Source organism: Scyliorhinus canicula, chromosome 2 (genome assembly GCF_902713615.1).
Source record: "Scyliorhinus canicula chromosome 2, sScyCan1.1, whole genome shotgun sequence".
Lineage (NCBI taxonomy): Eukaryota > Metazoa > Chordata > Chondrichthyes > Carcharhiniformes > Scyliorhinidae > Scyliorhinus > Scyliorhinus canicula.
Window position 1 is genome coordinate 230,996,785 of NC_052147.1, and position 72,089 is coordinate 231,068,873.

The window sequence follows — 72,089 nt, forward strand, 5'->3', positions numbered from 1 at the left end:
ACTTTATCTTTCCCAGGTATAGAAACTGCGCCAAGTTGCTCAGCTACCCCATCACTTTAGATGGCTGTGTGTCTCGCCACCCTAACAGTATCCGTTTCCGTGCTATCAGGGAGGCAGAGGCCAACATATCAGCCTCTTTCCACAGCTGCACTCCAAAGTCTTCCGAAACGCCAAATATTGCCACCCACGGGCTCGGAGCCACCTTTACCCCCAGCAGCTTTGATATCGTTCCTGCAAAAGCCTCCTAAAACTCCTCCAACTTTGGGCATGCCCAAAACATGTGGAGATCATTCCCTGGTCCCTTTGCGAACTGCCTGCATCTATCTCCTACTCCTGGAAAGAACCGACTCATCCTTGACACCATCATGTGCGCCCTATGCACCACTTTGAACTGAATGATACTCAATCTTGTGCACGAGGAGGATATGTTTACTCTCCACAGTGCCTCATTGCATAGCCTGGCTTCTAACCCCCTCCCCTCCCATCCCACCCCCACCAAGCTCCTCTTCCCTTTTCTGTTTTATTTCCTCTACCAAAGACCTCTCTCTTTCCATCAACTCCCCATATATGGCTGAGATCCTTCCCTCCCCTATCTCAACCTCAGACAAAATCTTATCTTGCAGCGCCCAGGGTGGTAACTTTGGAAACGTAGCCAATTCCTTCCTCACAAACTGTCTAACTTGCAGATATCGAAACATATTCCTCTTGGCACTCCGCCTCTAGCTCTCCCAACTCTACAAACGATCCCCCTCCCCCCAGACAAACCGGTTCCTAAAGCACTCGAGCCCACCCTCTCCCACGCCCTAAACATGAGTCTAGGCCTGTCGGAACAAAGCTTTGATTTCACAAATCAATGCCCACAGTGACATACTTTCTATCTTAATATGCTGCCGGCATTGTTTCCATGCCATTAGTGCTGATGCCTCTACCGGGCTCGTGGAGTACCTGGCCAGCGAGAACGGAAGAGGTGTCAATGACAGTGCCCTTAAACTTATTCCCCTGTATCAGGCTTCCTCCATTAACTCTACACCAACTACTCCCCCACTGCCCACTTCCTGACATTCTCAACATTCGCCACCCAGTAATAATTCAGCAGGCTTAGCAGTGCTAACCTTCTCTTTGTCTGTCTCTCTTCAAAAATGTCCTCCTGATCTGGAGTATCTTAAACGGCAGTATAAGCTCCGAGATCATCCTATTGACCCGACCAAAGCTTTCCACTGGGTTTGTAATATTCAACAGAAGTTTATTTGCCGACAGGGAGACCCGACTATCCCCAGCTGGAGGCTCCGAGCTGTAAAACCCACAATAAAAGGCCTCAAGTACCCAGTTTACCTACTGACTCAGTGATCACCTTCCTTCCCAAATCTTTCATCCAATCATCTCTCTTGCCACCACCTACCGCCTCAAATGATGCGCAAGCATTTTGCTGTTTTTTTTCCCATACTCATACATCGCCAGCTGACCTGAAGCAGCTGCACCACCACCTTCCCCATAAACAAAAGCTCAAACTCCACCTAGAGCTTCTTTCTCTCCTTTAGCAGTGGCTCCTTGGGAGCTGCCGAGTGCCTCCGATTCACCTCCAGAATGGCTTCCACTAAACTTTGCTTTTCTAGCCGCTCCACTTTCTCTTTATGCACCCAGATCAAAATAAACTTTCCTCTGATAACCACATTAAGCGCTTCCCACACTATAAGCACCTCCACATAGTTTTGTACAGCCAAACTTATCCTTTTGCAGATCCCCTTATCAGCCAACAACCCCACAGCTATCCTCCACTGCGGCTGCTTGGAACCTCCTCTTTCCATGCGCTGGTCCACCAGATGCAACGCATGATCTGAGACCACGATTGCCGAATATTCCGTCCTAACCAGCCCTGCCAGCAACCTCTTATCCAGCACGAGAAAATCGGTCCCGGAATACACCCGGTGAACATGCGAAAAGAACAAGAATTCCTTTGCCTTTGGCCTCCCAAATTGCCATGGGTCCATCCTTCCCATCTGCTCTATAAACCTCAGAGCTCCCTCGCCATTGCCGACACCTTCAAGGACTTTGGACACAACCGATCAACCTTTGGATCCATGGTCGTTTTGAATTCTCCCCATATTCATCCAGTGTGTATCCAGATCCAGACCTTCACCAACACACTCTTCCTATACTCTGCATTGTCTCAGGTGTGGGCATATATATTCACCAGCATCATGGGTGCCTCCTCCAACTTCCTGCTCACCATTACAAATCTGCCCCCAGGATCTGCCACAATATTACCAGCCGAAAATGCCATCCTCTTGCTAATCAGCACTGCTACCACCCTCATCTTCATATCCAGCCCGAAGCACACCACCTCCTCCCCCTCTCTCTCCACCACTCTAGCCCCCACTTTGCTTTCGTTAACTAGCCTAAGAAGCAACAGTTACTTCCCTCTCCAAACACTTTTAAGTTCAGCAATATTCTTTGGGCGTGATTCTCTGGAAAGATTTTGAAGTTTTGTAGAGAGCAGCCCGGTCCAGCAAGGCCGGCAACGCTATTCAACGTGAATTGGTAAACTTAATGAGGCCTCACGGGCTTCTCGCCGCAAATGAAGGCTCGCCAACTGATTTGGTAGCATCACATTCGCCAGCCCCCCCTGCACTTACAAGGTCGAGCAGCACTTAAGCAACATTGCTCAGCCAACCCCCTAGCCAGCTCGTAACAATGGTGCTGAGGAGACCGGCCTCAAGATTCGGGGACCCAGACCTGGGGAGGCTGCTGGACATTGTGGAGGCCAGGAGGGATGTTCTGTTCACCCGAGGGTCCCGGAGAGTCAGCCGCAGGGCAGCCAGTGCTGCCTGGCGATGGCTGTGAGCACTGGGAGTGTGGTCAGGAGGACTGGCCTCCAGTGCAGGAAAAGGATCAATGACCTGCACTGGGAAGTATGAGTGAGTAGACACCAGTAGACTCCCACCCCGAGACCTCTCTGCCCCACGGGAGCATCTAGCCCCCAACTCTCCATTGCGACCCTCAACCCTCCCTCCACACCCCACCCCCTTCAATCCCCACAACCCTTCCTTCACAACGCCCTCCCACCCACCACTGTGAACCACGTGTGTGACTAATGGTACCCTCGCTGTGTCTCCTCAGGAATAGCTCTCCCACAATCACTAGGAGAGGGCCCAGACTGGCGGTGGTGTGCCAGACATCAGAATCCTCACCACCTTTGAGGAGCAGGCCCTGGAGATGACCGGTGTCGCTGAGGACAGGACGGTCACCAACGTGGAGGCTGGCGGACACCGCAGAGATGAGGAACCACTGAGCTCCACACGGGGAACCTGTCAAACATGAGTTGTTATTGCTTTACTGACTGACCAATCCCTCCCACTGACCACATGTCCATTCTCCCGCCGGTCCTCCAGCCAATGGTGCCGGCCCATCCTGGGTGGCTCCTTCAAGGGTCCCCCACCCTCTGCCGAGCACTGGGGTGGCAAACCCAGCACCCCCAGACTCTTTGCCTTTGAACAAAGATGGCTACTCACCTCCTCGGCTCCCCACAGAAGCCCTTCCATCAGTATTACGTTTTTAAAAAGGAGTACTAATCGGCGCCAATGTGACGACTTGTTGGAGAGGCCGGTGAATGACGGGAGGCCGTTGGATACCGTGTGGCTCCCATTAATTGTAAGGAAATAGGGTTTACGTGGTGATAATTGGTTTCTTGCCACGCTACGGCGAGATCTCGATTTCACCTACGGGGGCGGGCCGGTTGCATTGCAAACTGTTTGGCACCTGGCGCGGTTCTCGTTTTTGGCCTCTCCCGCTATTCACCAGCCATGTTTCGCTTGAACACACCCTTTATTAATTGTTCACACAACGACTGGACTACTCCGCCCTGGTTCACATATTTTTGTCATTGTATACCAAATTGAGAATATTCATCACTCGGAACTGGTGTTCCACGTTACCCTTCTGGATTTTGGGATAGTCTCGCATTTAACATCAGCGGGGTTCTTAGCAGAGGGAAGAGCAACTCTTTGAATTAGAAGGAAGGAGTACATCTGAGGGCTGTACATTGCTTCAGGCAGGTAAAAATGAGTATGCTGCCACAGCAACGCAAACTCCTTTGGCCCTTTGGGGTGGGGGGGGGTGATGGGTTGGGCGGAAGGCCGGCGTGGATCGGATTGATGACCACAGCAAAGGGTTCAAACCCTGTTCTGGCTGGGATGGATTTGGGACCTGCCTTCTCTAGCCATTGTGGCACCGTGAAAGCAATCACTTGCTGTAAAGAGCACACAAATTAGGCAGTGACTGTGAACTAGGCCAATGGGTGGTGGGGGAATAATGCTTTCTCAAACTTAGCATTGTAGAGAACCAGAATGAAAGTGCAGACCCTTTACAGTCATTTATATATATATATATATATGTATATATTTATAATCTTTATTGTCACAAGTAGGCTTACATTAACACTGCAATGAAGTTACTGTGAAAAGCCCCTAGTCACAACACTCCGGGAGGGAGAATTCAGAACGCCCAAACTACCAAACAACATGGGCGCGATTCTCCACAAAGGCGGAGAGTCGTGAAGGCTGCCGCAAAAACGGCCGTGTTTCACGGCAGCCTCCGCGCCCCCTCCCGGGACCCGATTCTGCTCCCCGGTCGGGGCTAGCATCGCGGCCCCGTGAACTACGGCATCGCGGGCTTAACGAATTTTGCTAAGCCAAAGTTAGCGACGGCTGACGCATATGATGACGTCAGCCGCGTATGCGCGGATTGGACGACTCCAACCCGCGCATGCGCGGATGACGTCATCCGCGCATATGCGTCAGACCCGCGCATGCGTGGTCCGTAATGCCCCTCAGCCGCCCCGCGGACTTATCCTGCGGGGCGGCAGAGGGAGAAAGAGTGCGTGGGAATTGGACTTGCTGCCCGCGATTGGTGCCCACCGATCGCGGGCCCATGCCACCCTTGGCACGGCCGTGGTGCGGCCGTGCCAATCGGTGGCATGGTTGTGCAGAACGGCACTTTGCCGCCGTTTTCACGAACTTGTATAGCAGGTGTATTAAAATTCGTGAAAACGGCCGTAAAGGCCTTGGAAATCGGTCCATCGGCCAGGGGAGAATCGCTGCTCGCCGTAAAAAAACGGCGAGCAGCGATTCGTGTCGGGGGGCGGGCGTGGGGGGGGGGGGAGAATAGCGGGAGGGCGTCGGACCAGCGTCGCCGTAAAAATTTGTGCCGCCCGCTACTCTCCGCCCCGTCGTGAGTGTGGAGAATCGCGCCCCATGTCTTTCGGGACTTGTGAGAGGAAACTGGAGCACCTGGAGGAAACCCACGCAGACACGGGGAGAACGTGAAGACTCCGCGTAGACAGTGACCCAGCTGGGAATCGAACCCGGTTCCCTGGAGCTGTGAAGCAACAGTGCTAACCACTCTGTTACCGTGCTGCCTATTTAGACAGTAACTTCCCGTGATTTTCACTATCATATGCTTTATCTAGTGCTGCAACAAGTAATTGATATGTACATCTTTGACACGCCCACATCTCCCTTCATCTGTCAGCAACGCTGCTGGAGCGAACCAGTAATATTTATTGTGCCAGTTTAAATCCACCACAGCAGACAAGACCGTACACAGCACCCCTTCGTGAGTGTTCATTCCCACCCAAAGAGATTTGGCCGCGGGGAAATCCACAGTGAGGTTTCTGAACTATTAATTTGGGAGTAAAGAGCAAAGCTGTAAACAGCAACCACACAGCCGTGAACAGGGGACAACCTCGAGATTCTTCAGGTAAGAAGTCTTTGTTTTGTGTGAATATGTGTGAAAGTCTTACCACCACTTACGGGATTCCAACTTTGTCGATCAGGGGAGGAAGATCGGGGCAGTGCTGAAACACTGAAATAGTTCTTCAATATTGGGACACGGAAGTGGCTGTGCACAGCTTCTTTGGCTGTCTGTAGGCAGCAGGAGCTGCCACAGGGAGGCTGAAAACTCAGCCACAGATACAGCCAAGGAGTCCAGGTCCAATAGTCCAGGTTGAGTCATTCGCTCACCTTGGGGGGGGGGGGGGCACTGAATTAAAGAACAGTTACCGGAATTTACATGGAGCATGTTTCTACTTGGAGAAGGAAGCAATGTGGAGATACAGTAAGGTGGCATTTGCATTCCAGCAATGACCCACATTACTTGGAAACACCTCTTAAATACATTGCAGAGATGAATTAAAAAAACAAAACGGACCCAAGTCATAGGAAAGAGTAAAGGAGGGGTGACTATTACAATACACTTCTGGCTGACTCACACCTCTGTAAAGATGAGTTCATCCCAAACTCTCCTCTGCCTGCCAACTGGCAGCAGGTCCTGCCAGCCATCCCCTACCCTTTCTGATTCATTCAGCCCATTAAACGTTGATTTTAAAATCCCCATTCTGGTTCAAATCCTGTTGTGGTGCCACCCCCTTCCTATCCCTGTAATCTCTTGCTCCACAGCCTTCAGAAATCTCTGCACTGCTCCGGTTCTGGACACCGCGGGGAGGGGCAATTATCCAGCCGCTCTGTGCCCGGCGTAAAACCCGCTAACTTGGGAAAATTCTGTGCGAACCCCAGAATGGGGGCAGGATTCCACTCTTGACTTTCCTTAAGAAAGTCCAGAGCGATTCTCCTACCTGCAGTCGGGCTGGCAGGGCCCCACAGTGATTCTCGCTGCTTTGGCTGCGGAAACGGGGCTCCACACATCTGGTCGGGAGTCCGCACATGAACACAGCGGCGGCATGCAGCGGCTGTGCCACGCACGATGCCGGAATCGGACCGTGGACCATCATCCAAAATGTAGGCCCCCCCGGGATTGCGCCCGCCCGCGGATATGTGCCGCACGATCGCTCCCCTGACCGTCCATGCCCCCCCCCCCCCCTCCCCCCCCCCGGGCGACCGATCCCCCAGCCCCCACCCGAGGTTCCCGAAGGCCAATATGTGGTTAGAACCACGCCATCGGGAACTCGGCCAGTTTTGCGCGTCGAATTGCAGGGCGCTGTCAATGGCGCCCTAGCTGTGCCGCGTAGATCACGCGCGAGTGATTCCCAAGCGATTCTCCAGTCCCCGAGAATAGGTTCATGTCATCCCAGAAATGGCCAGAAGTGACTAGCATGAATTTGAATATGTTCTCATATCATTAGTGAGTTTAAAGTCAGATTTTCGAGCCTCATCCAATTGTCCCACCTACCAGCAGATTGTCAGCCCGGCACCAGTTACAATTGGTCCTGACAATTGTGGACCAGGTGCAATGGACTCCAAGAGACAGCAAGGGGGTCGGTATCCTTTCTGCACTTACGTCCAGGGTGCCTAGGGAGGTAATTAAAGAGAGGAGGTGGCTCCAGCTGGCCTGGAGGGGCTCAGGTCAGGGGTCTTTTCCAAGTGAGGGGGGTCGTGTGACAAGTCTTCTCTCCTGCTAGCATGTCGAAAGATCTGTCATATGAAGGTGAAAGTCTTCCCTCTGATATGGTGGAAATCATTGAAATGCTTATTTCACATTCAATTTAATTCCCCTTTAATGTTTTCAAGCCTCTGGCCATGCTCGGAAGCCTAAATACTTTGAACAACATTGTTTCCATTCAATTTCATGCTGTCACCTTTCACATGCCTCTTGATTGACAGGCCAAGGCTATTTCAGGTGGGCGTAGCCTTGTTTTTATTGCTCTTAACGCTCGATAAAATCTGAAGTGCTTCCTCATTTCAGCTGCTGCGGTTTCTAACTGCAGGTTTTTAAACAGGGTTTACCGTTGTTCTGAAGACCTTTCTAGGAACGCCAGGTGCTCGGTCTGACTGCTTTCTTTTTTATAGTAGGCCGCCTTCAACTTCTAATGCCGGAACAGCATGTCTGTACCGAAGGTTGTTTTCAGCCATAGAACAAGTTGGCTCAACTCAGAAAGTAAATAATTTGACAATGCTGTGGGGGGGGGGGGGGGGGGGGGGGGGGGGGCTCAGAGGTCTTTGGAGTGCCCGGTGGTCTGGGACATGGCTGGGCAGTGCTTTGGTTCTCCCTCTACCACCCTGACAATGCCACCTTGATAGTGCCAGAATGTCACCGCCAAGGGCCGAGGCCTGAAAGGGGGCCTGCAGGACGGGGCCTTTGGTGATTCTATATCGGAGTGTCTCTTCTCTTGTGGAAGTGGGGGATTGTTGCTTCTGTATGGAGGGGATGGGTGTGCAGATGGATAGGAGTATTGTCTAGGGTTCAGTGAGTGATGAAGCTGTCACACCTGGATGTCTGTCACTGTGGGTCTTAAGGGCTCTCATGGTTGAGATTGCTTGGATGGTCTGTAGGAGGATCTGAGTTCAGATGGGTGATGAACTTTCTGTGGGAAAGGGGTCAAACACAAAGAAGTTGCTGCTTTGCGGTGCAATATATTTTAATGTTGATTTGGTTACATTTATCCTATCCATAACTATGGTGTCTGTCTTCATCCGTGACCACTCAGTGGTCCTTTAACTTCTTCAACCCTTGTGGCCTAGCGCTACATCTAGGTGTCTTTGTCTTGTAGGATGGAAACAGAAGTAGAGGTGGAGGTGGCCTGTTTCCTTCTGTAACCATAACTAATCACTTCACACTTCTCTGAGTTGAATTTTGTTTGCTCATTTCACGAGTCTATGTATGTCCTCCTCGAGTCTGATGCTATCCCTCTCACCATTCACTACATCTCTCCGTTTTGTATCTTCTGCAAACTTTGAATTCTTCTCTGCATCCAGCCATTCAAAGTATGAAAAATACCACATTGACCAAACTTTTTCTCATTTGTTTCAATTTATCTTTATTTGTTTTGGAGTTAAATTTTGCCTGATAATAGTTCCATAACATGTTTTACCATGTTCAATGGAAGTTGTTGGCCAGAGATTATCTTGAATGAAGATCTTCAAGGAAGAGAAGAAACTGAAGAGACAGAGAGGACAAGAAAAATCAGTATTTGGAACAGAGCAACAGGAATTTTGGCCCAGCGTCACTTGATTTCCATACCCTTCATCATCTAACCACATTTATCCTTCCTTTTACCTCGTGTTCATGCATTTATGTTATTCACCTCAACTACTGCTTATGGCAGTGAATTCCACATTTTAACTAGCCTCTCGATAAAGTAGTCCCGTCAGTCTTGTTCTCTTACTTTCGAGCAGAAAACCAACTTTTCCAAGCATTCAGCTGTTAACATAGAAACATTTCATCCCGCCCTTCACAGCAGTACTCTGGCTCGTCCACAAAGCTGTAATTCCTTTGTTTCTGTGTCGCTCTGCCTCTGTGTTCCACAAAGCATCTGAAATGAAATGAAAATCGCTTACTGTCACGAGTAGGCTTCAATGAAGATACTGTGAAAAGCCCCTAGTCGCCACATTCCGGCGCCTGTCCGGGGAGGCTGGTACGGGAATCGAACCGTGCTGCTGGCCTGCTTGGTCTGCTTTAAAAGCCAGCGATTTAGCCTAGTGAGCTAATGTGAAACATGTCACTTATTTTTAATAGGTTTTGTTTACAGATCAAATGAGCCTGTCTCTGGGCTGACTTAGTATCATCGATAAACCCCATCCAGGGCATTCTGCTTTACCTTACATTGAAAGAGACATTTAAAAATATGACCATTGTGTAAAGTCCCATATTCACAACAAAGCAAAGTAGATTTATTTTAATTGGAAATTACAAGCCAGGAAAGCCATTCACAGAATTGATCTAGCTAAATTATTCAGTAATGAAAAGTTAAAAAAATTTAAGATAAAAGTGAAAAATGAGAAAGAAAAGAAATCAGGCGGGATTCCTCCGTTGGCTGACGCCAGAATCGGGAAACGCAATTGGGCAGAGAATTGGTTTGACACCATAATCGTGGCGGGTTGCAGTTTCACGCCAAATCGCAATTCTCCGGTGCCTTGACAGCGGCGTCAATGAGTTCCAATCTGCACGTACAGTAAACGCTGTTGGTATATCATTAGCAGGCCTGACCTGGTATTCTCCAGGGCCTTCGTGATTCTCAACCTCCGCTGCGGGGAATTCTCGACGGCGAGGTTCACTGCTGCTTTTCAAATTAGAAAGCAGGTGCTGTGGCTGGTGAGAGAGAGCAAAGAGGTCGGATACAGAGAGGCACGACTGTGGGCTGCCAATCTTGAAACTGATGGGGGAGGAACGGGGTGGCAGGGGCCAGCGACGGGGAGTTAAGCATGGGGCCCATATGACCCTCCTTGGGACTGCCATTGTCGCTGCCTGCAAGGCAGCCATCTTGCTGTGTACCCCAATGACCACCCACCTTGACTCCTGGTGCTGCAGAGTGGCACCAGCCATATGGGTGCCTATCACCACTCCTGGACCCCAACCCTCACCCTCCACTCCACCCTCCACCATACACCCCTCCAACCGGCCGCCACCCACAGGCGGGGCATCACGCAGTCTGCCCAAGGGCAAAGCCCATAGTAGCCCCTACAGGGGGCGCCAAGCAGGTGGCGCAAAGTGTACCGCTTGCATGGGCAGTGCCAGCCAATGGTACTCCTGGCAGCAGTGACGGGCACCAAGGCCAGAGGCCCCCAGGGTGCTAGGCAACGACGGGTCCAGTGATGCGGGAATGGGGGAGGCATGCGGGGGCAGAGTCTGCAGTGCCAAGCAGGGCCATCATGTAGCGTGGTGAACCTGGTTGGGCACAGGGGTATGCACCATGCTAACATGTCGGTCTTTCACCCCCTGCAGACAATAGATATTGGAATTCATCGAGCAATGGTAGCCTCCGAGTTGCAGCTGCTCGAGGAGGAGGAAGCTGATGCAGCGGAGCCTGCCCAAAGGAACAGGAGGCAGCAGCTGAGGATGGAGAGCTAGCCGCCCAACAGGCAGAGGAGGAAGAGGAGATGCAAAGGAGGTGCTGTATGAGTCCTCACTTGTACTGGCACTGCCACATCACGCTGTGACTGTGCCATCACCTATGGGACTAGGCCACCTCCCCCTGTGTCTACGCCACATCAGCCAGTGCTTGGGCAATGCCGTCAATGTTCTCAGCCATAGCCCGCTGTGACTAAACCACGCTCAGGAGCGCCGCTGCAATGTCCAGGTGGCTCTGGCACATGGCTGCATGCCTGTCCTGGGCCTCAGCGACCTCCTGCACAGAATGGCCCATGCCTTGGACATGCTGATCTGTAGCCGAAACCCTCGGCCCCAAGGCCTCCACCACGGACGCTACCCTTGTGGTGTTGGCCTAGGTGGCACACATGTTTGGCACCACCCCTGCTCCTTTACATGGTTGGACTTCTCGAACTGCACCTGCAGGTGCTGAATGCTCACCGCCAACCCCTCATGAAGTCCCTAGCTCTGCGACTGCACCTCCACAATCGATGGGACGGGAGTTCCTACCTCCACCTGCGTGTCATCATCGGACTCGAGATCTGGGGTGTCCTGGATCTTGGGTCTATGGCTCGCATACGTGTCAGTGTCCTCGTCGCTGGTTGGCGCCTGGGACTTTAGCTGTGGCTGGGGGTGGGGGACACCAGAAGGACCCGCCCCATACCAGTGGCTCAAGCAAGACACAAGACAAGCCATATGATTAGACACCTGGCCGGGGTGAGGGAGGGTGGTGGAGCGGGGTTGTGGGGTGGTGTGGGGTGAGGCTGGTGTGAGGGTAGTGTGGGGTGAAGGTGGTGTGGGGTGAGGGTGTTGGTGTGAGCGTGTTGTGATGGTAGTGTGGGTTGAGGTTGGTGTGGGGTGAGGGTAGGGTGGGGTGAGGGTGTTGGAGTGGGGTGTGGGGATGGTGTGGGTTTGGGGCTGGTGTGAGCGTAGTGTGGGGGTGAGGGTGGTGGAGTGGGGTGTGGGGGTGGTGTGGATTTGGGTGTGGGGTGAGCGTGGTGTGTGGGTAGTGTGAGTGTGAAGGGTAGTGTGGGGTTAGAGTGGTGTGAGGGTGTTGGAGCGGGGTGTGGGGATGGTGTGGGTTTGCGGGCGATGTGAGCGTAGTGTGAGGGTAGTGTGGGTGTGAGGGTAGTGTGGGTGTGAGGGTGGAGAGAGGGTAGTGTGGGGGTGAGAGTGGTGTGAGGGTGGGGTGAGGATAGTGTGGGGGTGAGGGTGGTGAGAAGGTAGTGTGGGGGTGAGGGTGGTGTGGAGGTGAGGGTGGTGTGAGGTGAGGGTGGTGTGAGGGTGGTGTGGGGTGAGGTTGGGTGAGGGTGGGTGTGGGGTGAGAGTCGGGTGAGGGTAGTGTGGGGGTGAGGGTGGTGGAGTGGGGTGTGGGGGTGGTGTGGATTTGGGTGCGGGGTGAGCGTGGTGTGTGGGTAGTGTGAGTGTGAAGGGTAGTGTGGGGTTAGAGTGGTGTGAGGGTGTTGGAGCAGGGTGTGGGGATGGTGTGGGTTTGGGGGCGGTGTGAGCGTAGTGTGAGGGTAGTGTGGGTGTGAGGGTGGTGTGGAGGTGAGGGTGGTTTGAGGGTGGTGTGAGGTGAGGGTGGTGTGAGGGGGGGGGTGGGGGTGGTTAGAGGGTAGTGTGGGGGTGAGGGTGGTGTTGGGGTGGGGGGGGTTTGACACAAGTGTCATAGGGAACCACAACTCTGCAGGGACTCACTTCCTCACCTGACGCTGATTCCCGGCGATTGCCCTTTCCTCATGCCCGCTCACCACGTCCATTGTTCTCTGCTCTGCTGCGGTTATGTGCCGCAGGTCCAGCATACCCCTCCAATCTTTACCTTCTCCCAGCCTATGGGCGGCCTTTTCCTGGGGCGGGGTAGGAGGTTGGCGTGGGAAACAGAAAATGCTCAGTGTTAGACAGTCCGACTCATGCAGCCCAGGGGGTGGGTGGTAGCTGGTGGCTTCAGTGGCCAGGGCACCCGGCCATGGCGGCTGGTATGGGTGCCCACATGAGATCCAGGATGGGGGTTTTGTCTGCCCTCCGGGTGGGAGGGGGGGTTATGTGGTTGGTGTGCGGTGGGGTTATGGGTGCATGGGAGGGGGATTGGTGCCAGGGGTACAGTGCTGCCTACTCACCTGGCCACTCTGAGGAGGTCATGCAGTTTCTTCCGGCACTGCTGGCCGGCCGGGATGGTGTTGCTCACGGCGCTGACCGCCTCTGCCACCTATGCCCAGGCGTGGCAAATGGCGGCGGCTGGCAACCTCCTTGCCGGGCCGGGGTACAAGTTCGCCCACCTCTCCTCCACGGCATCCAGCAGGGTCTCAAGCTCAGCGTCTGTAAAACAGGGTGTGGCTCTCCTTGCTGCCATCGTCTTGGCTGGGATGGTTTGTGTGGGGAGTGAAGTGTGTATATGCGGCTGCAGCTTGTCAGCCTCCCGAGTGACAGTCGCGAACCGAGCGAATTCCGCACCATTTCTCATCAGAATCAATTGTTTTCCACATGGCACCGGTGCTAGCACCTTAACGGTCAGTGAATTGGTTCTGGTGCGGCGCCAAAGTGGTTTACCACCACTGATGAATATCATAAGTGGGGTCACTGTTGTCATATAAGAAAATATGGCAACGAATAAATGCACAACAAGATTCCACAGAGCAATGAGATGAATGATCAATTAATCTTTTTTTGATGATCTGGAGATGCCGATGTGGGCTCAGTGGGCTCAGTAAGAAGTCTTACAACACCAGGTTAAAGTCCAACAGGTTTATTTGGAATCACTAACTTTCAGAGCAATGTTCCTTCATCAAGTGACTGAAGAAGTAGGGTATACAAACACATATATATAGACAAAGCCAATGACGTGACTCTTTGCAGGTATTTAAGTCTTTACCGGTCCAGACGGTGTGACTGGAGAGAGGGATAATCACAGGTTAAAGATCTGTGAATTGTCTCAAGCCAGGGCAGTTGGTAGGATTTCGGAACCCCAGGCTAGATGGTGGGGGTTAATGTAGTGAGACATGAATCCAAGTTCGCAACATTACAAATAGCTTACAGAAACTCAACACCCATGGACCAGTTGAACCAGGAACATTCCTTGTCACAATGGACGTCTTGGCACTCTACACCAGCATCTCCCATGACGGTGGCATTGCTGCAAGGCATCGACCTTGCAGAGGTTGCCATGGCATCGTTGTGTGGTGCTGTGGTCGTTGTTCTCCTGAAGGCTAGGTAGTTTGCTGCAAACAATGGTCTGTTTGAGTTTGCGCGGTTGTTTGAAGGCAATGTGGGGATGGCCTTGGCAAGATATCTGTCTTCATCAATGATGTGTTGAAGGCTCCGAAGAAAATGTCGTTGTTTCTCCGCTCGGGTGAAGTACTGAACGACGAAGGGTACTCTGTTGGTTGTGTCCCATGTTTGTCTTCTGAGGAGGCTGGTGCGTTTGTTTTGCTGTGGCGAGTTGGAATTGTTGATCGATAAGTCAAGCGCCATATCCCATTCTTACGAGGGCATCTTTCAGCATCTGTAAATGTCTGTTACTTTGCTCCTCTTCTGAGCAGGTCCTATGTTTACGGAGGGCTTGTCCACAGGGAATGGTGGACACATCTTAAACACATCTTTAATGTGTTTAAGGTGGAAGCTGGAGAAGTGGAGCATCATGAGGTTATCCGTGGGCTTGCAGTAAAGCGAAGTGCTGAGGTGACCGCCCTCGATGAAGATGAGTGTGTCAAGAATGCAACTGATTTTGGAGAGTAGTCCATGGTGAGTCTGATGGTGAGATGGAATTTATTGATGTCATCGTGTAGTCATTTCAGTGATTCTTCGCCTGGATCCAAAGGAAAAAGATGTCATTGATGTATCTGGTGTTTAGCGTTTGATGAAGGTCCTGTGCTGTGAAGAGGTCTTGTTCGAACTTGTGCATGAAGATGTTGGAATATTGAGTTACGAATTTGGTCCCCATGGCTGTAGCCTATGTCTGGATGAAGAACTTGTTGTCGAATGTGAAGACGTTGTGACCCAGGATGAAGCAGATGAGTTGTCGAATTGCGTCTGGGGACTGGCAGATGTCGGTATTGAGCACTGAGGCTGTTGCAGCAATGCCACCGTCATGGGAGATGGTTGGGTGAGGAAGGAGCAGTGCTCTGAAAGCTAGTGTTTGAAACAAACCTGTTGGACTTTAACCTGGTGTTGTAAGACCTCTTACTGTGCTCACCCCAGTCCAATGCCGGCATCTCCACATCAGATTGAACTACAAGTAAAACTAATCGCTACCACACAGATACTGTGGTTGATTAAAAGAATATAAATTACGTGTTGGAACCAACAATTCTATGGACACATGCTTGTAGGATTAGAATAGCGGTTTTAATATACTCACAACAGAGCCAGCCTATTAGCCACTGAACTTTCGGTGAACTGGCCGGCTGACCATGTGGCACTGATCTTTTATACAGCAGCTTCCGGGGGAGGAGTCCTGGGCAGAGCCAAGGGAGAAGCCCCGTACAACTCGAGCATTCCCAGAGCTACTCCCCCTGGAGGACAGGTAGTGCAACTGCACTTACAATACAGACACATGTATATACAGATTATAATCCGGCGTGAATCACATTCACCACATTCACCCCCTGTGAAAAAATTGAGTCCAGCGGGGGTGGTGGCTCACAGAGTTAGTCTGTCCGGTGGATGAATTGTTCTTTTCGATCTGCGGAGCACCGGGGTTGCAGTCTCTTGCAGTGGCTGTGTGGGTGTTGAGAGCTGGGGTATGATGGCAGACTCCGGGGCGGGTCTCGTCCAAACTTTATACACCTCTGGCTCGACCGGAGACTGGGGACGCTGGGGGCGGGCTGGTTCTGGCGCGTGGAACCGGTGGGGTGAGCTTGCGGAATCGGGGGCGCGAGGGGGCGGCAGCATAGGGAACGGGGTAAGGGGTTCCTCAGCGGGGGTACGGGGGGCTGGATCCAGCGGGTGCCAGGTCCTGAAGGATACTGTGTCCTGGCAACCGTCCGGGAACTCCACGAATGCGTACTGGGGGTTGGATTGGAGGAGGTGCACCTTTTCAACAAGGGGGTCAGTTTTGTGCCCCCTGACGTGCTTCCTCAGGAGGACCGGGCCTGGTGTCCTCAGCCACGCCGGAAGTGAGACTCCCGTGGTAGTGCCCCTAGAAAAAATGAAGAGTCGCTCGTGAGGGGTTTGATTGGTCGCTGTACAGAGGAGGGATCTGATTGCGTGGAGCGCGTCTGGGAGGACTTCTTGCCATTGGGAGACTTGGAGTTTTCTAGACCGGAGGGTCAGTAGGACTGTCTTCCAGACCGTCGCGTTCTCCCTCTCCACCTGCCGTTCCCCCTGGGGTTGTAACTGGTAGTCCTGCTCGAGGTGATGCCCTTGTCGAGCAGGTACTGACGCAGTTTGTCGCTCATAAAGGACGAACCCTGGTCGCTGTGCACGTAGCTGGGGAAACCGAACAAGGTGAAGACACTATGCAGGGCCCTAATGACGGTGTGGGAGGTCATATCAGGGCATGGAATGGCAAAAGGGAATCAGGAGAACTCGTCGATGATGTTGAGGAAATAAATGTTCTTTTTAGTGGAGGGGAGTGGCCCTTTGAAATCGATCGCAAGGCGTTCAAAGGGCCTAGAAGCCTTGACCAGGTGGGCCCTGTCTGGTCTATAGAAGTGCAGTTTGCACTCTGCACAGATCGGGCAGTCCCTGGTGACCGCTTTTACCTCCTCGTTGGAGAAAGGCAGGTTTCGGGCTCTGATGTAGTGGGCGAGCCGGGTGACCCCTGGATGGCAGAGATCAACGTGGATGGCTTTCAGATGGCTGATCTGCGCGCTGGCGCATGTCCCGCGGGACAGGGCATCCGAGGGCTCGTTGAGCTTCCCCGGTCGATATTTAATATCGTAACTATAGGTGGAGAGTTCGATCCTCCACTGAAGGATTTTATCATTTTTTATTTTGCCCCTTTGCGAGTTGTCAAACATAAAGGCAACCGATCGTTGGTCAGTGATGAGGGTGAACCTCCTACCTGCGAGGTAGTACCTCCAGTGACGAACAGCCTCCACGATGGCTTGTGCTTCCTTCTCGACTGAGGAGTGTCGGAGTTCTGAAGCGGATAGGGTACGGGAGAAAAATGCAACGGGCCTCCCTGCCTGATTTAAAGTGGCTGCTAGAGCTACCTCTGAGGCGTCGCTCTCAACCTGAAAGGGAGTGGATTCATCCACCGCCCGCATGGATGCTTTGGCGATGTCCTCCTTGATGCAGCTGAAGGCCTGGCGCGCCTCAGCTGGCAGGGGAAATCGTGTGGCCTTAAAGAGTGGGCGGGCTTTGTCCGCATATTGAGGGACCCACTGGGCGTAGTATGAGAAGAACCCCAAGCACCGTTTGAGGGCCTTGGGCAATGAGGGAGGGGGAGTCCGGGGCGGTCCCGGTCTGGGCCCAGGACTCCGTTCTCCACGACGTAGCCGAGGATGGCCAGTCTGTTTTTGCGGAAAACGCATTTCTCCTTGTTATAAGTGAGATTTAATTTCTGTGCCGTTTGGAGAAAATGGTGGAGGTTGGCGTCGTGGTCCTGCTGGTCATAGCCGCAGATGGTAACATTGTCCAGACACGGAAACGTGGCCCGCAGCCCGTACTGGTCCACCATTCGGTCCAGTGCTCGTTGGAACACCGAAACCCCGTTAGTGACGCCGAAAGGGACCCGGAGGAAATGGAAGAGGCGGCCATCGGCCTCGAATGCCGTGTAGTGGCGGTCCTCCGGGTGGATTGGGAGCTGGTGGTATGCAGACTTCAGATCCACCGTGGAAAATAGCCGATATTGGGCAATCTGATTAACCATGTCTGCAATTCTGGGGAGGGGATACGCATCTAGGAGCGTAAAGCGATTTATGGTCTGGCTATAGTCGACGACCATGCAAAATTTTTCCCCGGTCTTCACGACCACCACCTGAGCTCTCCAGGGACTATTACTGGCCTCTATGATCCCCTCACTGAGCAGCCGTCGGACCTCCGATCGGATAAAGACCCTATCCTGTAGGCTGTATCGCCTGCTGCGAGTAGCCACTGGCTTGCAATGTGGAGTGAGATTGGCGAAGAGCGGAGGGGGGAGATGCGCAGCATGGTTAGGCTGCAGATAGTGAGTGGGGGCAGGGGCCCGCCGAAGCTGAGGGTGAGGCTGTTGAGGTTGCACTGGAAATCCAGGCCTAATAAGAGTGGCGCGCAGAGGTCAGGCAGGACATAAAGTTTAAATTTAGAATAACTAGCGCCTCGAATTGTGAGCGTAGCAACGGTGCGTCCTTGGATTTGGACTGAGTCGGAGCCCGAAGCGAGGGCGATAGTTTGGCTCACCGGAAAAATATAAAGCGAACAGCGTCTTACCAGCTCTGGATGTATAAAGCTCTCGGTGCTCCCGGAGTCAAAGAGGCATGGCGTGCTGTACCCGTTGATCTGGACCTCCGCCATCGAACTTCATAGGTGCTTGGGGCGGGATTGATCCAGGGTGACTGCGCTGAGTTGGGGGTAGTTGGCGGCTTGATCAGCTGTGCTGGAGTGGCCCCGTGATGACTGCCCTCTGAGTTCGTAGTCGTCGAGGTGAGTTTCAGAGTTTGAAGGGGATGGATCCCAAGATGGCCACCCCCATGGGTCGCACATGGCCGGCCGCATGGAGGAGGATTGCCAAGATGGCCGCCCCCATGAGTCGCACATGTCGGGTGGGGCGGAGTCGGCATACAGGCTGCAGCATTTCGGGGCCTGCAGGCCTGTGAATTCAGGGAACGAGTGCTTTGAGCCGTGGGAGGTTTGGAGGCTGGGGCTTTCTTCGCCAGACACACCCTGGCATAGTGTCCTTTTCGCCCGCAGCTGCTGCAGGTCACGTTAAGGGCCGGGCAGTGCTGCCGTGGGTGCTGGCTTTGGCCACAGAAATGGCAGGCTGGAGCAGCCGAGTAGCTGGCTGGGGCAGCAGAGTAACTGGCTGGGGCAGCACGGTAGCTGGGGGCCGTGCAGCACAGGCTTAGGGGGACTGTTGGTCAGAGGTCCACGATTAGGTCGCGGGGTCCGCGGGAAACGAGGTGAGGCTGCGGAAGGAAACTTCCATAGTGGTAGCAGCCTCCACAGTAGTGTCTAAGTCCTGGGCCCCCTTTTCTAGCAGTCTTTGGCGAACATAGTTAGACCTAAGGCCCGCCACGAAAACGTCCCGCACAGCAAGCTCCCTATGTTCAGCCGCGGTAATGGTCTGATAATTACAGTCATTGGAAAGATTGTTCAATTTCCTTACAAACGCGGCTAGCATTTATGGAGGCCGCTGACGGCGAGTCGTAAACACGTCGCGTGCATAAACCTCGTTAATGGGCCTAACGTACATTTTGTCCAGTATTGCCAGCGCTGCGGTGTAAGAACCGGCCGGATTCAGCTGTGTGGAGATTCTGTGGCTTACCCTCGCGTGCAGTAGGCTGAGTTTTTGTTCCTCCGTTGTTCCGGCGGTGCTGGCTTCTGCCAGGTAGGCTTTAAAACATCTCAGCCAGTGGGAAAAAATTTCCTTAGCCTCGGCATCCTCAGGGTCGAGTTCTAGGCTTGAGGGCTGCTTCCATGAATTCTTCGACTGTTTCCTGAGTATATTAAATTGTTGGAACCAACAATTCTACGGACACGTGCTTGTAGGATTAGAATAGCGGTTTTAATATACTCACAACAGAGCCAGCCTATTAACCATTGAACTTTCGGTGAACTGGCCGGCTGACCATGTGGCACTGATCTTTTATACAGCAGCTTCCGGGGGAGGAGTCCTGGGCAGAGTCAAGGGAGAAGCCCCATACAACTCGAGCATTCTCAGAGCTACTCCCCCTGGAGGACAGGTAGTGCAACTGCACTTACAATACAGGCACATGTATATACAGATTATAATCCGGTGTGAATCACATTCACCACATTATGTACAATAGTTAACTGCATTTTTTTGTTTTAATGGTGGCAACCAACTTGAATAAGAGTTGGGAATAACTTGGAGGCATTCAAATTAACTCAAAGAAGTTTAACTTGCAGCACTTAAACTTTTGAATATTAATTATTGCCCACCTTCACTGGACAACATAGCAGTACAAGTATGTAGAATTTCCAACTGTATAATGACATCTAATAAATACTTAAAACTACCTTTTCAGAACAACTTACCTCCATGACTTTACAAATGTTTTATGTTACATATTCTTAGTGCAAAGTCATGTCAAAGTATCTGTTAATGCAATCATTTTTTGCACTAAATTCACAATTATCCATTTTATTGCATTGCTTCTTCCAAAGCATTGCACAATAATTTTTCTTGGTCAAAAATTTTTTTTAGATTAGGCTGCTCAATGCTTGATTTAATGAACCCCCCATACAAGTTGCATGCTGCACTCATTTGTACCTAGACTTAATAGTCAGGGTCTTAGAACTGGAATAGGATTCTGCTTTAAAAGACCCTAACACCTGTGTAAGATTCGGACCCTGGATGACTGAAAAACCATGGGCTGGATTCTCTGTTCCCGAGTCTAAATCCTGACGCTGATGGAGGATGCATGGAGTTCACGCCACAGCCGTACCAAATCCCCGGTGAGGGGCTAGCACAAACGCCAAGGGAACACCAGAAGAAACAGTGCAGGAATCACTGGGTCCATGATGGGCACCCGCAGGGCTGACAAGCTGCAGCCGCGCTTAAACAATACACCCCCCACACACACTGAACATGGCCGAAAAGATGGAATTGGTTGTGCTGGACCGCCCATACAGCTGATGTGTCGGTTGGGGCCAGAGGGCAGCCAGGGAGTGCCCTGGGGGGCACCTATATGACCCATGGCACGGGGTTCAAAGCAGGCTGTTGCACAGCTGAATGGCTGCCTTCCAGGTTCCGGTAATGATGCACCGTGTCCATCCCCCCGATCCCACAGCTCACCTCCTGGCCACTACTCCCCCAGCCCTGGCAGAAGACCCCTAGCCAGTGGCATGATTGTCAGCGAAGTATGGCGGTGGTGGACATTGTCCGCATGTCCTCATTCTCAGCAGCCACCATGCCAGGTTTACAATTGTTGAGAGCGCACGTGGCTGCGCCGTCAGGAACCTGGGCCATCGGAGGCGGAGAATCACAGGTGGACCCGCTACTGACCCACTAATGAGATGCAAATGGGGTTGCAATTGTGTGCTTGCATCTCAACAATGCTGCTTTCGAGGAGGCGGAGCATCATGATTCGCAGTCAAACCGGCGCCTGTCGATTTTGGCATCAGAAGCTATTTTACGCCCAATCGCACTTCTAGATTTCGGCGTCGGCGAACGGAAAATCCCACCTCATGTTCGGAAAACAAAAGTAGTTTTAAGGTATTGGTAAAAATCGGAAATAATGTATAATTTTTAGTGTGTTCCATGTAAGGAAGGGTAAGCCTATAGAATCATAGAATTTACAGTGCAGAAGGAGGCGATTCGGCCCATCGAGTCTGCACCGGCCCTTGAAAAGAGCTCCCCACTCAAGACCATGTCTCCACCCTATCGTCGTAATTCCACTTAACCTTTTTGGACACTAAGGGCGATTTAGCATGGCCAATTCACCTAACCCGCACATCTTTGGACTGTGGGAGGAAACTGGAACACCCGGAGGAAACCCATGCATACACAGGGAGAATGTGCAGACTCCGCACAGACAGTGACCCAAGCCGGGAATCAAACCTGGGACCCTAGAGCTGTGAAGTCACTGTGCTAACCACTGTGCAACCGTGCTGCCCACAATATTAAGATTCATGCTGGACAAAGGTATTCACATGTGTGGGGATTATGGTTTCAATTCAAACTGTGCTTCTGTTGTGCTTACAGAGATTACAACGTGAAAAGAAAAAGCTTGGAGGAGTAAAAGTCATTGCTTAGTAACCAGGGGCCACTGTTCCGAAGGAAGAGATTTCTTTTGTTTTTAGTTTAACTGGAAATCAGGACAGTTGGGGATAGGTAGTGTGAGAGATGACAGCTCTCACAGCTCTGCTGGAAGCAGTTGATTTTAGAAGGCTACACAGCCTTGCTGGGAAAAAAGCCATATAATGAAGTAATTGTTAAGAAAACTAGAGAAATGAAAATAAGTTTCCAAAAAGTTTGAGGTTTAAGGTACTATAACAGAGAACTGTTCAGTAAAGACAGGCATGGCTGAGAAGGCTAAGACGCCAGGCAGATATCTGCTTATTTTAGGAGTGATTTTCAGGTTTGGGAGATTGTACTATAGTTTGGGAAACACCTATTTGAAAAAATCGTGAAAATCGGTGGCTGGATCGCAGAGTCTGCATAAAAGCTTTTAAGACAAAAGAAATCCTGAAGAGGGAGTTGTAAAACCTGAAAGTGCAATATTGATCTGAGCAGTTAAGAAAAAGAACTGTTGAAAAGATGATTGAGCGTCTTCTTAAAGTAGAATTTGAAATCACTCGAGTTGAATATGAAGTTCAATGAGACAAGGTGGCTCACAGAATGAGTTCCATAAAAATAAATACTGGGGTGATTTTCCAGCCGTATTGCATCCGGACTAAATCCCACTAAGTCGGAAATATTCCGTGCAAGCCCAAAAGCTGGATTTGCACCGGATTTGCACCATCCAGTTTGCGATCTTCCCTGTTCCTCCTGCTAGCGTGAACTGGATTGTGCCCGGAAAGGATGAGAAATGATTAGCATGCATTTGAATACATTCTAATATTATTAGCAAATTAAAAGACAGATCTTCCGGCCTCACCCAATTTTCCTGCCCACCAGCGGAATGTCAGCCGGATACCAGTTACAACTGGTCCTGACAAGTGTGAACAGGTCCGATGGACTCCGAGAAGGGGCAAGGGGGTGAGTACCATCTCTACATTTGCCTCCAGGGTGCCTGGTGGGGGGGGGGGGGTCCTTCATGGGAAGGGGAGGGCTGTTGGGGAAGGGGCTGGCCTGGAGGTCTCAGCTTGAGCCTTTTCCAAGGGATGGGGGTCATTTGGCTGGTCTTCCCTCTGTAACCTTGAAACCCATTGACGTGTCACCGAGCATGTCAAGTTGAAAGATTTGTCAGATAAAAGTGTAAAGGTCTTCACTCTGGGGTTATGGAAATCTTTGACATGCTTGGGCTAGATCGTCTGCTACCTGCCGTCGGTAGCGGAGTTCCCCTGTGGCAGAGAATTCAGCAATGGCCAAAAAGTAGGCGTCAATCCCATTCCAGTGCTCCAGTCCCCTGCTGGCGGAGGCATTGAGGTTCACGTCCTGTGCTAGCGGGAGGATACAAATAGGTTAAACTGACCCATTTGCATCCTATTAACAGTCTAGCACTGGATTATCTAAGCCTGCGTGAATCTTCGGTTCCCCGGGCTGGGATTCATGATGCCGAGAATTGGTGCAGGTGATTCCCAATCTCACCCTGGCAGGGTAGACCTTGTGGTGGGCCAAGGGGGCAACTCTTTTAGGGAATTGCACCTGAAGTGCATTGGATGGCCCCTCCTCCCACAATGCAAAGCTTGCCCACTATAATCCCACCCGACACCCCCATTTCCTCCCAGAGATCACCTCCTAAGAGAGCCCTCCCACCAGAGACCTCCATGAGATCCTTACCCAAACCCCCCATTACAGAGACCCTCACCAGAAATCCCCCACTACAGAGACCCCCACCAGAAATATCCCATTACAGAGACCCCCACCAGAAATATCCCATTACAGAGACCTTCACCAGAAATCACCCATTACAGAGACCCTCACCAGAAATACCCCACTACAGAGACCCCCACCAGAAATACCCCATTACAGAGACCTTCACCAGAAATACCCCATTACAGAGACCCTCACCAGAAATCCCCCCATTATAGAGACCCTCGCCAGAAATCCCCATTACAGAGACCCTCACCAGAAACCCCCCCAATTACAGAGACCCTCACCAGAAATCTCCTATTACAGAGACCCCCACCAGAAATCCCCATTACAGAGACCCGTACCAGAAATCCCCCCATTACAGACCCTCACCAAAAATCTCCTATTACAGAGACCCCCACCAGAAATCACCCATTACAGAGACCCCCACCAAAAATCCCCCCATTATAGAGACCCTCACCAGAAATCACCCATTACAGAGACCCCCACCAGAAACTCCCCATTACAGAGACCCTCACCAGAAATCCCCCATTACAGAGACCCCCACCAAAAATCCCCCATTACAGAGACCCTCACCAGAAATCCCCCATTACAGAGACCCTCACCAGAAATCCCCCATTACAGAGACCCCCACCAAAAATCCCACATTACAGAGACCCCCACCAGAAATACCCCATTACAGAGACCCCCACCAGAAATCTCCCCATTACAGAGACCCTCACCAGAAATCACCCATTACAGACCCGCACCAGAAATACCCCATTACAGAGACCCTCACCAGAAACCCCCCCATTACAGAGACCCTCACCAGAAATCTCCTATTACAGAGACCCCCACCAGAAATCCCCATTACAGAGACCCGCACCAGAAATCCCCCCATTACAGGCCCTCACCAAAAATCTCCTATTACAGAGACCCCCACCAGAAATCCCCCATTACAGAGACCCCCACCAGAAATCCCCCCATTATAGAGACCCTCACCAGAAATCACCCATTACAGACCCTCACCAGAAATCACCCATTACAGAGACCCCCACCAGAAACCCCCCATTATAGAGACCCCCACCAAAAATCCCTCATTGCAGAGACCCCCACCAGAAATCCCCCATTACAGAGACCCCCATCAGAAATCCCCCATTACAGAGACCCCCACCAAAAATCCCCCATTACAGAGACCCTCACCAGAAATCCCCCATTACAGTGACCCCCACCAAAAATCCCCCATTACAGAGACCCTCACCAGAAACCCCCCCATTACAGAGACCCCCACCAGAAATACCCCATTACAGAGACCCCCACCAGAAATCTCCCTATTACAGAGACCCTCACCAGAAATCACCCATTACAGACCCGCACCAGAAATCACCCATTACAGAGACCCTCACCAGAAACCCCCCCATTACAGAGACCCCCACCAGAAATCCCCCATTACAGAGACCCTCACCAGAAATCCCCCATTACAGAGACCCTCACCAGAAACCCCCCTATTACAGAGACCCCCACCAGAAATCCCCCATACAGAGACCCTCACCCTGGTTAGTCCAGGGGTAGGATTTGCACTTTGGTTGTTTAGGTTTTGTAATTTGCGAGAGGTCCAGGGTCCTTTGATTTTAGGGCAGCACTGTAGCAGGGGCAGCATGGTAGCACAGTGGTTAGCACTGTTGCTTCATGGCGCAGGGTCCCAGGTTCGATTACTGGCTTGGGTCACTGTCTGTGCGAAATCTGCACATTCTCCCTGTGTCTGCGTGGATTTTCTCCGGGTGCTCCGGTTTCCTCCCACAAGTCCCGAAAGACATGCTGTTAGGTAATTTGGACATTCTGAATTCTCGCTCAGTGTACCCAAACATGCATTTCATTGCAATGCGAATAAAAGCCTATTTAATAATAATAAGAATCGCTTATTGTCACGAGTAGGCTTCAATGAAGTTACAGTGAAAAGCCCCCAGTCGCCACATTCCGGCGCCTGTTCAGAGAGATCGGTACGGGAATTGAACCCATGCTGCTGGCTTTGTTCTGCATTACAAGCCAGCGATTTAGCCCACTGTGCTATAAAGATTATTATTATTAAGTGAGCTCCCTATCAGAAACTCCTCCATTACAGAGACCCCTGCCTGGAAGCTGGAGAGCAGTCCAGACAGAAACAGTGAAAACAAATCACTGCTTGAAAACTCACATGTGCTCTCTCAGGCAGAGGAAGCAGCAGTTATAAATTCCTAGAAGGGAAAACCACATCAGCTGGGTTTAAACCTCTCCAAATCTTTGATCTACAAGGCTTTTCATCACATCAATATGAAATTGATTTTATCAAGCTGTAATTGACAGCTTACACACAGACATAAGATTTGTTGAGCTCCTCACGGATGCAGAGACAGTGAACTGAACACACAATATTGCGTGAGGTCACCCATCGTACCAGCACTCTATCCGCTGGCAGGAATCACTCTCACCTTCATGCCCACCACCAAACTTTGACTCCAGAATGGAAGATTCCAGCCATAGTGTGTGCTAATGTGCTTTATTAAACTAAGCAATGTCCTGAAAAGTGGGCCATTTATAACAAGGGCAGGTAATTAATGAATAGCTAGGAGGACATGAGGGGAATTGAATATGGGCATGGCAAAGAGAAATCTATCTGCATTTGGGCTGAGCTAGGAGCAGGGTTGGTAATGTTACAGAGGTAGAAGTAGGCAGTCTTTGTGATGAAGAAAGCAAAGGCTCAGAAACTCAGCTTGCGCAGTTGCAACCCTGTTCGCATCTCATTAGCGGGCCCACCCGCGATGCTGCACCTCCGTTTCAGCTTGTGACAGTGTTTCTTTTTCTCGTTTTATAAATTTAGAGTACCCAATTCATTTTTCCAATTAAGGGGCAATTTAACGTGGCCAATCCACCTACCCTGCACATCTTTGGGTTGTGGGGGCAAAACCCACGCAAACACAGGGAGAATGTGCAAACTCCACATGGATAGTGACCCAGAGCCAGGATCGAACCTTGAACCTTGGTGCCGTGCGCCACCGTGTTGCCAGCTTGTTACAGTGTTTGAGAGAAAGGATGATGTTGGTGGCGATAGTTTGGATACTGCAGGAAGGTGTGATGATCACGGCTTTTGCATTCCCGATGTTTAGGTGAAAGATATTGCAACACATTCAATACTGGATATTGGGCAAACAATCTGACAGCAGAGTAAGAGTCATAGCGGTAAGGTGTGCTACAGAGGGAAAGGTTGTGTATATATCTGAAATTGACTCATGTCTGTGGATGCTGCTGCAGTGGGGCACTCTGTAGATAAGGAGAGAACCAGGACAATTTCTTGGAGGACTTTGGAAATAATAGTGTGAGGAGGAAAGATCATTGCAGGAGATGCTTTGTCTGTGGTGGGACAATTAAGAGTGAAACCAAGTGGGGGCAATCGTGCCGGGCTGCAACGTTGTTTGGGGATGGGGTGATTGACTGTCTTAAATACTGCATAAAAATCTAGCAGAAACAAGAAGAATGAGGCAACATGGGATCAATGTCACAAAGAATTTGAACAACAACTTGCCTTTATGCAGCATCTTCATTTGTAGGAACAAGCCACTTCACAATGTTACAATTAAACTATGGATGCTGCGCATAGGAAGCAGATATTAGGTGGAGTGACTATCAGTTTGGTCACAAAGATAGATTTTAGAGAGGATCTTAAAGGAAGAGAGAAAGGTGAAATGGTAAAGGAGTTTAAGGTGAGAGTTCCAGAATGTTGTTCTTTGAAGTTGAAGGCACGTACATCAATAGTGGGAAGAAGGGTGAGGGATTTTGCACAAAAGGCCAGAGTCAGAAGATTCCAGAGTGATGGGAGGAGGTTGTATATTTTAGGGAAGGGTACAAAGTACAAATTCTGCTTCAATAAAAGCAAATTACTGCGGATGCTGGAATCTGAAAAGAAAGGGAAAATACTGGAAAATCTCAGCAAGTCTGGCAGCATCTGTAGGGAGAGAAAAGAGCTAATGTTTCAAGTCCGATGACTCTTTGTCAAAGCTCTGACAAAGAGTCATCGGACTTTAGCTCTTTTCTCTCCTTACAGATGCTGCCAGACTTGCTGAGATTTTCCAGCATTTTCCCAATTCTGCTTCTCCTTCTGCTTTGGTTGTGTAGGCATCACAGACTATCACCCATATTCTGCCAACATTTATAAATATGGCTAGATCTAGTTGAACCAGTCATGACCCGCTGATATGGCAATCATGACCAATGACATTCAACATCTTGGCCATGATCCATGTACAGGTAGGAATTGCCAATTTGTGCAGCACAATGTGAATAGCCAATGGGATTCCAATTGTTCCAATTTGTTAACTACAGCTTATACCACAACAGTAAGAGAAAGAACATCTGAGCAAATTACAATCCTGTAGAAGAGAGGGGGAGAGTGAAATCAAAGACTTCAAAATATCAATGAACAAGTAAAATAGTTTTGTGAACTAAACTTCAATATTTGATAAAAAGAACTGAACCTTGTAGTAGGAGGCACCAAAACAAGTCAAGCTATTTTTCTTTTATTTTAAATACGTTTTATTACAGGCATGTATCAAAACAGGTTACAACACATAACCACCCCGGGAAACATACTTCTCAGCAATACAGTCTGTACAAATTTTTGACCTCTTTCTGTGCTGTAACCATTCTATGATTTAAAATCTCTGCCATGTTCTCTGCCTCCATGCATAAATCCCCCTTCTGGTCCCTAATCAGACCCACCCCTCCTTTTAGCATCTTTTTATCATTTATACCCATATAGGAAACTTTTAGATTTCTTTTTATATTTGCTGCCAATCTCTCATTATACTCTCTTTGCTGCTCTTTCTCTCACTTCCCCTCTGAACTTTCGATCCCTTTCCTTCCCTACCTTATCTGAGCACTTCAGCCAGGATTCTCCGATCCCGTGTGCCCTGCTACCGCTGCAAGCGAGATGGGAGAACTTGGCACTCAGCCAAAATTCCCGTTCCCTGCAGCAGGACTGAGAATTCCGCCGGTGCGAACGGACAGAGAATCCCAGTCCTTGTGTCCAGGAATATTTAGTCTCCAGTCCTGCCCTTTTTTGTACCGGGTCTTTTCTATCATCACAACTTCATATTTCCATGTGGCTATTTGCATCTGCAGCTCATCGACCTTACTTACCACACTCTGGACATTCACATATATGCATTGTAAACCTAATTGACTCGTTATCACATTCCCTGTTGTTCACAATTCACTTAGTAACTTATTATTTCTTATTCTAGTGCTATGTGCCTCTTCCAATTCTTTGTGCATCTTGTTTCTCCTCTCCAGTGTTACTACTCAGCTCCAGCCCCTGCTGAGTTATTTTAAACCCTCCCCAATGGCATTAGCTATTCATATCTTTATAAATTATTGCTTGCATACGGCTTGCACAATGCTCATGCTTCTATTTGTGGAAGGTTTCCAACAGAGCATGAGAACAGTTGATTGCACATCTGAAGATCCAGTTGTTGTTGAGTAGCAGTGGGTGTGTGGTTTAGGAGTGGTGTGACACAATGTACAGCTATCTCTGAAGTTGCAAAACATTTGGAAATATTGGCATTGAAATATTTGTGTTGTATTTTACAGAAAATCCTCATGGGTGGAGCACTAAATGTTGCGTACAGTAATACATCCGGATTGTTAACCACCAAGTCATGAAAATAAATCTGCTTAATTGATTGTCTTTATTCTTCATCTATTGTTCTTTCATCTTTTAGCAGGTTATTCATGATGCTCACATTGTCCATTGTCCTGACATACCCAGTGTATCTTATTCATTGTCCTGACATACCCAGTGTATCTCTTTTTCTGTTGTCTATTACATTCATGAATGCTTCCTCCTCATTATGGTAGGCCATGCTTGTTCTATTTCATACCAATCTGCTAAGGTTCTGGTTCTCTTGTTTGATTATGGTAGTTTCAGGAGCTCACTTTCACGTTGGTATCTAATCGTCAAAGGCTGCTTCAATTCTATGACAGAATTTTAGTAAAGGATCCCATTCTCTGATTTAACTCGGCTATTAATCCTAATCTCCTAAGCGTACTCACAATTGAAACAATATTTGTATTTCTATTTTCCACACCAACCGTCTGTAATTGAGCTGGCTAATTCATTGATAGCATTTTGCCATTGTGAACTGGTGTCATATATCTTGTGGAAATGTACGCAAACTGAAACTTTGACAAGTGAAAGAACTCAGAAAGCCCTACCCAGGGCAGTGCAGTCAAACCTGGCTTGAGCTTCTTTGTCATAAGAACGTAAGAACTAGGAGCAGGCAGTAGGCCATCTGGCTTTTCGAGCCTGCTCCGCCATTCAATTAGATCATGGCTGATCTTTTGTGGACTCAGCTCCACTTTCCCGCCAGAACACCATAATCCTTTATTCCTTTATTCTTCAAAAAACTATCTATCTTTATCTTCAACTAGCTCTTTACAGGCTGCTTCAGGTTAGATCTGTAGAGATCAGCCACTAACTGTGCATTCATTACTTGGCCAAGGATTTTATTGGACCAAATTATTTTGCCTTCAGATCGTCGGAGACAGGGGATATTACAGAAGAAATGCATCAGGACTCCGCAGAAGCCCTAAAATGCAGATCTGTGTGGGAATTACCCGAGAAGTTAAACTTCTGATGGGCAATTCCTTGCTGCTCAGGACAGTCTGTAAATGTCTCTAACTCTGAGTTAGAATTAGAGACTTGGGCAACATCTATGTGATTAATCTGGATCGTTACCCAGGAAATGTTGGACAGTTTAAAACCTGGTGTGAAGGTGCCAGTGTTGGACCGGGGTTGGCACAGTAAGAAGTCTTACAACACCAGGTTAAGGTCTAACAGGTTTATTTGGAATCACTAGATTTTGGAGCATAGCTCCTACATCAAGTGAGTGAAGAGGTAGGTTACACAAACACAGGATATATAGACAAAGCCAATGATGCAAGGTGATACTTTGAATGCAAGTCTTTGAAGATAATTAAGTCTTTACAGGTCCAGACTGGAGAGAGAGATAATCACTGGTTAAAGAGGTGTGAATTGTCTCAAGCCAGGACAGTTGGTAGGAGTTTAAAACCTGGTCTAAAGGCTTGGTACCTCCACAATGGATACCCAATAACCCCACCTCGACCATCAAACTAATACTCCCGATTAATACTCCAACCATCTGACTAGCTACGCAACCTGACCCAACTACCCCAACCTGACAACCCAGTCATCCATCTATCCACTTAACAATATCATCCACCTGCCAACCCATCCACCACCCACCCTTTCACCCATCTACGCGCTCACCTGCTCAAACATCTACCTACCTACCCACCTTACCCACCTACTTACATCACCCATTCCCCCACCTATCCTCCAATCACCCACCTACCCATTTATACACCTACCCACTTACCCATCTCTCTCTCACCCACCTACCCAGTCACCCCACTACTAGCCTCACCCTTCTATCCCCCTCTGCACATCACCCACTCCCACATCATCCACAAACCTACAACATCCACCCATCCTCTATTCATCCACTCACCCACCTACCCACTACCCTCCCACACACGTGTACCTACCTCAGTCACCTACTCGCCTCTCCCATTTTACCCATTCACTCACTCACCCATTCACTAATCCACATTCACGCATTAAAAGATCACCTCTAAATACTTACCAGAGTACAGCAGCTAGCGCCTTAAAAAGGTGATGTGTCCTCTTGTTCTACCGACTCCTCCACTCTCTGGAGAAAGACATGCGATGGAGTTCTTCAATGGACACAATGCTCCATATTTCTGGAGAAGCCGGACTTGGAAGACTAAGAAATGAGGAGCAGCGTTGAGGCATGGAAAGGTTTGAGGGGAGCAGCAATGTAATGATTCCCATTCTGCAGAAGCTCTGGGCCAATATATGCTTTCTGAGATATGGTTGTCAGGGCTGCTTAAAGTACTCCAAGCAATGTGATATATTAAGAGTTTTATAGAGTTGAATCCTGACTTCTACCCACCTTCCGTTCCAGTTCTCCAGATATAAAGGATTGCACTCCATTTGTGATTTTGACTCTATTTTGTACCTGTTTATGTTGTTTTAACCATTTATGTATTTGGGCCCCCAAATCTCTTTGTTCCTCCATTGCTGTCAACTTTGCCCTATTTAGAAATGAACGTGTTCTATCCTGCTTTCATATAAAGTGGTTGATCTTGCATTTGCTACAGTTTTGCACATTTACTTAGTCTATCTACTTCCTTTAGTAATGATGTAGAGATGCCGGCGTTGGACTGGGGTGAGCACAGTAAGAAGTCTTACAACACCAGGTTAAAGTCCAACAGGTTTGTTTCAAACACGAGCTTTCGGAGCACGGCTCCTTCTTCAGGTGAATGGAAAGGCTTGTTCCAGAAATGTTTATATATAAACATTTCTGGAACAAGCCTTTCCATTCACCTGAAGAAGGAGCCGTGCTCCGAAAGCTCGTGTTTGAAACAAACCTGTTGGACTTTAACCTGGTGTTGTAAGACTTCTTACTGTCCTTTAGTAATGTTATGCTTCCATCTACACTGCTTATAATGCTGCCTATATTTGTGGCATTGTAGATTTCTAACCTATTTACATAAGTCGTTAATGAATATTAAACATAGCCTTATTAAACAGAGAATATACAGTGCAGAAGGAGGCCATTCGGCCCATCGAGTCTGCACCGACCCACTTAAGCCCTCACTTCCACCCTATCCCGTAACCCAATAACCCCTCCTAACATTTTTGGACACTAAGGGGCAATTTATCATGGCCAATCCATCTAACCTGCACGTCTTTGGACTGTGGGAGGAAACCGGAACATCCGGAGGAAACCCACGCAGACACGGGGAGAACGTGCAGACTCCGCACAGACAGTGACCCAGCAGGGAATCGAACCTGGGGACCCTGGCACTGTGAAGCCACAGTGCTATCCACTTGTGCTACCGTGCTGCCGGTATGTTCAATAATTGGCCCCTTATCCCTACACTTGTCGCCTGCCCCCCAGCCAGTTTCCTAACCAGGTCGATTTTTTCCATCAATTCCATGAACTATAACTTTAGATAACAGTCTTAGATGAGGGACCTTATCAAGTGCCCTCTGGCAGTCCATATAAATAATCTCCATTTACCTTCCCGCTCCATTAATTTAGTTACGTCCGTAAAATCTCAGTCACGCACACTTGGCATGTCATTCCTTTTACAAATCCATGTTGATTCTCTTTGATGAACTGAAATCTTTTCAAGTGTCCAATCACCCTCAGCTTAATGTAAGACTCTAGCACTTTCCAGACAACCGCGAACAAACCTGAAATTCCCTGGTTGCCCTCTTTTAGCATTCTTAAATTAAGTAGTGCGGCCATGTTACTCTGCCACCATGGAACATGAACCTGTTGCTCTCTCTCAGGATGGCAGCATTCATCATCTCACTACTGCCAGTGCCACTGACATTGCTTAGCAACCAGCCAGCCAGGACTGCTGCCATCCACACTGAAATGGGGAAAGCCAGAGGGTCTCTCAGGGCTGGAGCTGCGTCAGCTCATCCGCCAAAGGCCAACTGCAGTGTCCCCCAGTGAAATTCAGCAACTTTCCAGCATGTAGCCACTGGGCAGGAGCACTAGGGCAGGTAAAGGCACAGGGAAAACAGGCACTAAATTAATGCACAATGGTGGTTAATTGACAGCATATGTCAAAAGAGAGATTTGCATTTATAAAGCAATGTTTATGCCCTCAGGACATCACAAAATGTTACATTGCCAATGAAGTACTTTTTGAAATGTACTGATTGTAATTACTGTTGTAATGTCGGAAACGTATGCATTTCGGTGAATTTGTCAGCAAATTATGGTGAAGTACAGGGATTCTTCCAATTTAATGTAAAGGATTAACTTTGTAGCTGGCTTTAGAGTTCATTTTCTAAGTCACTTTTGTTTGCTTTCAGTTTCTCGTCATTTACTCGCAGGGACATGTTTGGATACATTCTGGGCTTCCTTTTAATCTGGTTTTTATGCTGGTGGATGCGAGACAAACTTAAAGTGGGAAAGGTCTCAGACAAGAATGTATTCATCACTGGGTGTGACACTGGCTTCGGAAATCTAGCTGCAAAAGTCCTTGATAGAGGTGGGTTTCGAGTACTTGCTGGGTGCCTGACGGAGGAAGGGGCTCAAAATTTAAAGGAAGAGACCTCAAGCAGGTTGAAAACAATCCCGTTGGATATTACAAAATCTGACAGCATCGAGAACGCAACTGACCTGATCAAGCTGGAGGTGGGAAACAGGGGTAAGTGCAAAGCAAAGGGTTCTCCGAGCTACTTATTTATATGATTTTTCAAAACACTTATAAACAGCTACTTCTCATTCTTATTTTATGTAACATCATGGGCGGGATTCTCTGATAATGGGGCTAAGTGTTGATGCCGTCGTAAATGCCGGAGCGTTTTACGACAGTGTCATCTGGCTGCTAGGAGCAGCAATCCTGCACCGCACAAGGGTCCAGCACGGCACTGGAACGCTTCATGCAGCTCCAGCTGCCGATACGGGCGCCAGCATGGCTGGCGCGGGTCCACGCTTGCCGCCACAGGCGGCGCGAGTTCGTGCATGCGCGCCACATCTGGTGCGAGTTCGCACATGCGCGTGGATTGCCTTCTCCGTGCCGACCTCTGGGCAACATGGTGGAGCCCTACAGGGGCCCGGCGCGGAGGAACATAGGCCACCCCCCCCCCCCCCCCCGCCCCCCCCCCCCCGGATATGCCCGCCCACCAATCGGTAGGCCCTGATCGCAGGCCTGGCCGCCGTGCAGGCCCCTCCCCCCCCGGAGTCGGATCCCCCTCCCCCATACCAGGAAGGCCCCCGCAGCATGAACACAGAGGTCCCGCCGGGTAGGACCACATGCGAACGGCGCCAGCGGGACTCGGCCAAACTCGGCGGGACGTTTGGCCAGTCAAGCGTGGAGAATTGCCGGAGAATTGGCGGACTGGCATCTGAGCGGCGTCGCGTGATTCGTGCCCCCCAGCGCGGAGTCAGAGAATCCCGCCCCATATGTATTGAAAAATAAAAAATGTTACAATTTATTTTTAAATGGATTCATTGGAGGATTATGAGGAGAAACCCATAGGTGCAAAATTCATCTCTGCTGTACCACCTCCAGCGGATGCCTGGGACAGTGTGGTAGTCACCACTGTTGTATATATCACATACGAGATGTAATACGATAAGGCTCCTGTACTACAGGTACGGGCGTAGATCCCTGCCTGCTGGCTCCGCCCAATAGGCGGAATATAAATGTGTGTGCTCACCGAGCTGTAACCATTTCTGCAGCAGCTGCAGGAGGCTACACATCTCTGCTTAATACAGGCTCGATTACACTCTACTCTCGTCTTGTCGTAATTGATAGTGCATCAATTTATTCAGCAGAGATTTTACAACGGTGGACCTCCGCATCAAGCCAGATTGCCTGCAGCTGCACCCTCAAGCAGACAATGCCAAGTCGGCCTTCGCCCATTGGCCAGCTTGCTTCGAAGCATACATTAGATCTGTGACAGAACCACCCACAGAGGCACAGAAACTCCAGATCCTGTATACACGGCTGAGCTCTGATATCTTTCCCCTCATCCGGGACGCACTGACCTACGCTCAGGCCATGGCACTGCTAAAGAGAGCTACACCCAGCAGACCAACAAACTCTATGCCAGGCACCTCCTGTCCATGCAGCATCAACTCCCCGGTGGGTCTGTGGAAGATTTCTGCACGCCCTGGTGAGGGACTGCGATTGCCAGGCCGTTTCGGCCGGTGAACATTCCGAACTCCTAATCAGGGACACTTTCGGTATGGGCATAGGGTCGGCGTACATCGGCCAATGCCTCTTAGAAGGGGCTACCCTCAACCTCGCGGAGACCAAGAAACTCGCAATCTCACTAACAGTTGCCTCCCGTATTGTACAAGCGTATGCCCCCGACAGCACGGCGCCCCCCCTCCTGGACATCACGGACCCCACCAGCGAACACCCCATCGTGGACCCCACCAGCGACCGCCCCTAGCCAACCCCAAGCCTGCACCGCGCGGCAGCCAGCCAACCCCGGGGGACACAAGTGCTACTTCTGCAGACAGACAAAGCAGCACTGCCCGGCGCGGAGCACACTCTGGAAGGCCTGCGGGAAGAAAGGACATTTCGCTGCTGTTGCCAGGCCCATTGTTCCTACAACCCCCACGTTCGGCCCATGGGCGCTGCCATCTTTCATGCCTCAGAAAACGTGCGGCCAGTGGGCGCCACCACCTTCCCCCCATCAGGCCTCATGTAGCCCGTGGGCACCGCCATCTTTAACGCCGCCTGCCATGGGCGCCGCCATCTTCCCTGCCTCAGGACCCCTGCTCGTCGGGCACCTCATCGAGCCACTCATCGCCTGCAACTGCCGCCGACCAGCCAGGGGCCTTCCAACACCAGCTGCAGCTTGCCTCCATCACGATTGACCAGTCCTGGCCGCACAACCTCGCAACCGCGTCGACGACGGTAAAGGTCGATGGGCACAAGACATCATGCCCTCTTGATTCCAGGAGCACAGAGAGCTTCATCCACCCCGATACGGTAAGGCACTGCTCCCTTGCAGTACACCCTATCACACAACAAATCTCCCTGGCCTCCGGATCCCACTCCATGGAGATCTGGGGGTACTGCACCGCTACTCTCACCATAGAACATAGAACATAGAACAGTACAGCACAGAACAGGCCCTTCGGCCCTCGATGTTGTGCCGAGCAATGATCACCCTACTCAAACCCACGTATCCACCCTATACCTGTAACCCAACAACCCCCCCCCCCCCTTTAACCTTACTTTTTAGGACACTACGGGCAATTTAGCATGGCCAATCCACCAAACCCGCACATCTTTGGACTGTGGGAGGAAACCGGAGCACCCGGAGGAAACCCACGCACACACGGGGAGGACGTGCAGACTCTGCACAGACAGTGACCCAGCCGGGAACAGAACCTGGGACCCTGGAGCTGTGAAGCATTTATGCTAACCACCATGCTACCGTGCTGCCCCTATCGAGAAGATCCGGTACTGTGCAATCTGATACCATCCAGGGTATCGAGTTCAGTGACTTCCGGCTCTACGTCCTCCCCAACCTCTGCGCTGCCTTGCTACTCAGCCTGGACTTCCAGTGCAACCTCCAAAGTCTCACTGAAATTCGGTGGGCCCCTACCACCCCTTATTGTATGTGGTCTCATGACCCTTAAGGTCAACCCTCCGTCTCTGTTTGCAAACCTCACTCCGGATTGCAAACCCGTCGCCACCAGGAGCAGACGGTACAGTGCCCAGGACAGGACCTTCATCAGGTCTGAGGTCCAGCTGCTGCTGCGGGAAGGTATCATCGAGGCCAGCAACAGCCCCAGAAGAGCCCAAGTGATAGTTGTGAAAACTGGGGAGAAAAACAGGATGGTCGTTGACTACAGTCAGACCATCAATAGGTATACGCAGCTCGACGCGTACCCCCTCCCTCGCATATCGGATATGGTCAATCAGATTGCACAATACCGGATCTTCTCGACAGTGGACCTGAAATCTGCCTACCACCAGCTCCCCATTCGCAAGGCGGACCGCCCGTACACTGCGATTGAAGTGGACGGCCGCCTTTACCGCTTCCTTTGTGCTCCCTTCAGCGTCACTAATGGGATCTCGGTCTTCCAATGGGAGATGGACCGAATGGTTGACCGGTACGGTCTGCGGGCCACCTTCCCGTATCTGGATAACGTCACCATCTGCGGCCACGACCAGCAGGACCACGACGTTAACCTTTCCAAATTCCTCCCCACCGCCAAACTCCTCAACCTAACGTACAACAAGGAGAAGTGCGTGTTCAGCACCAATCGCTTAGCCATCCTCGGCTATGTGGTACAAAATGGAGTTCTAAGGCCCGACCCCGATCGCATGCACCCGCTCATGGAACGCCCCCTCCCCCACTGCCCCAAGGCCCTGAAACGATGCCTGGGGTTCTTCTCATACTATGCCCAGTGGGTCCCTAACTATGCGGACAAGGCCCGCCCACTCATTCACTTCAACGTTTTCCACCTGACGGCCGAGGCTCACCAGGCCTTCAACTTTATCAAGGCCGACGTCGCCAAGGCCGCGATGCACGCGGTTGACGAGACGCTCCCCTTCCATCAGATGCATCAGACGTCGCTCTGGCCGCCACCCTCAACCAGGCAGGCAGGCCCGTGGCATTCTTTTCACGCACCCTCCATGCCTCCGAAATTCGGCACTCCTCCGTTGAGAAGGAGGCCCAAGCCATCGTAGAAGCTGTGCGGCATTGGAGGCATTACCTGGCCGGCAGGAGATTCACTCTCCTCGCTGACCAATGGTCGGTTGCCTTCATGTTCAATAACACACAGCGGGGCAAGATCAAAAATGATAAAATCTTGAGGTGGAGGATCGAGCTCCCCACCTACAATTACGAGATTTTGTATTGCCCCAGTAAGCTCAACGAGCCCCCCGATGCCCTATCCTGAGGTACATGTGCCAGCGCACAAGTGGACCGACTCCGGACCCTACACGATGCTCTCTGTCACCCAGGGGTCACCCGGTTCTTTCACTTCATAAAGGCCCGCAATCTGCCCTATTCCATTGAGGAGGTCATGGCAGGTGGAGCGGGAGAATGGGACGGCCTGGAAGGCCGTCCAGCTGGCCGTACGGTCCAAAAATCTCCCAGTCTCCCGCTCGCAGGAGGTCCTCCCCGACACCCTTCACTCCATCTGATTGCTACTTTGCACTGCGACTGATGCAACCCCCCCATAAACGTCTCCTTGCCTTCCCCAGGAAGTGCACCTCCGGGGTTACACTCCGAATGTGGCTGGCAGCTCCAGGACCCGTTCTCCTCCGCAAGCACATGCGGCTCCACAAAGCGGACCCGATGGTCAAGAGGGTACAGCTACTCCATGCAAACCCGCAATACCCGACAGCCTCCAGGACACAGTCTCCCTCAGGGAACCTGGCACCAGCTGGGTCCCCATTCCCCCCCCCCCCCCCCCCGCTCTGCCCCGGCGCCATCCTTCCTCCCCCCCAGCGCACCTCACCACAGCCCCCGCTCCAGGATGATCTGTCCTCCCCTTGGTCCCACCCGGGGATGAAGATGAGGCCTACATGCTCCCGGAGTCACCGGCGGCCGAGCCGACGCCTGCATCGCCACCGGGACTACGTTGCTCACAACGGAGGATCAAGGCACCTGATCGGCTGAATTTGTGAACTTTCCCCAAAATGTTTACCTTAAAATGCATGTAAATAGTTTTCCACCACCCCCGCTGGACTCTTTTTTTATCAGGGGATGAATATGTTAGTCACCACTGTTGTATATATCACATACCAGGTGCAATACGGTAAGGCTCCTGTACTACAGGTACGGGGGTAGATCCCTGCCTGCTGGCCTTGCCCAGTAGGCGGAGTATAAATGTGTGTGCTCACCGAGCTGCAGCCATTTCAGCAGCAGCTGCAGGAGGCTACACATCTCTGCTTAATAAAGCCTCGATTACTCTACTCTCATCTCGTCGTAATGGATATTGCATCAACCAGTTGCTCCTAGAGTGGCTGCACAGCACAGCCTCATGAGAAGGGCACCTGTGCTGGCACCCAAAGTATTCATTGGAAGATTGTCCACTTTACACTAGTCTTCAAGGTATGTGCTGTATCAGTATCTGAACTAGTGGCTGTGAATGTGCCAACAAATGGCAAGACCTCACTCTGCTGTTGTTCTCTCGGTTCCTCCGTGAACTGCTGTGGCTGAAGTGGGAAGCAAACGGCCCATAACTACACCTTCGTGGTTTGCCCATTTTGCCAAAGAGCAGGAGGAAGGTGTGCTGGGAGTTGGCAAGTTGAGAAGTACCATCAGTGATGATGGATGTCACGGGCTTTGTTGTAGGTGAGCCCATAATGCTGAGAGCCATCTCCTCCAGAACGTGCAGGAGATGCTGGTATCTTTTTTAGGGTCTTATAAATAGCCAGGTCAGCTGATATCAATATTCTGTCAAATAATAAAGAAAATGTTTAATTATGCACATAGTAAATGTTATTCATGGCATTAACTGTAAATTAAGCTAGAAATATTAACGTTCCTTAATGATTCTGTTTACCATGTAACAATTATGGGGAAATGTTGGCGTAGTGGGAATGCCACTGAGCTAGTAATCCACAGGCCCAGGATAATGCTGTCGGAACATGGATTCAAATCCCACCAAGGCAGCTGGTGGAATTTAAATTGAATTAATAAAACCTGGAGTTGAAAGCTATTCTCAATAATGGTGACCATGACAATTATCGTTGATTGGTGTAAAAGTTGATCTCCTTTTTGGAAAGGAAAACTGTTGTCCTTACCTGGTCCGGCCTACATGTGACTCCCAACCCACAGGAATATGGGTTGACTATTAACTGCCCTCTGAAATGCCCAGAAAGCCACTCAGTTAAAGGGCAATTAGGCGTGGGCAATAAATGCTGCTCTTGCAAGTCATGGCTGCACCCCGAAATAATTGTTTAAAAAAATTACCTCGGCAAATGTTTAAGTTATTCTATCAATGCAAATTATTGCTGTTTACATATAATTGTCTTAATTTGTTCCTACAGGTCTATGGGGTTTGATAAACAATGCTGGAATACCAGGAATACTCTGTCCCACGGACTGGTTACAAATTGAACATTTCAGAAGACCTATAGAAGTGAATTTATTAGGACCAATTGAAATGACATTAAAATTGCTACCGCTGATTAAAAAGGCCAGAGGAAGAATAGTGAATGTAAGCAGTGTGCTTGGACGATTAGCTCTGACTGGTGGAGGATACTTCCCATCAAAATTTGGAATGGAAGCTTTCAATGATAGTTTAAGGTGAGGACATCATGCATTTCTAGGGCATTTAAACAATAGTGTTGCATGAAAACAACAAACATTAAGTAGATGTATACTCTTCTTCTTAGGGAGCTCTCGGGATTAAGGATGCTTCCACTCCCGTTTGATAGGTTCTGGAATGGCTGATAAGTCCAATGTGCGCTCTGCAGACCCTGCGAGATGTGGGGCAGGTGGTGCTTTAAGTGTTGGCCAGATGAGCTGTTTGAAGATTGTGTGCTCCCTCCATAGCCTCAACATTACCTATGTGCTTGGTGCCCTTCCGAAGGAGCCTTCTCCATTTTGGTGAGGCTAGATCTTCCTCAAGTTGCCACCACACACTGGTTTGACTTTTTGCTCTAGCTGTGCAATGGTGCCCCTGGTGGAACATTGAGGATTTAAAGCACTTTGTAGGTAGCATGTTTACTATCAGGGTATTCCGGTCCATGTAAAACCTGCAAAGTGTATGTGAAGAGTTGATTTTATATGCTATTTTATACATTTGGCTCTGTGGTAGTACTTTGCTTCTTGTGCCTGAAGGTTGTGGGTATAAAGTTCCACTCTGGAGACTTGTATATGTGATTTAGGCGAACACTTCAGTATGCTACTGAGTGAGGGAGTGCTACTTGTTAGAGATACCATGTTTTGGAAGAGACAAAATGGCAATGTTCTGTCTTCCCTTGGGTGTACTTAAAAGATCTGATGGCAGTACTGAAGAAGAGCCAGGGATTTCTCCTCACATTTGGCAATATTTCATCATCAACTAATATTACTAAAACAGATTTGGAAATTTTGACATTGTGAAAAGCAGTGACTGAAAGATATTTCATTCTACCTAATACCCTCAAAGATTAGACATTTCCCCTATTGCAGCAAGTAATTTGTTATCACATAGACAGCAGCAATTTCACTACCTTTAAGCATTCTTAGGCAGAAGTGCTATTTGAACATAAAATGATGGTGCATGAACTGTGCGTATGAATATTCATAGGATTTGTAGGTGAGCTACTTGCTTTATTTTTTTTTAACTTGAGCGTCGCTGGCTGGACTATCATTTATTGCCCATCCCTAATTGCCCATGAGGGCGCAATTAAAAACATTGCTGTGGATCTGGAGTCACATGTAAATCAGACCAGGTATGGATGGCAGATTTCCTTCCCAGAAGGACCTTAGTGAACCAGATGGGTTTTTACAACAATTGCCAATGGTTTCATGGTCGTCATTAGACTTTTAATTTCAGATATTTATTGAATTAAAATTTCACCAGCTGCAGTGGCGGGATTTGATTCTGGGCTTCTGGATTACTAGTCCAGTGGCAATACCATTATGTCACTGCCTCCACTTGCATAATATGCAAGTCTCTCAGTGCTATGGAATTAATTTATTTTCCGTGATTTAGTGTAGATGACACATGACCTAGGGGAACATGTTGATATCAGTACTTAGACATTTGTTTGCAAGTTATGGTTGTAAATTTGATTCTTCCATTCGTTAGGATACTGGTCAAGAAATCCAAACATTTTTAAAAAATTTATTAAACTGTGAGAAAGGATGCTTCATCCCAGGATTGATGACTCTGACCAATAGGTATCTTTTATGTTAAAACAAACTTTTATTTAAACATAGAATTAGCCAATTAATATCAAAGAAAATAGCTTGACAATTATCAGTTAAACAGTTCTTAAACACAAGGAAAAACGTAAACTTACGATCTATACCTGCGACTAACGCTAATTAAGCAACCCAATTCAGTACAAATGCCACTTATAAACAAAGTTAACAAACGCAGGTTACTTGCTTAGTTTTGTAGAAGCCTCTGGAGAGAGAGCTCCTTTCAGGAGCATAACCAGTACACTTCTGCTCAACCTAGCAGCATTTGGCAAAACTACTATTCAACTCAAAATCCTTCTGTCTTGTCAGACTCAAATCCCATGGCAAACTTTAAACCTACAGACAGACTTGGCTCCTCCTATTAATTACATCATCTGTATCCAACTAAGATTTCACATGACCTGCTTAGCCAGGACAAAATGCGACCCCTCATAAATTATCTACCCTCCAGGGAATCTATAGCAATCAAAAAATATCCCATTAGCCCTTTATCTGTAACTAAGTAAGTGGTTAGAATGAATCATGTTCTAATTTTTCCCTCCTTATTAATCTTTTTGACATTCTTTACTGTTCTTTGTATTTTATGTAATCTTCTGATCGACCACCCACCTTTGCACAATTAAATGCTCTTTCAGTTTGATACTGTCGTTGACTTTTTAGTCAGCCATGGATGGTGGTCCTACCCTTGCAGCTTTTCTTCCTCATTGGAATGGGCGACACGGTCGTACAGTGGTTAGCACTGCTGGCTCATAGCACCAGGGACCCGGGTTCAAATCTGGCCATGGGTGCCTGTCTGTGTGGAGTTTACACTTTCTCCCCATATCTGTGTGGGTTTCCTCCGGGTGCTCCGGTTTCCTCCCACAGTCAAAAGATGTGCAGGTTAGGTGGATTTGCCATGCTATATTGCCCCTTGGTGTCCAAAGGGTTAGGTGTGGTTACTGAGTTCCGGGGATAGGTTCGGGATGTGGGCCTTGGGAGGGTGCTCTTTCCAAGGGTCGATTCAGACTCAATGGGCGAATAGCCTCCTTCTGCATTGCAGAGATTCTATGACTCTCTGATTCTAATGTATCAATCCTATGTATTCTGAAGTATCCCATTAAATGTCGGCCACTATATCTCTATTGATCTATTAATCTCATTTGCCAGTTCATTGTAGCTAACTCTGCTTTTATGCCCTCATAATTGTTCTAATTTAAGTTAGATTAGTAAAAATATTTATTATAATAATAATCTTTATTGGTGTCACAAGTAGGCTTACATTGACACTGCAATGAAGTTACTGGGAAAAGCTCCTACTCGCCACACTCCGGCGCCTGTTCGTGTCCACAGAGGAAGAATTCAGATTATCTAAATTACCTAAGAGAACGTCTTTCAGGACTTGTGGGAGGAAACCGGAGCACCCAGAGGAAACCCACGCAGACACGGGGAGGACGTGCAGACTCCATACAGTTTAAAATTCTAGTCTTCGATGCACTCTTCTCTCCCTCAAACTGAATGTAAAATTCAATCACATTATAATTACTGTTACGTCCGGGTGCCTTCACTATGTGATTATCAATTCATCCTACCTTATTGCACGATACCAGGGCTAGTATAGCCAGCTGTTTGTTTGGCTCCAGAATGTGTTGTTCTAAGAAGTTATCTCTAAAATAATCTATGAACTCCTCATCTACATTACCTTTGCCAATATAATTTTTCCATCCCCCATGATTATTGCTGCGCCTTTATGATAAGCTCCCATTATCTCATCTTTTATGTTCTGTTCTACCATGCAGTTACAATTCAGAGGCCTGTACACCACTCCTACAAGTGAATTTTTGCCTTTACCATTTCACATCTCACCCCAAGCCGCTTCATCATCCTGGTTTCCTGAACTTAGGTCATCCCTTTCTGATATGCTAATACCATTATTAATTAACATTGGCGACCCTCCACCTTTGCCTAACATCCTATCTTTCCTAAATGTCACATACCCTTCAATATTCAGGTCCTAATCTGTGTCATCCTGTAACCATGTCTCTGTAATGGCAATCAGATCACACTTATTAATTTTTTGTTGTGCTACTAATGCATCTCTTTTGTTTCAAATGCTTTGTACACTTAGACCCACAGTGTTTAGTTTTGTCCTTTTATTATTGTTGATTTGCTCTTAGATTTGTATTCTCTGTCCATTCCTGTCACGAGTAGTTTATCATTTCCCATATTACTTCCTTTCTCTCTTGCCTTGTCTCTACCCTTCAGTTTATCACACCTTCCCAGACTTCATCCCTTGCCCCCTCTATTTAATTTAAAAACCTCTCCACTTCCCTAGTCATGTAAAGACACCAGCCCCAACACGGTTCAGGCTTAGGCTGTTCCAACTGGCCAGTGCCAGTATTGAGAAAGTGGGATCTGCACTGTTGGGATGGTCTGCACTTGAATATTTCCAGAAGGCATTTAATATTTCCAGAAGGCATTTGATAATTCCAGAAGGCATTGGAAAAGGTGCCACATCAAAGGTTATTGTAGAAAATAAAAGCTTATGGTGCAGGGGTAACATTGGCATGGGGAGAAGATTGACTAGCTAACAGGATACAGTGAGTTGGCATAAATGGTTTTTTTTATGGTCAGCAGGATGTGTGGTGAGGGATCAGTGCTGGTGTCTCAACGCTTTAGAATTTATACAAATGGCCTGGATGAATGCATGGTTATGAAATTTGCTGACAACACAAAGATTGGAGGAAATACATTCTGAAGAGGGCAAACAGAGGCTACAAAGAGACATAGATAGGAGAAGTGAATGGGCAAAGATCTGGCAAATGAAGGAAAGGTGAAATGCTACATTTTGGTAGGAAGAATAAAAAATAAACTTGTTATCTAAATAGTGAGAAGTTGCAGAGATTTGAGATTCAGAAGGATCTGGGTGTCCGAGTGCATGAATTGTAAAAGGGTAGTATGCAGATAGAACAAGTAATTAGGAAAGCAAATTGTTGTTATTTATTGTGAGGGGAATTGATTGCAAAAGTAGGGAGGTTATGCTTCAGTTGTACAGGACATTAAACCTTGAGTTCTGTGGACAATATTGGTCTCATTGCTTAAGGAACAATATAAATGTGTTGGAAGCAGTTCAGAGGAGATTTACTGGATTAATACCTGGAATGGGCTATTTGTCTTATGAGAAAAGGTTGTGCAGGTTAGGCTTGTATTTACTGGAGTTTAGATGAGTAAGATGTGACTTGATTGACACCTTTATGATCCTGAGGGATCTTGGCAGGGTGGATATGGAAAAGATGTTTTCTCTTGTGGGGACATGTTAAACTCGGGGTCACTGTTTAAAAATATAAGGTCCCTCATTTAAGACAGAGATAAGGAAAATGTTCTCTCAGAGAGTCCTGAGTTTGGAATTCTCTTTGTCAAAATGTGGTGAAAGCAAGTAGAGTCTTGAATATTTTTGAATCAGTCCGGGATCCATGATCAAGGAAGTGAAAGATTTTGGGGGAAGACAGGAACGTGGGGTTGAGATTACAATCACATCAGCCATGATTTGATTGAAGGCTCAAAGGGCGCTGTGGCCTTTTCCTGCTCCTAACTTGTATGTTGGTAGTTCCACCTGACTTGGGATCAACAAGAGCAGCAGATGTGATACCACATAATTACTTAACTCATTATTCTTTGTGCTATCTTTGATGGCGGGTCAAATTCCCATCTTTGTTCAAACATCAATTGAGGAACAGTTATTTCACTAGAACTGGACAAAAAATAGGTGGGATTCTCCGGTCCCCCAGCCATGTTTTTCTCAGCGGCGTTCCTTTCACTGGTGACAGGATTCTCTCTTCCCTCCGCTTGTCAATGGGATTTTCCAATGAAGCCACCCTACACCAACTGGAAACTCGCGAGCAGGGGTGGGCTGCCTGCAGGGAAATGGAATCACAATAGCCAGAGAATTGCAGCTAAATATATTTTCTACGTTGGGACAGTTCTACCACATAACCAACTAGTTGTTTCTCTTCTCACCTGTGTGCAAATATGATCTTTACTTAGGCGTGATATGAAGCACTTTGGAATAAAGGTTTCTTGTATTGAACCCGGCGTCTTTGTAACCAAATTGACTGATTGTGGCTTGCAACGTCATGAAAAGCAAGAGCTCTGGAAACACCTCCCGTCTGATGTGAAAAAACAATATGGAGAAGATTATTTAAAACAATGTAAGAAATGTACAACACTTTTCACTTTCTGAGGAACTTTCAGCCTTAATACTTACACTGTGAATACTAGCATACAAAACCTTTGCAATTCTTGTTTTAGTAATATCCCATTTAAAATAAATAATTGAATACTTATGTTAAAATTGTGAATAAAGGAGTGTGCACAATGTTTGGGAAGAGTAATTTAAGTATCTTGGTAAGTGCCAGAAAACTAAGCAATTGCCCATTTGTCTGAAATGCCTATGACCACACTTTATAAACATAAAGCCAGAATTAATTAATTCAGTGCATTACTAAGAAAAGCTGCAGAGATTGTTGTAACTGTTAAAAAAAGTTTGATCACTGCAGTTTCAGTCTGACTTTGCACTTAAATGATAAACATAAAATGTTATCATAGGTTGCAGTACAGCGTGGTGTAATCATGTCATAAGTATCTCACGGCATATATAATTACAGCATTTCCTGAGCTCAAAGAAACTGAAAAATCCTCTTATCTCTTTCTCAGTATAAGGCACTCACTCCGGTCGAAGAAGTGCACAAAACACTCTTTATTTTGACTAGAATTCACTTAATACACAGGCACAAAATTAAATCGAAAAACTTTTGAGAGTACATGGAAAAGTCCTTGAGATACTGAAGAGTGAAAGAAAAGGCTTCAAAATAATAGTAATTTCAGAAAAAGCTACAAAATAGAAGTCATTTCAACAAAAGGCTTTTTAAAAAGTAATTTTCATGAATGCTGCAAGAACTTGGCAGGCTAAAATTCTTCTCCTAATCAGTCATACAGATTACATTCTTAAGGGTATCTTTATCTATGGTTTAGCCCCTTATTTACTTTCATTGGTTCTAATTCTCAGCTGAGGTTTTCTGATTTATTCAAACAACTGTCTGTCACTTAGAACATGATTTGTTATCCAGGCATTGGTCATTACTTAAAATTAAGTAAGGGAGTCCTGGACTCCCGCATCATCGAGAATATCCTTCCTGCATCTCCCCTCTCGTCCTGTTGAAATTAAGAACAAAGGACAAAGAAAAGTCCAACTCAGGAGCAGACCCTCCAAGTCTGTGCTGATCATGATGTTGTAACTTTAAAAAATCCTTCTGCCCTTACTCAGTCCATATCCCTCTATTTCCTCACAATTCATGTACCCATCCAGATGCTTCTTAAATGTTTCTAATGTGCCTGCTTCCACCACATCCTCTGGCAACGCGTTCCAGCCACCCACCACTCTGTGTGAAAAACATACCCTGTACATCTACCTTAAACTTTCCCTCTCTCATCTTAAACCTGCCCCCCCTTGTAATTGACACTTCCATCCTTGGATATAGCCTTTGACTATCCAGGTTTCTATGAAGTGCCCCCTCATCCTTCTGAGCTCCAACAAATATAATCCTAACCAACTCAATCTCTCCTCATATGCTAATCCTGCCATTCCAGGAATCAGTAAGGTAAACCATTGCTGCACTCCTTCTATAACAAGAGCATCCTTCCTCTGATAAGGAGACCAAAATGCTCACACTATTCCAGGTGTGGTCTCACCAAGGCCTTGTTTAATAGCAGCAAGACATCCCTGCTCCTGTACTCCAATCCTTTCGCTATGAAGGCCAACATATGATTTGCCTTCTATACTGCCTGCTGCACCTGCATGTTTACCTTCAGTGACTGGTATACAAAGACATCCAGGTCCTATGTCCCCCAACATTTCTGGTGTGCTATTTGTGACCTCTTTTAAAGAGAGCTTTAAATTGAGGGGAGACAGATATAGGACAGATGTCAGAGGTAGGTTCTTTACTCATCGAGTAGTAAGGGCGTGGAATGCCCTGCCTGCAATAGTAGTGGACTCACCAACACTAAACTCATTCAAATGGTCATTGGATAGGCATATGGACGATAAGGGAATAGTGTAGAGGGACTTTAGAAGGGTTTCACAGGACGGTGCAACATCGTGGGCCGAAGGGCCTGTACTGCGCTGTAATGTTCTATGTTCTATGTTTTGTGAAGCCAGAACCCAAGTAAGCATTTAGTTGGTCAGCCATTTGTTTGTTCCCCATTATAAATTCCCCTCTTTCTGACTGTAGGGACTTACAATTGTCTTCATCAATCTTTTTCTCTTCACATACCAATAGAAACTTTTACAGTCAGTTTTTATGTTCCCTGCAAACTTACTCTCATACTCTATTTTCCCCCTCTTAATCAATCTCTTGCACCTCCTTTGCCGAATTCTAAACAGCTCACAATCCTCAGGTCTATTGTTTTCTGGCCAATTTGCATGCCATTTTCTTGGATCGAATACTATCTCTAATTTCTCATGTAAATCTTATTTTGGTCACCTTTTATGTTTTACTTTTGTGATGGACAGGAATTAACAATTGTTGGAATTCTCCCATGCGTTCTTTGAATGTTTCCCATTGCCTATCTACCTTCATCCCTTTAAGTAATGTTTGCCAGTCCATCATAGCCAACTCCTGCCTCATACTATCGTAGTTCCCTGTATTAAGATATAGGACCCCAATCTTAGAATCAACTGCATCACTCTCCATCTTGGTGAAGAATTTACCATATTATGGTCGCTCATCCCCAAGGGACCACACACAACTAGATTGCCAATTATTTCTTTCTCATTACACAATACCCAGTCTAGCATGGCCTGTTCTCTAGTTGGTTCCTCAGCATATTGATCCAGAAAACTATCCCATATACATTCCAGGAATTCCTTCTCTACAGTATTGTTACTAACTTTATTTGCCCAATCTATATGCAGATGAAAGTCAACCATAATTACAGATGTTCCTTTATTGCATGCATCTCTAATTTCCTGTTTATGGCAACTCTACCGCCTTTTCCTTGTTGTCTGTCCTTCCTAAATACTGTATACCCTTGGCTGTTCAGTTCAATTCCCTGCTCACCTTTCAATCATATATAGATGATTTGGAGTTGGGGACCAAGGGCAATGTGTCCAAGTTTGCAGATGACACTAAGATGAGTGGTAAAGCGAAAAGTGCAGAGGATACTGGAAGTCTGCAGAGGGATTTGGATAGGTTAAGTGAATGGGCTAGGGTCTGGCAGATGGAATACAATGTTGACAAATGTGAGGTTATCCATTTTGGTAGGAATAACAGCAAACGGGATTATTATTTAAACGATAAAATATTAAAGCATGCCGCTGTTCAGAGAGACTTGGGTGTGCTAGTGCATGAGTCACAGAAGGTTGGTTTACAAGTGCAACAGGTGATTAAGAAGGCAAATGGAATTTTGTCCTTCATTGCTAGAGGGATGGAGTTTAAGACTAGGGAGGTTATGTTGCAATTGTATAAGGTGTTAGTGCGGCCACACCTGGAGTATTGTGTTCAGTTTTGGTCTCCTTACTTGAGAAAGGACGTACTGGCGCTGGAGGGTGTGCAGAGGAGATTCACTAGGTTAATCGCAGAGCTGAAGGGGTTGGATTATGAGGAGAGGTTGAGTAGACTGGGACTGTACTCGTTGGAATTTAGAAGGATGAGGGGGGATCTTATAGAAACATTTAGAATTATGAAGGGAATAGATAGGATAGATGCGGGCAGGTTGTTTCCACTGGTGGGTGACAGCAGAACTAGGGGACATAGCCTCAAAATAAGGGGAAGTAGATTTAGGACTGAGTTTAGGAGGAACTTCTTCACCCAAAGGGTTGTGAATCTATGGAATTCCTTGCCCAGTGAAGCAGTTGAGGCTCCTTCATTAGATGTTTTTAAGATAAAGATAGATAGTTTTTTGAAGAATAAAGGGATTAAGGGTTATGGTGTTCGGGCCGGAAAGTGGAGCTGAGTCCACAAAAGATCAGCCATGATCTAATTGAATGGCGGAGCAGGCCCGAGGGGCCAGATGGCCTACTCCTGCTCCTAGTTCTTATGTTCTTATGTTCTTATATCTCCATAATTCTGACTACATCATACATGTTTATATCTATTTGCGTGATTAATTCATCTGCTTTATTGCAAATGATCCATTTGCGAAGTCACAAATCCTTAAGGCTGTCTTTTTAACATTACTTATTCTGTTCCCACAATTTTTCACTGATGCCCTGTTTGATTCTGGTTCTTTATTTCTCTGCCTAGCACTTTTCTTTATCCCCTTTCTGTCTTCTGTTCTTGTCCTTGTTCCCCCCTTCAGCAAACGGTCCTGGGGTCAGCCCGCATTGCGGAAGAAAGTGACAGAGGCATTATAATGGTTGTGAAAAGTGTTGTTTAATGTGCTGTATAATACCCATTTCTGATAGTGCTGCCCCCCAAACACCCAGGCCCTAACCCCATCCTCTTCCCACCCCTATCTAATCTCCCCCCCCAACCGAGTGCATTCAGTGATGCTTAGTAATGAGGTTGGGACATGGGGGAGGGGTTGGAGGAGCGCCACCTTATCCCAGGCAGTACTGGCTCCCTTGTGCTCACCCTCCAGGATCCTTGGAGAAACAGGACATCCCTCCTGGCCTCCACCACGTCCAGGTGCCTCCCCAGGTCAGCATCCCCAAATCTCAAGGCTGGTCTCCTGGGTGCCATTGTTGCAAGCTGGCTGGGCTTGGCTGAGCAAGTGCAGCTTATGTGCTGCTCGACATTGTTAGCAGGGAGCTGGCGAACGCGGTGCCGGCGAATCAGCTGGCGAGCCGGCATTCAGGGCAGGAAGCCCGTGAGGCCTTCTTGAGTGGACCAATTAACATTGAATATTGCCGGCCTCACTGAGCCGAGAGCCTGGAAACTCGTGGCAATTTTCGCTCGCTGCCACATTTGGAAATTTATCCGGAGAATCACGCCCTATGATTCTATGATATGATATGTTTTTCCTAGTTGAAGCTATTTAAACACAATTCCTAGCAGCAGCTTTTCACTAACCAAGGAACCTACTGTTTTTCTGTGACGGCACTCCTGGATTTCTTTTTCAAACTCAGCTCACTTCCGCAGTTCAGGGAGTCTCTCTCAGGTCTGGTTATCTCTGCCCCCAGAAGGCAAAAGCCTATCAATCTTAGCCTCGAAAATGCTCAAGGGCTCAACCTGCATGGCTTCCAGATCTTACTTACTAAGACTGCCACTTGCCTTCTTCCAACCCATCAGCAATGTTTCATGAATTACTAAATTAAAGACTAGACTTTAGATAGAAATTAGCCCTTAAATTCCCTCAGTCACCAAACTCCAACTTAAACACACTACTGCAGCTTAAGGCAGACATTCCAGCTCATGCAACAGACAGTTAAATTATTGTATATTAGAGCCTGCTGACATTGTCGGTTTGTGTAGTTCTGACCGAACACAGTTCTCGCAAGGGTCTTGTCCCTCTGCTGCCGACTTGGCTTTCTCATTTTGGTTGTTGGTAAGTCCATAGGAGGTTTTCACATTTTCTATTTTTACTTCATATTTCCCAGCATTTGCAACTACTTTTTATTTGTAATTTATTACTGTCTACTTCTCTAACATTTCTCTTGAACCATCCACAGCAGACACCAGGCAAGAGAAATTAATGAAAAAGTTGTCAAGTACAGATCTTTCCCAGGTGGTGTGGTGTATGGAACACGCTCTGACAGCCAAGTATCCTCGGACTCGGTATACTGCAGGCCTTGACGCAAAGCTATTGTGGATCCCCATGGCTTATTTGCCAACATTTGTAGCAGACTACCTCTTGGAACAGGATATAGTAATAGATTCAAATGCTGTATAAAGGACTCTCACTCCACCTTCTGCGTGAAGATTACTTTAATGGAAGCCCCGAGACTAGCAGGAAAATATATTTTCTAAAAGCAGAACTAACTTCACACATTTGCCAACATCTTGCTGCGACAGAAGAAGTGGCGTTTTTGCCAGAGCTGTCATACATTTGGACTCCATGTAAGACTCCGTCAGGAGTGTGTTGCAGGGAAAAATGAAGTACATCTCCATGTTAATAAGAGTACTGGATAGCTTACATTTGCATTCTGTAATGAAGAGGTGGATCAGAATACTCTACCCAGATTCCCGAGCCATTTCCGAAATGCAGGAAGATTGGTTCTTTAATAAAAGTTGAGAGCTAGTATTAGAGGAATGGTTGAAAGGATGGAAGTAAAAATTGAAGCATATGTAAATTTCCAACTTGTACTGATGACAGATATCAACCATTTCTTTCTCATTTCCAATTTAACATAGAAATATTCTCATTTTTCCCAGTTAGTGACTCCTGCAGCTCGGCCAGAGCTGCTAGCTGCTACTGCACAAAGATTTAATTTCAATATGCTGTATCCTGGGTAACATTGGTGGAGCAAGCGTATGGTTTTGATGGTTATGTAAACATCAGGTGCTAGAATTAAACTTTCACCAATTTAATGCCAGTTGAAATTGTTCAAACCAAAGTCATCCTTGTCTTCTGCATCTGGCTGTATCTCATGAACATCCTTTCAACAGCCACATTATTCTGTTCAACTCTTAAGTTCACTCGCATCCAGTCCACTAATAATATTGCTTTTGTCAACCCCTGGGAGAAATGCCCGCTGATTTTAATATCTCTTACCTCAACATTGATGTAATCGTCATTCTCACCCTCATCTGGTGAGAACTGCTTCAATAGTTTCCTCACAGGTTTCTCTATCTTATTCGCTTTGCTTAACCTAGAGCTCTTCAATAAGATCCCCTTTCTGCCTTAGTTTTTCATACCCATCATTCACGTACCTGCTAAACTCTACTGAGCAGAATTCAACTTATACCTGGGATCAATCAGCCATTATAAAAACCAATTGATTTTCATTTCTCAAAATCCATAATGACAGTAAGATGAAAATCTATCCTTGTTGACTCATTGGATCCCAGAACCTTTTTCTCATAGAATTTCTCAATGGCATCACTCCACACTATGTGAGTGATCTGGTGTCGACATTCACATTTTTTCAAAGCTTCTGCCCTCTGACATAAAATTAATATAACCCTGCTGTAGCATTAGGGGCCAATCTCTCAGGCACTATATCCTACCCTGTGGTCTTTTCTACAGACAACTATTTTGTCTTCCCACCTCCCTCCCTGTTTTCAAGAACCTTCTGAAATATTTTCCTTGACTACATCTACAGCCTCTCTCCTACATTTCCTTCCTCTGTTGCTCAATGTCGACCGTGCTGCTTGGTAAAACAACTCAGGCATTTTTAAAAATATGTGCACTGTTATAAAAGTTGTCAGTGCTCTTAAATGGGTCACCAATATCCTATATGTTGCTTTTCATTCTTAATGTGGTATAATATTTATATTTGATTCAACAATTCAATATATCCATTTTCTTAAAATAATGATTCGCTCAATTCTGAGCTGATTAATGAACTTCAAGAATCAGTTGGACTTAAAAATTACAAATGCAAACATTTTGGAATCCTTAATGTATGTGTAAAATTAAGTAAACAACCTTAGTTCTGACTGTCCTTAAAATGAGTGTTTGATTTTGTACTTCCATTTACAATGCAACATTTTCTTGCGATTTTGTGTGGAATCTTGTGATATGTTAAATGAAAAATATAACCAAATTATACCCAATAATTATTTCTTATTAAAAATGTAGCACCACCTAACGCTTGTTTTTGAGGTAGGAATGCTACCAGCCATGTGATAGTTTTTCCTTGGAGAAGCCAAATGTTGAATCTACTATTGATTCAAAAGCAACAATCATACACACGCTACCAGGGTCATTTGTGCCATTAGGTTACTGTTGTATCTGTGGGAAGAACGTGTTTTCGAGCTTTAATAGCCTGTCTTCTTGAAATCATGGATTTTTGTTAAACTCTAGCCTGAACAGTAAAATTGAAATTTCCCACTCCAGCAATTGAAAAGATTCTGAGTGGAAATAGATGTGCTCAGTCTCAATTAATTGGGGTTAACCCAATTCATTGCAGAACCAGCAACGCAACTGCAAACCTCAAGATGTTTGGCATAAGTTGAATTAAAATGATTATCTAGTTCAGCTATTGGGAAATGCAAACATTCATGCTGATTCACTGAAGGGCTGCTTTCTGAGTTCCATAGTTTTGATGCAATGTTGGTGCAGAGTACAAAGGTTTTGACTGGATATCTGATTTGATCCACACCTAACCTCATGCAATGACACTTTATGAAAATAAAGGGCTTTCAGGCCTTGCTTATGCAACAAAAGATGGGAGTACAGCATCACGGGCGCGATTCTCCGCTCCCCAGGCCGGGTGGGAGAATTGCGGGAGGGCCGCTCTAGCACCCCCTGCGATTCTCCCCCCCCCCCAAACTGGTGTGTCGCGTTTTGCGACACGCCGCTCGGAGAATCGGGGGCCGCCGTTTTTCACGGCGACCGGGGATTCTCTGGCCCGGATTGGCCGAGCGGCCTGACGTTCCCGACCTGTTCACGCCGGCGGCAACCACACTGGTCGCTGCCGGCGTGAACAGCATGCGACAGTTAAGTGTGGGGCCTGTGGGATGCGGAGAGGGGATTGAGCACCACGGGCGTGCTCTGGAGGGGACTGGCCCGCGATCGGTGCCCACCGATTGTCGGACCGGCATCTCTAAGAGACGCACTCTTTCCCCTCTGCCGCCCCGCAAGATCAAGCCGCCATGTCATGCGGGGCAGCGGAGGGGAAGATGGCAACCGCGCATGTGGGGGTTGGCGCCGGCCAACCTGCGCATGCGCGGCTGACATCACTTAGGCGCCGCCGGCCGCGTCATTCTCGGTGCGCCGCCTTGACGCTAGCGTCAAGGCCCGGCGGCCGAGTTTCCCGCAACGCCGCTCCTAGCCCCCCAGGGGGGGAGGAGAATAGGGGGTGAGGAGCGGCCTCCAACGCCATCGTGAAACACTCCGGGTTTCACGCCAGCGTCGGCCGTTGCGGAGAATTTCGCCCCACCTTTTCACCTACCATGAGTAGAGAGATTCAATCCTACAACATCAATGGAAAAGTTAAGAGATTTATCATGCTGCTTTCCCCTCTCCTGTAATGATTTCCAACAACGCACACTCAACTGGTTCTACCAGAATGTACAAGTAAACCAAAAGGTTTATAATCCTTTAGTGAGTACATCATATGTACTAGTTGTTAGCCAGATTTACCTTCTCATTGAGAGCCAAGTCCCAATAGACCTTGCAGTTTCTGCACTTCTGCAGACCAACTGTAGACCGCCCATGCTCAGTTTTGGTAAAGTTCCTTGGAGTGAGGATCGGTGCCATAGGCCTGCGCTAAAGAGAAAACAGTGTGAAAGCCAGTTAGGTGACTGTGAGCAGACTACTATTGGAGGCAAAAGTCGCAGGTAAAGAGGGAATGCAGAGAGGGGACAAGGTGGTCCCAAATGGAAGTCCGAAACAGGCCACAGAGACATTTCCTAGGCCCTAAAGGAAGATGGATGAAATTAGCAGACATTAAGTGAAGAGAAGCCCAGTCAATTGGAGGGAACAGGAGAATCCCTGGTGATCCAGGAGGGCTCAGGTGTAGGCCTGCAGATCCAAGGTGGCATCAAAAGATTGGTGACTCCATTTTGTGGGCCATTGAGGAGAAGGTAACCTTTTGGAGTAATAGTATTCTGCTCACCATGACTGAAGAGCTGAGACTTAGTCGCCTACTATTCTCCCTATACACGCACATGACTGTGGCAAAATCTGGCTCCAACTCCATCTACATATTTGCTGATGACACGACCATGGTGGGTCAGATCCCAATCAATGATGAGTCAGAGTGCAGGAGGGAGATAGAGAACCTAGTGGAGTGGTGTAATGACAACAATCGGGGCAGCACGGTAGCAGTGTGGATAGCACAATTCCTTCACAGATCCAGGGTCCCAGGTTCAATTCCGGCTTGGGTCACTGTCTGTGCGGAGTCTGCACATCCTCCCCGTGTGTGCGTGGGTTTCCTCTGGGTGCTCCGGTTTCCTCCCACAGTCCAAAGATGTGCAGATTAGGTGGATTGGCCATGATAAATTGCCCTTAGTATCCAAAATTGCCCTTAGTGTTGGGTGGGGTTACTGGGTTATGGGGATAAGGTGGAGGTGTTGACCTTGGGTAGGATGCTCTTTCCAAGAGCTGGTACAGACTCGATGGGCCGAATGGCCTCCTTCTGCACTGTAAATTCTATAACAATCTATCCCTCAAAGTTAGAAAACGTAAGGAGCTGGTCATTGGCTTCAGGAAATGAAGTATCATATACATCCCTGCCTGCATCAATGGTGCCGAGGTGGAGATGGTTAACAGCTTCAAATTCCTAGGTGTGCACATCACCAACAATCTGTCCTGGTCTACCCACATCGATGCTACAACCAGGAAAGTACAACAGCGTCTATACTTCCTCAGGAAACTAAATAATTCTGCATGTCCACATTGACTCATCAATTTTCATAGATGCACCACAGAAAGCATCCCATCTGGCTGCATCACAGCTTGGAATGGCAACTACTCGGCCCAAGAAAGTAAGAAACTACAGAGAGTCGTGAACACAGCCCAGTCCCGTGAAATTGCCTCCCTTCCATTGAGTCTGTCTATACCTCCCGCTGCCTTGGGAAAGTGAGCAGCATAATCAAAGACTTCTTCCACTGGATTATTCTCTCTTGCAACCTCTTCCATTGGGCAGCAGATATTGAAATCTGAGGACACGAACCAATAGGTTCAAAAACAGCTTCTTCCCCGCTGTTACCAGACTCCTGAGTGGCCTTCTTATGGACTGAACTGATCTCTCCACACATCTTCTCTGCTGAAGTACTACACTCGCCATGCTTCACCCGATGTCTGTGTCTGTGTATTTACATTGTATATTTTTTAATAAACTTTATTAATGTCACAAGTAGGCTTACATTAACATGGCAATCAAGTTACTATGAAAATCCCCTAGTCACCACATTCCCGCACCTGTTCAGAAACAGTGAGGTTGAATTCAGAATGTCCAATTCCCCCAGCAAGCATATCTTTCGGGACTTGTGGGAGGAAACCGGATCACCTGGAGGAAACCCACGCAGATACCAGGAGAACGTGCAGACACCGCACAGACATTGACCCAAGTTGGGAATTGTATGTCCTATGTATTGAATGATCTGTCTGGAACTTCCGCAGAACAATACTTTCACTCTACCTCGGTCCATGCAGCAATAAATGAAATCCAATCTGGTCCAAGTTGTGCTGTAAGTTGGTACTTGAATGCAAATTCAGGAATCCAGTGGAATGGATGCTTGGGAGACAACATTGGGATACTATTAAGGCAACATCTTTGAATGTAAAGACTTGTATCCTTTCTGAGAGTTTCAGTGAAATTGGTTGACTCACCCTGTTTACTGATGTATGGGTAGGTTGCAATGAAATCCATGGACTCTGTCTTGGTTGCATTTGCCATTCAGTGTGCATTCTGGTGTGTTCAAGAACAATTTGCCTGTTAATTCACATGTACCTCATAGTAACCATGAATGTTAGAGTATAACACAGATATTGTACATTGTTTTATCTTTCTGAACTAATATAGTAAACTTTATTTTTGTTTGATCAAAACCCATGGAATCTAGTTGCTTTATTCTCTTAGTGTGTTGAATTTCAATCTTTGTCTACTTGCAACTACATGTTATTGGTCCCTTATCCATTCTTACCAAAAACCTATGTTAAGGATCATAACAATTTATTGATTTCTAAATAAGTTGCCTCTTTCTAACTGTATTTTAACTTTTCCATGTTGTTCTTCTCTGTATTTGCGTATTTCTATAAAGAGGCATCCTGTTTCCAATTATGGGTACAGCACAGAAGGAACTTACTCAGCTTGTTGTGTCTATGTTGGTTCTCTGCAAGAGAAATTCAGCTATAGTGCCATTTTCCTGCCTTTTACAATGGCCCTCTTCAGTTAAGGATCCAATTCTCTTTTGAAAACCATGATTGAAGCTGCCTTCATCACACTCAGGTAGTGTATTCCATATCCTTTTTAAAAAAAATAATTTTTATTGAAAAATTTTGTATTTATATAACAACGAACAGCAATAAAATACCAACAATAACAATAACAATAACAGTCATAAACATTCGTCCAACCTCAATGAACAACAAAACATATTAACAACAAATTAAATTAACACAATATTAAGTTAAATAACCATAGAAAAAATAGAAAAATAAAGAAGACCCTCCTCCCCCCCCTCCCCTAACCAGCCACTGCATAATTAAGTTTCTCCTCATGTCACCATTGCTTCAATTACCATTCACCTTAAATATATGTCCTTTGGTTCTTGATCTTTCCACCATTGGATCCACCATAGGTTCTCCCTATTTTCTCTGTCCAGACCCCTCATGATTCTGGTGTGAGCCTAGTCCAATGCCGGCATCTCCACCTCATGATTGTGAACACCTCTATCAAATATCCTCTCAGCCTTCTCCAAAGAGAACAACCCTGGCTTCTCCAAATTCTCTGTAATTCAAGAGGGAATTAGATGATTACTTAAATAGAAACAATGTGCAGGAGTAAGGGAAAAGACAGGGGAATGGCACAAAGTCATGATGCTCATTTGGAGAGACAGTACAGACACGATGGGCCAATTGCGCTGGGACTATTCTGTGATTCTGTGAGCTGAAGTTGCTCATCCCTAGAATCTTTTTTGCACCTTCTCTGATGTCTTCACATCATTCCTAAAGTGTGTTGTCCGGAACTGAATACTCCTGTTGTGGCTGAACCTATTCTTATTTAGGTTCCCAATATGATTTTTAAACCTCTCTTTGAACCTGCACTGCCATTTTTCATGATTTGGAATCTTATACACCCAGGTCCTTCTGTTCCTGCGTCCTTTAGAATTGTACCCTTTATTTTTTTATTGCCTCCCCTCAATCTTTCTACAAAACTGTATCACTTTACACTTATCTGTAATAAATTTAATCTGCTACTTGTCCTTTTGCAGTTCACTTCACAATATTTCCAGATTTGAGGCCATCTGCAATATACTCGTTCTAAATGAAACTCTCCTTCAGGAACCATTGCTCAGATTTAGTGGTAATAATGATGTTGGAACTGTCAACGTTTGTCGTCATTGCTCCTCTGAAACTAACAGCAGTCCTATTACCTACATATGCACAGATAAATGTAAAAATCCGTGTGACGTTAATGTCTCTGTCACTACTGCGATCAATTAGAAATCATTGAACTGATGTGAGCTTCCACTTTGCTATTTGTCTTGCTGTAAAAAAAGAAATCCTTGAAAGAAAGTATACCTTGTTCAATGAGTTGATAATTGTGTATTAAGTTCATAATTACTGCTCAGAAGTCTAACTGGTCCTGAAGGATTTCTAAAAATATTTATTAAAAGTCAAATCTCTCTGTTAAGAAGCTCATACTTCACTTTTATTAAAATGTGTTTATAATACGTTAGCTTCTATCTTAATGCCATGTGTATGCCCTGGTCTTTTATTTTGCTATCTTTAAATTGAAACTTTAAATTAAAATTGAAGGAATCCTGCCATGCTGTCTGTGAGAATACCACAATGTGATTGGCTGCTTACCCTGTTTGGCAACGTCACAGATTCTGGATGGTTGAAATCGAACCACTTGACACAAGTGATTTTTCAAGGTTTTTTTAAGGAAATTATATGGTTAATTTTTAAAGTTACTTATATTGCACAATCCTAAATGATGATTACATGTAATCTACATAACTTGTTCATTTTTATTATTTCCCTGAAGAGGGTGGAGCACAAGCATTCTGACTGTGGGGGATGGAGAGAGGTGTGGTACTAGGAACAGAACGCAGTTCCATTGGGTTTCTTTTAGAGTATCCAATTAATTATTTCCAATTAAGGGGCAATTTATCGAGGCTAATCCACCTACCCTGCACATCTTTGGGTTGTGGGGGCGAGATCCATGCAAACATGGGGAGAATGTGCAAACTCCACAGGGACAGTGACCCAGGACCGGGATCAAACCTGGGACCTCGGTGCCGTGTGGCAGCAGGGCTAACCCACTGCGCCACCGTGCTGCCCCTTTTGTTTAACTTTAGCCCTAAATTCTGACCAAGGGGAGTGATGAGACCTTTGTAGAATCCCCCACCTCTTCTTCCAGTTGTACTTAGTAACAGTGAGTCAGTCATCCTTTGACATCTTTACTTTCTTCCACTTGGTTTTTCTTAAAACATACAGTTACTTTATTTTTAATTATGAATCAACTTTTACATAGAAGAAGCAATTTTGGATTGTCTAATCAATGTCCTGAAAGAATTAACACCTATCTTTTAAATTTCAATCATTTTAAGTACATTTGGTTTGCTTTGTGTTCCTGATTATCCCACAATTGATTCAGCTCCATTCCCTTTGTTATGGATGGGGAGAGGTGGGAGGATAACCTTTCCATTTTTCCTCACCTCTTAGTTGCTCGCAACAAGATATATATTTCGAGCGAGTGCTTGAAACCTTTTGAGTTTGTAACTTTGAAGAATAGACACAATACAGACTTTATGGCAAGTTTAAATCAAATTAAAAGGTAAGTATTTATTCAGACAGCACACAGAATATAAACAAAATGAAAACCCTCACTCCCTCAAGCGTATTGACATGCACCCACAATAATGGATGAGGTCTAGAGGTGAAGCATGCACTTAGGTTGGTAACAGGGTAACAGGAAACAAATCACAGGTGGGATTCTGCATAGGGCGATGCCGAAATTGGGAAAGACGATTGGGCGGAGAATTAGTTTTGTTGGTGAAATTGCGGTAGACGCCAGGTTCATGCCAAATCGCAATTATCCGGTGCCTCGACAGCAGTGTCAATGCGTTCCACTCCACATGCAGAGTAAATACCATTTGCATATCATTAGCGGGCCTGACCCGGTATTCTCCAGGGCCTCTGCGATTCTCCACCTCCACAAGGGGGAATTCCTGGCGTCGATGTCCACGTGTGCTTTTAAAAATCAAGAAACAGGTACTGTGGCCAATGAGGGAGAGGGAGGAGGTATGGCACAGAGAGGCACAACTGTGGGTGCAGGTCTTGACACTGGCAGGGCTGGCTGGGGGGAGGGGGACCCTGCCAAGGCCAGCTTGGGGGGAGTGATGGGGAACAGCTGACCGGGGTGACCCCCACAGAACTGGGGAATGCCCAGGTAGGGACCGGCATTTCCACGGCCTGCAAGACAGCCATCTTGCTGTGCACCAAACTGACCATCCACATTGTCCCCTAGTTCTGCCAGCCATATGGGTTCCACAGATGAACAGGAGGCAGCTGCTGAGGATGGAAAGCCAGCCGCCCAATGGGCTCTTCTGGGTCCTTCCTCAGCTTGATGGCTGGGTCTTCAAGGTGCGTGGTGGTCCCCTGCACATGGGTTGCCATTTCCTGCCTGTGTTGGCTTTGCTGCCGTCTCCTGCATCTGCTCCACTCGGCTGCCATCAGCAATGTGAGGACAGTCTCCATGGGAGGAGTATTGTGAGCAGTTTTGGGCCCCATTTCTAAGGAAGGATGTGTTTGCCTTGGAAAGGGTCCATAGGAGGGTCACAAGAATGATCCCTGGAATGAAGAGCTTGTCGTATGAAGAACGGTGAGGACACTGTGTCGGTACTCGTTGGAGTTTAGAAGGATGAGGGGGAATCTTATTGAAACTTACAGGAAACTGCGAGGCCTGGCTAGAGTGGACGTGGAGAGGATGTTTCCACTTGTAGAAAAAAACTAGAAGCAGAGGGCACAATCTCAGACTAAAGGGACAGTCCTTTGAAACAGAGATGTGGAGGAATTTCTTCAGCCAGAGGGTGGTGAATCTGTGGAACTATTTGCCGCAGAAGGCTGTGGAGGCCAAATCACTGAGTGTCTTTAAGACAGAGATAGATAGGTTCTTGATTAATTTTGTGTTTGATTGTTGGCAGCTGACTCTATGGTGCTGACATTCTTAGAATTCAGGCACACTGTTCAGGCATCAAGGTTTGTTGGACATGCAGTGTACTAATCATCCTCTTGGACATGCCTCGAGGAGCCACTTGAGAGTTGAGGAGCATGAAGTATTGTCACAACTAACAGGGATAAGTGTTTGGTAGGACAGACAGGCTACAGCTGTAGTTGCCTCTGTTGTGGGTCTCCAAAATATTTAAAGATTGCTTGAAAACCTCACAGACGCAAAGCCCCTCAGCTCCCAGCCCTGGGACAAGCCACAACTTAAAACGTTACAGCCACCTGACCAAGCTCAACCCTCACCCACTCAGAGCACTGGAGCAGCAGCTCCGATGCCCTTGAGCATGCCGGAAAATGGAAATGGCTACTCACCTCCGCACTTCCCCTCAGTGGCCATTGAGATAGCTTCGCGTTTTTAAACGGAGTACTAAACGACGCCCGCATGACTTCCCACTTGCGAGTTGGGTAATTCCCGGGTGGCTGTTGCATTCAACCTCATTCCCGTTAATGAGATTGAAATGAATGCAAATGGGGGTCAATGATATTCATGCCATATTTGGAAAAGATCCTGAGCTCGCCATTGGGTCGGGTGAACCGCAGAACGGTTCGCGCCCACCGCGTACCTCGAGTTTGGCCTTTACCGATATTCATCCAGCACGCCTGGATTCGCGCCGGGCGCAGCGCAATGGTTGAATCACGGCCAATGATTTTTACTTGGTTCACATAATTCAAATCCTATATAATTTTTATTTGTCCCTGAACAGTTCCTTTGACACCACATCAAGTGAATGTAAAAGATGAAATTCAAAATATTAATATGCTCTTTATGTCAAGTAACAGAAATGATAAAATACAGAGATGGAGCGGGAAAGGTAGGTCTCATGGTGGATGTGCAAACATGCAAAAAGTGTGCATCTGTAATTTACCATTTATCTTTAAGGTGCTAAATTAAGGTGCCACATTGAACTTGTGTCCCCTTGTAATTTTCAATTTCGCCCTGGGAAAAAACCTCCAACTGTTCACCCTATCTGTACCCCTAATAATTTTATAAACTTCTATCAGGTCACCCCTCAGCCTCGGTCTCTCTAGGGAGAACAATCCTAGTTTATTCAATCTCCCCTCAGCCAATACCCTCCATGCCAGGCAACATCCTGGTAAACCTTTTCTTTACTCTCTCCAAAGCCTCCAATTCCTTCTGGTAGTGTGGACACAGTATTCCAAATGTGGCCTAACCAACGTTCTATATAACTGTGACATAATTTTCGAGCTTTTATACTCAATACCCTGTCCTATAGTCAAGCATGCCATATACTTTCTTTACTACCATTTCCACCTGTGCTGCCACTTTTAAGGATTTGTGGGCCTGCACGCCCAGATCTCTCTGTCTCTATGCTCCTGAATGGTTCTGCCATTTATTTTATAGCTCCCACCTGAATTGGATATACCAAAATGCATCACCTTGCAATTGTCCGGGTTAAATTCCATCTGCCATTTCTCCGCCCGATTTCGCAGCCTATCTATAGCATTGTATTCTCTGACAATCTTCATCACTATCCGCAACTCCTGCAATCGCAATAACATCCGCAAACTTGCTAATCAGACCCGCTATGTTTTATTCCAAGTCATTTATTTATATTACAAACAGCAGAGATCCCAGTATTGATCCCTGCAGAACACCAGTTTAATATTTTAAAGGATCAGATCTATGTATGCATGCACTTAAATGTCAAACTGCTGTTGTAGCTGAATGTTTATTTTTTCTTGATTATTTTCAACAATCCTAGCATGCTCTATTGAATAAAAATACTGTTTCTGGCCTATGTAATCTTTCAGAATCATGTCTAAAGAGCATTTTATGTAAACTTCCATTTGCAGATGTAAACACTGTGCTCTGATTATCCAAAGCGATTTTTAAATATTCGTTAACTATTGGATAAAGTCAGTGCAGAAAATGTTTTCAATGTTTTGTCAAATTATCGTGTTAATGCTTTGAGCATGCAGAATTAAAACAAGTCAGGCAAGCATCATGAATTATGTTTGATCTTGTCAAGTCAAAGTAAACCAATTGCGATACTGTGATTCTGTGTGAAATATTGATTTTTATGAAGAAAGTGGTGGTGCAGTAAGTGAAGAATGCTATATCGTCTCATTTATAGAACCAAGGGGCAGATTGGCTCCGAGAGAAATAGGATGATTACATGAGAACTCCCTACAGCACTCGTATCCCTCTCTTCCCCCAACGAGCCCAGCATCCTTTCAGGGTATTCGTTCTAACCCTGCTGACACATTTGTTCTAGCCTAACACAGCATCAAACAAAAGTAATCCATGGCAACATCATTAACTCTAATGATCAGAACAACTCATATGAAAATAATCATGTATTAGATTTCAATTTCAGAGAATGAGTAACAGTGAAAAAAAGTTTACACATATAATTAAACATTTAATGCTGACAGGGGTTCTCCTTATTATGTGGCAGTTAATACAGCCTCTCTGGCCAAATTCATAAGAATGGTTGCTTAAGTGAGGGACAAGAGGCTTATCACTGCCTGGGAGACTACCAATATTCATCTTCAACTTTAGCATAGAAGTAAGGGCAGGATATCTGAGGGAAAATAAGGAATCCAAAAAGTTCCTTGTCGGTGCTCTTTCAGCATGAATGATATGCGGCAAGCTATGTGCTTCATGTCTGTTAGCTATGAGTCAGATGGTCGCATTCTTGCCTCTGAGTCAGAAAGTTGTTGCATCAGGTCCCATTGCACAAACTGAACAAAAAACCCCACAAAGTTGATGTCTGTATGGAGCATAGAGGCTACTTCTTACCGATAAGCCAGAGACTCTGGGCGGGATTCTCTGTTGCCCGATGCCGAAATCGTATTTGCCGATTGGGCAGAGAATGGGCTCCAAAGGCGAAATTGGGGCCAGCGGCGGTTTGACGCCAGTCAGTCATGCTCTGCCCCCCTCGGAAATGGCGTAATCACGACGCTCAATGCGTGCCATTGCAATGACGCTGGCGTATCATTGGCCAACCCACCCGCGATGCTCCAACCCCGATGGGCCAAGTACCCGACGGCGTGGGACACGCATGGTCTCACGTGTGGACTGTGTCCAGCGCTGCCACACTTAGTCATGATCCGTGCCGCTGGCCGGGGGGGGCCTTCCGTGAGGGCTGGAGTGACTGGTGGGGGGGTGGCCAGGGGACGGCTAGGGGGTGGGCTGTGGAGTCGCAATTGGCCGGTTGGGTCCGCACACGGCTGGCGCCATGTTGTACGTCACAGCCACTGCAGGTCGTCAGCATGCGCATGCGCCGGCCGTTTTCGGCGCGGGAGCTGGTAGTTTCACCCGGCGCTGGTGCTAACCACTCACTGGTCCCGGAATCGGTGAGGGTATCATGCCAATTTTTGGTTGTAAAAGACCACACATGCTCCGCCTGCACCGCCACTTAGCAGCTGAAAAGGAGTATCCAGCCCTCTTTCATCTCTCTCTTGTGTGCAAAAGGAAACTATAATATTATTTAAAGAATGGGGAAGTTATCACTCATTTCAAAGCTAATAGTTTTTCCTTTATCAACATCACAGATTGGCTGGTAACTTCCGAGCTCCAGGACAGTGTAACTGGGGTATCCCAAAGATGCGCTGGGAAGCCACCCCTTGCTCCCCCGGAGGTTCCCAGGTAAAGTTTGCACGACAATTGCCCTGCACTTGGAACCATCCGAAACTCCAATTTAAGTTGCAAACTTTGAATGTTTCCGACTATGATACACAAAGGGTGGGATTCTCCATCGGCGGATCCTCCACTTTGCCAGTAGCGCACTCACACCCGCGGATTTCCCAACGGCATGGGATGGCCACAATGGGAAACCTCGGGCAGGATTCTTCAATAATGGGGCTATATCCCCACTCCAGCGTCAAGAAGAAAGTCCAGAGTGATTCTCCAACATGAAGGGGACTAGCAGGGCCCCGGAGTACTCCACGCAGTTTTGCCTGCTGATATGGGCCCTGCAGTTCCAGTCACGCAGTGCGGCCGCCAAAGGCCTACGCTGTGCGCATGCCCGGACTCGCACTACGGAGTGGGCCTGAAAATATAGGCCCCCCCCAAGATAGCGTGTGCCCGCGGATCGGTGGCCCCCAATCGCTAGCCTGCCCGTCCCTGAGACCCCCCCCCCCCCGGTGAAGGTTCCCCCCGACCCCATCAAGGGTCAAAGGAATCCCATCCATTGACTCTGTCTACACCTCCCGCTACCTTGGGAAAGCAGGCAGCATAATCAAAGACCCCGCCCACCCGGGTTATTCTCTCTGCACGACGCCTTCATCCTGGCACACTCAATGATTCCTGACATGTTTGAGATGCCCCCCCGGCTTGGGGGATTGGTTCCTGGGAGGCAGGGATTATCCACTGAAGTCATAGTTGATGACGCCTATATCGGAGGCCACAGACTGACGCCCACGCAGCGACCAGGGACATGATCGACTGGTGCTTCGGAATCCTGAAGATGTGGTTCAGGTGTCTAAACGGCTCAGGAGGAACACAAATCCGCGTCCGATGAGAACGGTGCGGGGGAGGGTGAGGGTGGGCAGGGTATGGGGCCCAGGCATACACGGGAGGCTGCATGACGTGTGCACCAGGGCCAAGACTTCTTCTCAGAAATGGAGAATCCCGCCCCATGTTTAACTAACTTGCTGGAGTTTTTAAAGTGGTTTTGAAGAGGAATGCTGCTGATGCGGAGTACATGGACGTTCAGAAGGCATTCGATACAGTGCCACACAACAGACTTGTGAAAAAAGTTATAGCTCCTGGAATAATAATAGCAACATGGATACAAAATTGACTGAATAATAGGAAGCAGAGAGTAATAGTCAATGGATATCTTTCAGGCTGGAGAAAGATTGCTAATGGTGTTCCCCAGCAGTTGATATTGGGACCCTTGCTTTTCCTGATGTATATTAATGATCTAGATCTTGGTGTTCAGGGGACAATTTCAAAGTTTGCAGGTGATAGAAAACTTGGGAGTATTGTAAACTGTGAGGGGGACAGTGTAGATCTTCAAAGGGTTTAGACAAGTTGATGAAGTGGGCAGATTATTGACAGATGAAGTTCAATTTGAAAATGTTTCAGTTGATTAATTTTAGGAGGGAGAACATGGAGAGGCAATATAAAATAAAGGGTAAAATTCTTAAGGGGGTGCAGGAGCGAAGGGACCTGGGTGTTTATGTGCATAAATCATTGAATGTGGCAGGATTGGTGAAGAGAGCAGTAAAAAAGCATATAGTATTCTGGGTATTATTAATAGGGGCAGAGAGTACAAGATCAAAGAAATTATGCAGAACTTACAGAAGATACTAGTTTGACCTGGGTGCAACACTATAGGAAGGGTCTGATCGCATGGGAGAGAGTGATGAAGAGGTTTACAAGAATGGTTCTAGAGATGAGAAACTTTACTGCTGAGGATAGATTGGAGAGGTTGGGACTGTTCTCCTTGGAGAAGAGAAGACTGAGAAGAGATTTGATAGAGATGTTCAAAATCATGATGGGGCTCAACGGAATAAATAGGGAGAAACAGTTTTTCGAGAACGAGACGGCACAGATTTAAAGTGATTTGCAGAAGAAGCAAATGCAATGAAAGGAAAAACCTTTTCACACAGGGAGTGGTCTGAGCACCAAGCACGGGGAAAGCACTAAACACCGAACTAGGGAAAAGCACCAGGGGAGGGAAAAGCATCGACTTAGGGCAAAGCACCGAGCACCAAGTGAGGGAAAAGCACCGAGTACCAAGGGAGCGAAAAGCACCAAGCACCGAGTGAGGCCAAAGCCCCAAGTGAGGGAAGATCATCGACTGAGTGAAAAGCACCAAGTATAGAGCCAGGGCAAAGCACAGAGTGAAGGAAGAGCACCGAGTGAGGGAAAAGCACTGAGCAAGGGCAATGCACGAGCACCAAGCGAGGGCAAAGCACAGAGTGAGGAAAAAGCACCGATCACTGAACAAGGGCAAAGCACCAAATGAGGGAAAAGCACCGTGCGAGGAAAAGCACCGAGTGAGGTAAAACACCGAGCGAGGGAAAAGCACCGAGCAAGGGAAATGCATCGAGTGAGGGAAAAGCACCGAATGAGGTAAAACACCGAGCACCGAGTGGGAGAAAAGCACGGAGTGAGGGAAAAGCACCGAGTGTGGGAAATGCACCCAGTGAGGGCAAAGTACCGAGTGAAGGCAAAGTACCAAGGGAGGGAAAGCACCGAGTGAGGGAAAGCACCGAGTGAGGGAAAAGCACCGAGTGAGGGAAAAGCACCGAGTGAGGGAAAGCACCGAGTGAGGGAAAAGCAGGGAATGAGGGAAAAGCACCGAGTGAGGGAAAAGCACCGAGTGAGGGAAAGCACCGAGTGAGGGAAAAGCAGGGAATGAGGGAAAAGCACCGAGTGAGGGAAAAGCACCGACTGAGGGAAAAGCACCGAGCGTGGGAAATGCACCGACTGAGGGAAAAGCACCGAGTGAGGGAAAAGCACCGAGCGTGGGAAATGCACCGAGTGAGGGAAAAGCACCGAGTGAGGGAAAAGCAGGGAATGAGGAAAAAGTAGGGAATAAGGGAAAAGCATCGAGTGAGGGAAAAGCAGGGAATGAGGGAAAAGTAGGGAATAAGGGAAAAGCATCGAGTGAGGGCAAAGAGAGTATCTAAGGAGATTTGGACAGAGAAATTATGAGGACAGAAACCCATTTAATACCTATAACAGAAGGGGAGATATGGAGAATGACAATGGGAAAATAAACCCCAGAAATGCCAGGGGTATGACAAATCGATGTTTTCGATGTGACTCTCAATTTCATTATGCTTTCAATTGTCCAACATGTTATAATAGATTGTTTGAAGCTACACATGACAAGGATGAATCAGAAGAGGCAAGAGACAGTGACCAGAAAGAAGGCATTGTCCTATTAACGAGAAGTTTTACTCCAGTAATGAGAGTGTTGGCTGCAGAATCCTGCTGTATTGGACAATGGCTGCATATCTACTTTGTGTGGAAATGACTGGTTACAATGTTACCTGGACTCTTTAAATACTGTAAATCGTATCAAGGTTAAAGAATTTGAAAGTTCCACGAAATTCAGGTTTGGGGATGATAATACCCTGAAGCCACTGAAAAGAGAGGTGATCCCTTGCAATATTGCCAGACTGAATCATTTAATGAGCATAGATGTTTTATCAAGTGAGATACCTTTGCTTCTGAGCAGACCGTCGATAAAGAAAGCACACATGAAATTGGATATGGAAAAGGATAAGGCAACAGTTTTTGGAAAGACGGTGGACTTCCAATTTACATAGTAGGGACACTATTGTATTCCATTACTGTCAAATACTACTTCAGGTGCAGTCATTAAGGAAGTGTTACTAGCAGCTGGAAATGGGACGATAGCTGATAAAAAGCTCATTGTATTGAAACTGCATTGGCAATCTGCGCATCCACCACCTTGGAGGCTGAAATATTTATTAAAGGATGCAGGGATGAGGTTTGTAGGGAGTACAGAAGGACACCATCATGACCGATAGTAACCCTGGCAGGGATTTTAACAACATTATGGCCATGGACCTTAAGATCTGGGATAAAGCTAACAACATATTTATTTTTGAATTTTGTAGATTTAGCAACCAGATTTAGTCAATCAACGATTATACTCAGTAAAGAAAAGAGGGTAATCCTGGGTCAGATCATGGGAAAATGGATAGGGACAGAAATGGGCCCACCAGCAAAATTCCTCAAAGACAATAGGTGAAAATTTGCTAATGACGAGTTTAGGGATATGTGTGAAAACGAGAATATCACAGTCATGAATACGACTGCGGAAAGCCCATTTAGTAATGGTGTGTGTCAAAGGAACCATACTGTAAGAGATGACAAGCATATCAACAGCCTTAGCATGGGGGTAGATGCAAAGAATTCATTGCAGATGGCTGGGGGCTATGGTCCCTATAAAGTAATGTTTGGTAGAAATCCTAAAATTCCGTCCATTTTGAATGAACAGCCTCCAGCTTGGGAAGGTGTGACATTATACAAATGTACAGCATGTGAAGAGTTACTGTTATGTTGAGCCTAGCTACTTGAAGAAGCTAAGGGACAGTACTAGAAGTAGCACTGGCTGTTTGACTTGGGGAAGAGACTAGATCTGGAGCTGACAACGATAAGATTCATAGTGTATTGAAGAGTTAGTTGAGATGTAATAGTTATAGTTAGTGGATAGAGGTAGTGTTAGAGAGTATAGTTTAATTTTTACATGTATGTTTGCTATTTAAAAGTGTCGAACTGAAATTTAATAGTGTTAATAAAATAGTTTAGTTCTTCAAAAGAGCTTTGTGTATCTTTGTGATCACTATGCCTTCCATCCTGGAAACCCCTCACAAAGATCCTCGCATGGTACCAGGTTGTATTCCAGAAAGGCAAGCAGTAAGAAAGAAGGAAGAAATAAATCAGTGCATCTATACACATTGAAATCTGAAAAGAATAAAGAAAAAACCGAGACCAACATGTATGCTGTGCAAAAAACAAGTACCTTCAAGATGTCCAGTAAACTGAGTTTAAATTGGAAAATCTTCAAGCAGCAGTTTGAGGTCTTTCTCTCTGACTCTGCGCTTAAATCAGCTCCTGACACTAGAAAAATAGCTCTCCTACTAAATCTGGCCGATCTGCAGGCATTTGAACTCTTTAACTCATTTGATTTCTCAGAAAATGAAGTTAAAAATATGTATCAGAAAGTTATGGAAACATTTGATTCTCATTGCAAAGAACAGGGCAATGAGGTGTATGAAAGATACATGTTTAAATAAAGGGTGCAGCTAAAAGGAGAATCTTTCGACTATTTTCTAACTGATGGGGCTCCGAGCGCAATCCTGCAATTTTTCCTCAATCATTGAATCAATTCTGCATGACCAAATTGTGTTTGGCATATTTGAAGAGCAAATTCGGGAACATTTACTAAGAAAACCAAACTTAACTTTAGAAGAAGCCATCAACCTCTGTAAAGCAAGTGAGCAAGCCACCAATCAATATGCTGAATTCAGATCCCGTGAAAAAGGTGCGAATTTCAGCAACATGGTCGGCGCTTTGCCTCTGTGGAGCAGCTTAAAACAAATTGTGCTCCAGCAGGTAGCCGTTTTGCGCAGGTAAGAAAAAAAACGCAAAATGGACATTCGATGTTCTGCGCATGTGCCAGATCAGTTCACACATGCGCACTTTGAAAAAGGACACGAACTGGAAGTTGACCGATTTGCGTGTGTACACAACATGTTTACGCATGACATCACCATTGTGATGACATGCACACTTTGTGGACACTCCCATTTAAAGCAACACTGTCCTGCATTTGGTAAAAGTTGTACATATAACAAACTCAATCATTTTGCTACACAATGAAAATTTAACGCAACACACCAGAATCAGTTTTAAAAGGCATTTCAACAGCATAAAGGCAACACTACAAAACATGGAAGAAAAATAAATAAAATTAAAATTCAAAGATTGATCTCCCTATGCCTACTTCACTGGACAACTTCATAAAGAAGCAATCGCTAAAACAAATGAAGACGATACTGCTGAAAGACCAATTAGGCAACAATCCGATAGGAATAAAGATTGGATAGAAACATTGAAAATAAATGGATCAAAATTGGACACTGGCGCACACGCTAATCTGATAACAGAATCAGATTTGGGCAAAGTAGAAACCTGTCCAAAATATGAAAAGACACATTGTAGATTATCAGACTACAATGGAAATGAAATAGCAACAAAAGGTTCATACTACCTCATAGTTCAAAGTGGTAACATTAAAATTCCACTTGATTTTGAAATTGTGGATGACACAAAATCCTCAGTTATTGGAGTAGATGCATATATCCAGCGAAATCTGATTCAAAGAATTCATACTGCCAGATTTTTCTCTGATTTGCTAAACAACAACATTGAATCCATTTTGAGCAACTTCATGCATGTGTTTAATGGAATGGGGGCAATACCAGTTACATACAGCATCAAACTTAAACTCAAAGAGAATGCTAAACCCGTTATTCATGCTCCCAGATGAGTACCAGCACCTCTAGATAGGATGCAGCAGAATGGCATCATATCAAATGTTACCGAGCCAACAGACTGGGTAAGCTCAATGGTTTGTGTTAAATAACCAAATGGCAACCTCAGAATCTGTATAGACCCCCAAGGACTTTAATGATAATGTAAAAAGGAAACATCAT

The 72,089-nt window shown here is 47.1% G+C and overlaps 1 protein-coding gene and 2 long non-coding RNA genes across 4 annotated transcripts; 1 reads left to right on the plus strand and 2 right to left on the minus strand.

The window, feature by feature from the left end:
- The first annotated feature begins 5,565 nt into the window (after positions 1 to 5,565).
- LOC119962012 (dehydrogenase/reductase SDR family member 9-like) lies at positions 5,566 to 53,596 on the plus strand. Of its 2 annotated transcripts, none has more exons than XM_038789761.1 (5): positions 5,566 to 5,754; positions 33,345 to 33,682; positions 40,010 to 40,268; positions 45,897 to 46,060; positions 51,520 to 53,596. In XM_038789761.1, the coding sequence occupies exons 2-5, from the start codon at positions 33,370 to 33,372 to the stop codon at positions 51,738 to 51,740; spliced, it is 957 nt and encodes a 318-aa protein (XP_038645689.1). In that variant the 5' UTR covers positions 5,566 to 5,754; positions 33,345 to 33,369; the 3' UTR covers positions 51,741 to 53,596. The 2 variants fall into 2 exon arrangements, with proteins under 2 accessions (XP_038645689.1, XP_038645690.1); XM_038789762.1 differs by lacking the exon at positions 5,566 to 5,754 and adding an exon at positions 22,568 to 22,618.
- On the minus strand, positions 44,432 to 55,351 carry LOC119962013. The gene is made up of 3 exons (XR_005459785.1): positions 55,098 to 55,351; positions 45,870 to 46,018; positions 44,432 to 45,766 (listed from the first exon to the last, which is right to left on the minus strand). It is a non-coding gene; the product is annotated as an uncharacterized LOC119962013 (long non-coding RNA).
- Positions 55,352 to 56,466: 1,115 nt separating this feature from the next.
- Positions 56,467 to 58,302, minus strand: LOC119962014. Its single transcript, XR_005459786.1, has 4 exons — positions 58,209 to 58,302; positions 57,767 to 57,926; positions 57,291 to 57,369; positions 56,467 to 57,195 (listed from the first exon to the last, which is right to left on the minus strand). It is a non-coding gene; the product is annotated as an uncharacterized LOC119962014 (long non-coding RNA).
- Positions 58,303 to 72,089: the final 13,787 nt, after the last annotated feature.

Coding starts and splice junctions, on each gene's coding strand:
- LOC119962012 (XM_038789761.1), top strand. CDS start 33,370: ATGTTTGGATACATTCTGGGCTTCCTTTTAATCTGGTTTTTATGCTGG. Junction 33,683..40,009: donor GCTGGAGGTGGGAAACAGGG/GTAAGTGCAAAG, acceptor TTGTTCCTACAG/GTCTATGGGGTTTGATAAAC. Junction 46,061..51,519: donor AGAAGATTATTTAAAACAAT/GTAAGAAATGTA, acceptor AACCATCCACAG/CAGACACCAGGCAAGAGAAA.